This window comes from Lynx rufus, unplaced genomic scaffold (assembly GCF_022079265.1).
Source record: "Lynx rufus isolate CCGP_SWC_20201006 ecotype Redwood Valley unplaced genomic scaffold, mLynRuf1.p SCAF_16, whole genome shotgun sequence".
NCBI lineage: Eukaryota > Metazoa > Chordata > Mammalia > Carnivora > Felidae > Lynx > Lynx rufus.
In genome coordinates, this window is record NW_025814830.1 from 49,540,443 (window position 1) to 49,612,531 (window position 72,089).

Consider the following 72,089-nt stretch of genomic DNA (forward strand, 5'->3'; position numbering starts at 1 on the left):
GTCCGTAGGCAGAGCTCTGCTGTGCATGTTGAACAACACCGGCTTCCAATCAGGATCACGTTTCCCTCCATGCCTTGGGTCACGCCGTTCCCTCTGCTTCGGAAATATGTTTCCGAAGCCCATCTCCTTCACCCACCGATGGGCTTTCCTGCCTCGCTCTACCAAGATCCGCAGTATTTTCACGTAGATGTCACCTCTGTCAAGAAAATCAGGTTCGGGGGTGGTCATTCGAGCCTCCTGCACCGACGGCTATGAGTGTTTAGGTGACTTGTCTTCTGGAACGCTGATTCTCTACAGGCGCCGCTCTGCTCCCAGGGGCAATTCTGGAGCGCGGATTCTCTACGGGCATGGCTCTGCTCCCAGGGGCGATGGCTGGACACATTTTTGGTGGTCACAACTTGGGGAAGCTACTAGCATCCAGTGGGTTGAGGCCAGGGATGCTTTTGAACATCCTACAGTGCATCAGGCAGGTCCCCCAACAAAGAAGGACGTAGCTCCCCACATCAACAGTGCTGACGTCGAAAAACCTGTCCTAGGCTTTAAGTTCTGCGTCCCTGTTACTAACCAGTTTTAGCCCCAACAGAATGAATGACCCAAAGGGAAAGCCGCATGTCGAAGGAAGAGGTGACATCTCCCTTGCTGGGAAGGTGAGAAACACCAACCAAGGCAGGTTCATAACTCCCTGTTTTAGGACACAACTTGCCTGGGGGCAAGTATGGCTGAAGACATTCAGAACTCGTTTTTCATCAACAGATAAACCTGGTTTACAATGAGTGTACCCATTGCGGATTCATACTTGGGCTTCTAAGGTGCTCAAAAGCCACTGAAACATTTCTCGGTCTGTAGGTTGCCTGAGCACCTCCTTTTGCTATCCTATTGCCCTATTAATGCATAGAGTTATATGATATTCATTCACCGTGTGGACTGGGGCAGCTTAATCTCTCCAGGCCTTAGTTTTCTCAGAATGGGTATAGATACACCAACACTTCCCGGGGCCTGGAGATGGGGATACGAGGGTGAAGTCAGATGGAGTTTGAATGTCCTGAGCATGTATGCATATGGCTGGGTCTGGAGCAATCCCCTCCTCTTGGGAGTGACTATTTCACATTTAATCCCTCTGGCTATCCTGTGGGTCACTAGCAGGTACTGTACAGTCTTTTTTTTAAAAATTTTTTTTTTTCAACGTTTATTTATTTTTGGGACAGAGAGAGACAGAGCATGAACGGGGGAGGGGCAGAGAGAGAGGGAGACACAGAATTGGAAACAGGCTCCAGGCTCTGAGCCATCAGCCCAGAGCCTGACGCGGGGCTCGAACTCACAGACCGCGAGATCGTGACCTGGCTGAAGTCGGACGCTTAACCGACTGCGCCACCCAGGCGCCCCTGTACAGTCTTAATTTAAAAGACAATGACTCTGAACTTGAGTCGGCCCAACCGGCTGGATTTTGTCCAGCTTTCCATCAATGAAAACATCTTCCTGGTGTCTATAACTGATTGTGACTGATGTAAAGAAACTTTTCCTGTCATTGACAAAGCTTTTCTGAAAGCTTCTCGAATGTTAAGAAGGACGATTTTCAAACCATCCAGCATGAGGGTCCACACGTTTGCATCCAAGGTTGGCCGTGACTCCCAGACATCTCCAGTGGCGTGGGCTCACAGACGGGAGAGCAGACTGCCGTTTAAAGTGATGATATTTGGGGCACCTGGGTGGCTCAGTCGGGTGAGCGCCTGACTCTTGATTTCGGCTCAGGTCACGATCGCACGGTTCGTGGGTTCAAGCCCCGTGTTGGGCTCTGTGCTGACAGCTTGTGCTTGGGATTCTCTCTCTTCCTCTCTCTCTCTGTCCCTCTCCGACTTGTGCTCTCTCTCTCTCTCTCTCTCTCTCTCTCAAAGATAAATAAGAAAAAATTTTAAGTGATGACATTTGAACTCTCGAAGGAAGCCAGCAAGCAGGGGTGGGGAATTCCGTACTAGCAGTGAGGCCTGAGGCCTCACTGGAGCCTTCTCTGTGCCGCACTTCCAACCAAGCTCACTCTGTAGAGACCACATCCACTTGGAGCCTCATGGAAGCTGCTCTCCTCAGCTCTGCTGGGGGAAGAGCCCTGCCCGAGCGTCTCCCAGGGGGAGGCAAGGCCTGGGAGCCAGTGAGTCATTCTGTCTTGGCACAGAGTCCCCAGGGCTCTTGGGGGAAACAAACAGACTTTGTTGAAAGGAAGCCCTCCTGCGTATGAATGGCCACCAGTCAGCTCTTTGGGGGAGTCCTATAACCTGCTCCTGCCCCTTCTTCCCCCCTTGGCCTGGAGAAACCACAGTGGCTTGGGGGAGGGGGTGGATGCTTGAAGGTCAGACCTCTGTTGTCAGCCTGGAACAAAGACCCAGGCCCTGGCCGGAGAGACCTTTCCTGTGGCCCGATAAGGGGCCCCTGCTTCTGACCGAGTTTTAGTGGCCTCACCGTTGCTTGGGTAAAAGGAGAGTCAGGCTGGACACCTCCTTCCCGTCATCTCTCTTCCGTTAGCTGGGTGGCGGTCAGGCACCTCCCTCATGTTGAAAGTGCTCTCCCTCCGGGAGCTCACTTCTGTGATGTTTATTCACCTTTGTTGGAGGAATTTCTCTGCCCAACACACAGCTTTATTATGTAACGCCACGGGGGAATATTTTCCTCTCTTGGCAGCTGTATGGAGAATTTCTTATGAACAGACACCCACTCTTAGGAGAGAAGAACATTCAAATCGGTCTGTTTGGGGATCGGGGAGGGAACCGATCTTCTTGGGCCTGAATGGGAGCAGACCGAGGGAGCCGGGGACAGGCTTGTGTGTCACTCCAGAGAAGGGAGGAAGAAGGAAGGGTAGAAGCGTGGGGTTACTGCTGGCGTGGTGTCCTAAAGCCGTCCGTGTGCCCCTGTGACCCATCCAGTCCTGGGATCTTCAACCTTTCAGTAAAGGCCCCTCGCCCGGAATGTTTCGGATGAGTGGCTTTCTTTCAGAAATCCCTTTAAGATACACGCTTCCTGTTTAGCTGGATGAGGGTGACAAGCCACGTGAGCTCAGAAGCTGGCAGAAATAGGAGGCGATAGCTCTTGGGGGAATTCGCAGTAAACTGCGGGGACAACTCTGGGTTTTTGAAAATCCGTGGAATTCGGGTTTGGACTAATTTTAACTAAATGTGCTAGGAGTGAGGGCTGTGGATAACATCTGACTCACACTGTCAATGTCCCTGGGCTCGCCTTCACTGGTACCCACGGTTCTCTCCTCCTCTCACAAAGAGGAGGGGGCTGGGGCTCCATATGCTGAGGCTCGCTGCTGCGATCGAGGGCACGACATGGTCTCCGAGGAGGAGGAGGAGGAGGAGGAGAAGGAGGAGGCGTGACCCTGTTTATTAGCTCCTTGGAGCAGGGCGAGGGAGCCGGGACAACGTGGCAGGTGTGCGGGAAGCCCTTCCCCTCATTAACCCAGATGGAGGTCACGGCTCCATCCGGCTGCTGCCAGGAAACAGCGGCTTGTCAAAACTTCGGGCGAAACGCAAGGTTCCAGCTCATTGGAACCCAATTCCGCGATGAGCGCGGGCAGAAGAGGGAGCTGTGCTTGACTAGCCCCAGAGAGGCCAAGCAGATGTCGTGCGAGACCCCTCTCTGCCAAGCTCCAGCACTGGCTGGGCTCATCACCCAAACAGGGCCCCGGGGAGAGCAGCTGATGAGGGCCTCGCCGTGCAGGGAGCCACGGAGCGCTCGGCTCTGCCCCCTCCCCCAGGGCGGCCTGGCCCCCCGCCAGCTCAGTTAGGAAAGGAGGCCGGGCAGCCAGTAGTACATGGGGAACTCCTGCAAGAGACCCAGCAATGCTTTTGGACGGCGTCCAGCCGTCACGGGCTGCAGGGACTTCAGCCGGGGCGGGGCCGGCCGGGAGACAGAAGCTGGGAACAAGGACACGCTCCCCCCCCCCCCCACGGGGAGAGAGGTGGACATAAACTGTGAACTCCAAAAGCAGGTCTCTTAGCTGCTCTGTCCGCAGTGGCTGGGAGAGCGATCACGGCTTCCCTCGGGCCGAACAAGTGCTTGCCCTGGAACCCAGACACCTTCCGGAAAGCAATGAGGGATCCGCACGCTGACACGCGCGCCCATGTGTGTGTCTAAATGGTGTGAGCGCCTGTTCCGTACGGGCGTGCGTTTGAGCGAGGACATACCGGTCACCGTGTGAGAAGATGGGTGCGGTCAGTTGCGGCGTGTACACACGGACAGCGGGGGTGCGCTTTTCTTCACGCGCCTGTGTGTGTCGTGTTCTACGTGTGCATTGCCTGACCGTACGTGTGCCTGCATGTGCACGGCCAGTGTGTAGGTGCTTCCCCGGGGGGGGGTCTGTGCGCGCATCTGGCCACATGGTCAGCCGTGCCTTTGTTAGAGTACGTGTCCTCTGTGTGCGGAGAGGTTCCTGGACTATGACGTGTGGGCGTGCCGACCCCAGGCCCCAAATGCATGCGTCATTCTAGCTGGTAAACTGCATGTACGCCCAATGGGTGTGCACGTCCCGTGTGTGTGTAGTTGTTATAAAACCCCTGCATGTGTGTGTGATGTGTGTGTCAGTTGTGTGAATGCATGGGAGAGAAAAGGCACAGCGCTGGAGACGATGTGCGTGCACGCACCACTGGTGCCCATCCAGCCTGTATCCACAGCCGTCTCTGGACATCGAAGCCCCTTGGCATGGCACGTGGGGTTGGCCCCCCACAGCTCACCTATCCCTCCTCCAGGCCAGCCCCGTTGCCTGCCATGCCCGGTGCCCCTGTAACTCCCTTTACTCCATTTCTATAAACCTGCTTACAGTTCCATGCCCTTGGGCCTCTGTTCGTGCTGGTCCCTCTTCCGGAACGCCCCTCCCCTTCTGTCATCTTTCTGTCACTTACTGATTGTTTCAGATTCGGTTCAAGGGTGGACACATCTATGTAGCCTCCTTGATGTTGAAGCTGATCATTTCCTACTTTGTCTCCCAACTATGAACGCAAACACATCTCCCCAAAAGCACCTCTGAGGTTCTAGGCACTTGTTTGCCTGCACATGTGTTTTCCTGTCCAAGACGGTGACCCCCGGGGTGGGGAGGGAGACCGTGCTGGCTTCTGCTCCCTGAGCACTAGGGCATTCCAGACCTTCTGCTAGACCTACTCAGCCACATGGCAGTCCTGTTAGGCAGGTGACTTTGTTCTCACTCTAGAGATGGGGTCGCTGAGGCTCTCTGAAAGGGTCATAGATCTCGTAAGTAGCTGGGCAAGAACTGAACCCTATATCTGACTCTGGGGCTCAAGTATTATATGGTTACACCATTCCTACTGAAGAACTTATTCTTCTGATTGTTGACTGATTCATTGATTCCAGAAATATTTATTGAGCGCTTGCCATATACTGGTTGCTGTTCTAAGCTCCTAGAATACAACCCCAAATTGCCTCATGGAGCTTGAATTCTAGTTCTGGTTGACCCCAGGAGGCTGGGATGGATGGTGTGTGTGTGTGTGTGTGTGTGTGTGTGTGTGTTTGTGTGTGTGTGTGTGTGTGTGTGTGCACACATATGTACATGTAGGCGTGCATTCTATCTTTGAGCTGGAGTGTCCCAGGATCCAAGGTTATCTCAGAAGGAGATGCCCTGAAAGATTTGTCGTGCAACTGCGGAGTGGAGAAGATGAGAAACAGATCATCAAATGCCCACATCCTACTGCCCGGAACCTGTGAATGTATTAGGCTCCATGGAAAAGAGAAGTTCAGGTTGCAGATGGAATTAAGGTTGCCAAGCAGTGGGTTTTAGGAGAGGGAGATTATCCTGGATTATAAGGGTAGGGCCAGTGAAATCACAGGTGTTCTGAAAAGCGCCAGGGAAGACCAAAGCAGAAGGCGTCAGGATGACGCGGGAAGGACAGGACTCACCATTGCTGACTTTGACGGTGAAGGACGGGGCCGGGAGCCAGAGCATGTGGGCAGCCTCTAGAAGCTGGAGAAGACGAGGAAACAGGTTCTTCCCTGGAGCCTCCAGAAGGAATACAGCCCTGCTCCCAACTTGACTTCAGCCCAGTAAGAACCATGTTGGAATTCTGACCTCCAGAACTGTAAGAGAATGAACGCGGGTCACTTTAAGTTTCTTGGAGGTGAAATATTAATGGTGGCCGCAAGAAATGGATACAGGAGCCAGGGTCTCAGGTCGGGAGACACGGGTTGCATCAAAATAAAATCTGGATGCAAGCTTCGTGAGCTAACGGCATAATAAAGGGTGAAGGATGTTGAGTGAGAAGCGCCAATGAGCAAGTTCCAAGTGTGTGAGAGGTTGACGGCCACGGTGCATGCACACTGAGCGTCTGGGGGGCCTTGACTTTCACTCAGCGATAGATGCATTTCCCCAAGCTAGGGACAGCTGCTTAAAGGAACAGCATAGCCTGCTATTCCTGCTGCTGGTTTTAGGAGAAGAGTGAGACCCACTGGGGACTGAGGCAACGGTTCCCATGACAATGGGAATGCGACCCCAAACCAAAGCTCCCAGAAGCTCTGCGAGCAAGGCTCTGACGATGGGGAGACTCAGGCCTTGTCCCAGAAGAAGGTCATTCTGACTCCAGACCGAGCTGCTCCACTTGGACGGCATCCCCGCTATCCAAAAAGCCCCGCGGGCCAACGGGCAGCGGCATCGGCGGCATCAATGGCAATGAAATGAATAATTACATATTTCCTTCTATGCTCGTTGTTGGGGGCTGAGAGAAAGGGCCACAAATAGGGCTCCAGGAAGGAAGCTCATGAGGGAAAACTGGACCAAAGCTGAGCAATGACTGGGGGTGGGGTGGGGGGGGGGTTCCATTACTGCAATTAGCACACTGTATAAACAGCACTTACGGGCTCTATCTGGGAGTTTGTGGTAATCCATCTGAAATAGACAACTATTTTATGCAGGGAGGAATGAGGGGGACTATTTCCAAGTCAATTTAATAGTCTAGTCTGCAAACAATCCCTTTCCTCCTTGTTCACGCTCTCCCCTTCTCTCCCCTTCTTGGCTCAGAGCCGCGTCCCCTCCTCACAGCTGTGCTCACTTGAATGGTAAATCAAGCCCCCTAAAAACCTGGCATGTGGAAATCTTTCAGCATCCTCGGGCTGTCTTTATCCCACGGTGGGGTTTTGCTGGGCTTCTCCTTTCTCGCTCACAGACAATCAGAACTGGACTTGTCCTCTCCTCTGTGACCTTCTGTCTTGCAAACAGGAGGATGGGTTTGCAGTAGGGGATGGTGTCTCTGTAAGGAGTGAAGAGGTCCCAGGAGCTTCTGACCGACACCTTCCTGATTCTTCTCATGCTTCTGAGGGCCTGCCAGGGTGCGTGTTTGTGTGCAGCTCCCGAATCTCTTTCTCTCAAGAAACCCGGCTGAGGGTACGATTTTGTCATCCAGCTGGTCTCTGGGTAGAGCAATTTGGCTCAGAGCTGGGGAAATTCCAATTACCAGACTTTAGAATCTGAAATATTCTATACCTTTTTCTAGCAACCTATTCTGTCTCTCTGTCTCGCTCGTCTACCCTCCCTTCCACCATCCTCTCTCTCTCTCTCTTTTCTGTTTTGGCTCTTTGGGCAGAAATAGCCAAATATTGTCATGAAGACATGTTAAACAAGTTAAAAAATATATATAACCTTGGCAGTATAAGTAGAACAGGGGCATGGTTTCCCTGATCTGTCCCCCATCTTTGTGTCTAGGTAATTTGGGGTTATACACATTTTCTTTTTTTTTTTTTAATTTTTTTTTAATGTTTATTTATTTTTGAGACAGAGAGAGACAGAGCATGAATGGGGGAGGGGCAGAGAGAGAGGGAGACACAGAATCGGAAACAGGCTCCAGGCTCTGAGCCATCAGCCCAGAGCCCGACACGGGGCTCGAACTCACGGACCGTGAGATCGTGACCTGAGCTGAAGTCGGACGCTCAACCGACTGAGCCACCCAGGCGCCCCGTACACATTTTCTTTATAGAGATTTCAAAACGTTGAAAACGAATGCCCGAATTTTGACCCATTCATTGTTAGCAACTCAAAGGATTTTTCTGGAGCACCAAAATGCCACATAGAGGGTGGTGGTAAAGATGGAAATTGTTGTGACAGTCAAATCCATCCCCAAACATTGCCAAATGTCTCCTGGGGCGGGGGGGGGGGCATGGTGACCCCTGGTCGACAACCTCTGTCATCACGGAATGAATTTTTACAGCAATTCTACAAGTTCAAGGTTTCACTTCAGAGTAGTGAATTGTCTTGCCTGAGACCACCCAGGCTTTAAGAGTCTAGGTTTAAGTTCCTATCTCAGGCTCTTTCCAGAGCTGTGCAGCTGCCTGCCCCACGGACTGTTTCCGAAAATTCCACATGGCCTGATGTGGGGGCGGCCCATCCCGGGTGCTGTCTAATGGACACAGCCCAGTAGAGCTCCATTTCTCAGTGCACAGAGGGCTTCTAGATCTGGCTGCAAAAAAAGAACAACACCGTCTCTGTTATGAAGAAACCCACAGCTTGGAAAAAAAAAAAAAAAAGGCAGGGACACGTCTGATTCATCAGGATGACTCATACCTGGGATCACTTCGCCTCGACTCGGCTTCCCGTGGCCTGTCGCGACTTGTGAAGGGCCACGGTGAGTTGAGGAAAGAAAAGTCCCTTTTGCATGTTGGGGACGGATCCACCCGTCTGGGTGCAGAGAGAGCTCGGTGCAGCCATCAAGATAGCTTTATGGGGGACGCAGAATCAAACTGCCGGGAATCCAGCGTGCAGCGCTTGGGAGGTCCTTAGAAGTTTCCAAACCCGTCCTGGCCAGCCCAGTGTGCCCCTCCGTGGATAGCTCACGACCCTGGAGCAGTGGCCAGCTACAGCGTACAGGGGAAGGTATTCAATAATTTCTTAGCAAGACCGGAGCTCGGGGGGGGAACGGATCTTCAGGTGCGGACACGGTGGTCATCATCCTGGCGAATGCACCAAGCTGCGGAGTTCATCCCTTTACATATAAACCCTTGTCACCACCGTGATTACATCAGGCCTCTGGGAAGCCATGTGCGCGGCCCTCTATTATCTGTTGACAGATTACTTGGTAATCACACTCATGTCGTTTTCTTGAGGACAAGAGGGTGTAATCTTCCTGCTTCGTGGGTCTCCCGTTTCTTGGTGCGCAGCTAATCCCCATCCGGCTCGCTGAGTGACTGGGTTGACAGAGGAGCCGGTGAATTTCCACCAACCCCATTAGGGGTCTTTGTGCCCCTCCAGCAGACGCTTGCCCAAATTCCACCCATTAAAAAAAAGAATGGGCTAATTAAGCCTGCCAGCCTAATTTTGTGCTTTCTAATTTTGCCCTTTAAATGCATCATAATTATCAGATGCAAAATACATTTTCAAATGCAGAGCCACTGACGGGTGTATTTTTAAATGTGCAGGGCTAAGACGGGAGTTAGCAAAGAAGCAGGCAGTATTTTTAACTTGCATCGGGGCAGGAAAAGGCCATTGCCTCACCGATTCCTGCCAGTGTATTTGGAATGAAAACGGCACTTATCCCTGTGTTACTGAAATGGATGTTACTGTAGTGCTGTGCCCCGCAATGCTGCTGGGTGCCATGTCCTTTGAGGTGCACTTGGACAAGTGGGGGGGGTGTGGTCACAGCTCTGGGACTCTGGGCTTCACGTTAGGGCATGGGGTACATGCCTCCCCAGATACTGCAGAAGTGAGGGTTGATACAGGCACGGATTTGGAAGAGCAAGCCCTTTCACCTTGTTATTATCTTAACAGCTTTTCGTTGTTTTTCTTTGTTATTGACCAAAGCGTGCACCTAAAACCTTTGGTTCCTGCAGCTTTTGGCCCGAAATAATTTTCCTTCTCCCCAGTCTACCCTAAGAGGCATGGCATAATTCTATTCAAAATGAATGCTGAAAACAAAAAGCGTCATAAATAATTACATATCATATTACATTTAAAAGATACAGCAATTCTATTCAGTGTATCCAACCCGTATTAAGTTGCACTATATAAAGCAGTGTAATATAATGCATTTCAATGGGTCTAGCATAAAAAAAAAAAAAAAACAAACAGCCATACTAGCACATTAGCTTGGGACTCGGTACCATGGAGCTTTCCCCTCTGAGTTTATCGCCCCCATTTCATAAAGCCCTTCTTTTTACAGGTGGGGAAACTGAGGCGCAGAGAGTTTGCACGGGAGAAGCAGGGTGGGAACAATTCTTCTCCTGTTCCCCTTCGGGACAGAGAACATTACAACCCCTCTGGGTGGACCCACTATTCCTTGGATCCCGACGAATGTTCCCAGGGCGTGTTGGCATCTGGCTGCAGGGTCGTGACTGTGAGAACAGCATCTTCCCCCAAGACTCTGCCAACAGGGCTCTGGAGGCTACTGGGCTCCTTCCGGAAATCCCTTCTAAATAGGCATGATAAAATGGATGAGACGAATGTCCACAGCAGCACTATTCATAACTACCAAAAGGTGGAAACAGCCCAAATGTTGATCAACTGGCGAAGAGGTAAACACGTTGGTGGTGTTTCCATGCAGCGGAACGTTCTTCGGCCGTAAAGAAAAGAATGAAGCCCTGATACGTGTTACGACACGGAGGGGCCTTGACAACACGCTGAGCGGAGGAAGCCAGACACAAAACGTCACATTTCGGAGGTCCAGAAGAGGCACATCCATACAGAAAGGAAGTAGATTAGTGGTTCTAGGGGCTCGGGGTAGGGAAATGAGGAGTTACGGTTTGTAGGCACGGAATTCCTCTTTGGAGATGACGAAAATTTTCTGAAATTAGGGAGTGGTGATAGCTTCTCAGCCTCGTGAATATACTAAGAACCACGCACTGTATCTTTTAAAGGGTGAATTTTATGGTATGTGAATTATGTTTCTATAAAAAATAACGGGTTACATTATAAAATTAAGAGCCAAGATGGATTACCATTTTGCTTCTGTGGTTCCCGCAGAAATGGAAACCACGCAGTAGCTTCCACGCTGCTTTAGTGGTTTCTGAGGTCCTTTCTGAGCACCGTCCATGGGTCTGCCAGCATCGGATGAGGGCCCACCGGAGGGAAGAACCACAGCGATCATCCAGGCTCGAGAAAGGCAGAGGTCGTGTTGAGGTCACAAAGGCCAATGTGAGAAATTCAATCAGAGCAGAAACGCATTGCCCTTGAAGCTAGAAGACCTGAATTCAAATCCTGACCATGCCACTCGGAGCTGTGTGACCCTGGGTAGATCACTTAAACCCTCTGTGCTTAGAGGACCTCATCTATAAGCTGAAGATACTGATAACACCTCCCTTGAGGAATTCTTACGGGGATTAAATAATGAATTGTTATTTGTAAAGGGCTAAAACAGGGTCCTGCGCTATGTGAGCACTACGTATATCTTTATTAAGATAATTTTGCAGGTGCATTAACTTCCTTTTGCCACTCTAATGACTTACGACAAACTGAGCAGCTTAAAACCACACACATTTATTATCTGCCAGATTTGGAGGTCAGCCGTTCCAGGAGTTCTGGAAGTTGAAATGGGTCTATGGGGCTAAAGCAAATGAGTCGGCAGGGCTATAGTCTGGAGGGTCTCAGGGAGAATCTGTTCCTTCCCTCTTTCAGCTTCTAGAGGCTGTCTGAATTCCTTGGCTTGTTGCTGTGGGTCACTCTGACCTCTGCTCCTTTGTCACATCTTTGACTCGGCCCTTCTCGCCTCCCTCTTGTGAACACCCTTGTGGTCACACTGGATCAACATGGATAATCCAGGACAAGGAAATCTGCAAAGCTCCTTCTGCCACGTAAGAGGACATATTCACAGGTTCCGGGTTTAGAATGTGGACATGTTTGGAGGGGGGCATCCATCTGCCACAAGAATAGATTAATTTCTCGTACAGGTGGTTGAGCTACATACGCTTAATCAGGGGGTTAGGAAATACTTGAGACGCTCTGAGATTTCTATTTAATTCAAATACACCAAAGGGTCCGGGATCTGAGGGAGGCTGGGCTGGCTCCCTAAGGCTTAATCCCCATCATTCTAGTTGCTCTGACGTCAGTGCAGGGGAGGGAGGCATTGTTCCTCCTGCAGGTACCCTCTGACCAAGAGTCCTGGTGCTCTCTGTTCCCCGTGCCTGAACACAGTTCCTCGAAACTTTCTTCATGAGTTGGCTCAGATGTCACCTTCTCAGGCTCACTCTGACCATCCTATTTAAAAGTGCGACCCACTCGAACCTAGCCTTCTAAAGATTCCTCCCCTCCGCCCCCCCCCCCCCCCCGCCCATGATCCCTGCCTCCTAGGATTCGCACCTTTGTGCAATTCTCTCCCCTCGAGGGCTGGGCCTAGATTTTAATGAACAGAATATAACAAAAATGAATGGCTATCCCTTTTGGATTACCAAAGCCCATGACTTCCATCTGCCACTCTCTTTTGCTTGATCTAATGAAGCCGGCTGCCATGTAGTGAGCTATCCTATGGAGAGCTCCACATGGCAAGGAACTGAGCGTGGCTTCTGGCCAGCAACCCACAAGGAACTGAGTCCTGCCAATAGCCAGGTAAGTAAGCTTGGACGTGGCTCCCACTCTCGCCGTGCGTTGGGCTCACTACAGCCCCAGCGGACGTCTCGACTATAGGCTTCTGAGAGGTTGCGAGACTGAGGACCCAGTGAAGCCATGTTGGATTCCTGAGAAACTATGAGATCATGAATGTTGCTTGGAATTGGAATGTTTTGGGGTAATTTTTGTAGTAACAGATAACTAATATAATAGTCGACCCCAATCGGAGGCCGGCAGGCAGCGCGCCAGATATATTTTGCACATAACCGTATTTGATCCTTTGCAATTGGTACTATTATTCGCCCATTTTAAAGATGGGAAAGCTGAGGCTCTGTAAAATTGGGGCTTGACCAGCATCGCCGAGCTGGTAAGCGGAAGAGTCAGGTGAAAATGACCCATGTTGTTTTTTATCAGCTGCATGGACGGAGTTCAGCCTGTGCTTGGGGAATAGTGCAATTTCCTGTGGATTAATGTGGGAATCAGATAAATATTTGGCGGAAGCCTCCATACGGAGAACTCTCTCCTTGGAGTTGCCCACAGCCCCCTCTCATGAGCAACTCTCCCCGGCCTAGTAACGTACCCATGTAAGAACTAACCAAGGAAGACTGCATTTTCTGGGCATTTTCCTTGGAATCTTACATCAGGCCTTCGATGTAGCTGGCAAGGGCCGGGAACGGGCGCTTCAGAAGCCCATCTTCTCTCCCGAAGCCATCTAGAGGGTGAGAGCGAAAGTCTACCCTGACTTGGGGGTCTATAGGAGGTGTGTTTTCCCCAGGAGAGACCTTTCAGAGCCCTTGGAAGCAAGCTAAGGAGGAAGAGAACCAAGAGAGTTCTTTTCTGCCTAAATTTATGCAAATCAGCGGTTTGTCCTCTAAACGTGATTTTTATCTCCCGTTTCCTTTTGCAGCTGATTGAGCGATCGGAAGCAAGCACTACAGTTGTGACCCCCATCTGAACTCTGCCCCTCTGAAAACCCATTTGCTTCTGCAAAACCTTGCTACCTTGAGCCCACCACTGTTTTCCAGGGGAGGATCCCAAGGGTCCCAGTCTGAATCCCCTCCCACCCTGTTGTGAGAACCCTACTTGTCTTTGCAATGACACTGACTTCCATTCACTAACTGAGACATTCTTGGAGGTAGAAGGCAGAGGCCACTCTCCTTAGCCCTCTGGAAAATGAAGCACACGGCCGATCAGGTTGGTTTTCATCTGCACAGAGTCAGGATGTTGACATCTGCAAGGTTTGGGTGAACACCAAGTTCAACAGTCTCATGTTACAGACAAGAAACTGAGGCCAGAGAGAGGAAGGGATTTGCCTACGGTGACCTAGTCGGCTGGGCAAAGGGCATATCTTGAGGGCTGCAGACACGTAAGGATTGGGACGTCCTGGTACAAAGCTCAGAAGGCTCCTTCCACCAAGCCAGTGATTGTACAGCAGTTAAAAGGGGTTCTTCGGTTCTCCGGCACTTTATCAATGTTATCTCCATCTTCACAAAAAAGTCCAAGTCCACAGTGGTTTCTTTATTTTTTTTGTAAAGAAGTTACTGACCTAGTTAAAGGATCTGATGAAATACGAAACTCTTTCTTTCATAAAAAAAAATACAATATGCCAAAAATTATATTACGTTTTAAGGACTCTTTGAAGGCCCATGGACTCCAGGCTGAAAGCACCTGCTTTTAAGTTTGGTTATTTTCCCCACAGAGCACATGGGAAAACTGAAGTTCAGAGAAGGTATGTGCTATGCTCATGCCTAGTGTGGTGATGTATGCCCTTACACAGAGATTGGCTGAACTCCAAAACTCAAGTTGGTTCATTCCCCCAGATTACACTGAGATGAAATACCACGGATTCTGGAAAACAAGTATTCACTCATTCTTTACCAATCAATATGTTGTTGTTAAAGCCTCTACCAAGGGCCTGGCATTGGAAAAAGAAATGGCACCTTGGAACTTACGCAAAGTTTGGCATAGCTGGCTTTCCTCTCTGCAAGAGAGAGCCTGCAACTGGGAACTCATGGCCAGCCTTCCCAAGATGTGTGTGTGTGTGTGTGTGTGTGTGTGTGTGTGTATGTGTGTGTGTATTTTATAAGAGTAGATGTGCAACAGTCCCCAGCGAAGGAGATGGGATGGACACCCTACAGAGGGCTTCACGGGTTGAACAGAGCAGAGACTAAGGAACAAACTCAACCAGGAACCAAATGCGTTCCATCGAAGTTGACATGCAGTATGTCCAGATCCGACGGGAGCATTCCATCCTGTTATTTTTAGGATTAAGACTTTAGGCTTTATATCAGAATGACGCTATATGGTTTGATAGGCTCCTTGTCCTGCCTTCTTTAGAGGTGCTGGGGCTGGAAGCCACATGTCCCCTGGATGGCCCTTTCCACCATGGTCACGGGGATCCAAGTGATGTCTGGTTAAAGTAAAGGGAAAAGAATCAGCGGTGGCAGTGGGGGTCACCAGGAGGAGACTCAGTCTGGTAAATGAAAGAGACAGTTTAGATCAGAGCCAGTTGGCTGGCCCGGTTTGTATAGTTGATGCTGGGTAATTGTCTTCACTTTGATTTCTGCCTAACTGAGTGACTTCTCCCCAGTCTCCGTAATAGCCCGAGTTTCTCCTGAATCTGGTCCCAGGATACTTTCCCTGATTTCTGGCTATTAGGTTTTCCTCTACCTGTCCTCTAAGCTGCTGAATCGCATTTAGAGACTTTCTAGTAGTCTAAAGATGTCCTAAAAGACTTCCTTCTAGCTAGTCCAGCTCTGTGCTGGCCTCCATGGAGCTGGAGCTCTGGAAATCATCCCCCTTGGAGAAGTACCATCAGAAGAGGCTGGGGGGGGGCGGGGCATGGAGCAGGTATAGTTGTGGAAAACGGCACAGGAGGCTGACTGAGGTCCAGTGGTCAATTCGTCGATGATCTTAAAGCAAGAAGAGAGCAAGGTGGAAGTAATCCTCAGCAGTCCCCTTGGATTTGGTCACTCGGGGAAACTCCCCACCCTCCTGTAGAGTGAGTCCCTTGAGTTCTAATCCTGTCTCGGCCACCAAGTCTGTGTGATATTAAACAGGTCCCTTCTCCTTTTGGGGACTCAGTTTCCCCATCTATACCGTGGGTGGGACCACATGCTTTCCCCAGGTCTTTCTGCCCACTCCCCCCAAATCTAGACTTTTCTGTTTGAGATTTGAGAAAACATCCAAAATGAGTTTCTTTAGTGGAGGTGTAATTTACATACAGCGAAACGCTCTTGACTGTGCTGTTGAGTCACTTTTGACAAACACATACACTTGTGTAACTTCACTGACCCCAACCGGGACACAGAATGTTTCCATCCCCACAAAAAGTTCCCTTGTCCCGTTTTCCAGTCAATTCTTTACCTCAGAGGCAACCGCGGATCTGATTTCTATCACTGTAGGTTAGTTTTGCATATTCTAGAATTTCATATAAATGGAATTATACAGTATGTACTTTTGGGTCTGACTTCACTCAGCACATTATTTTTGAAATTCATCTACATTGTTGTACGTAGTTTATTCCGCCCTTTTGTTTCTTTTTCTTCCTTCCTTCCTTCCTTCCTTCCTTCCTTTCCTTTCCTTTCCTTTCCTTTCCTTTCCTTTTCGCTGAGTAATATTCTATTATATGAATATATTACAGTTAGTTAATCCATTTTCCAGTTGATGGACATTTGCTCTTTTCCCAGCATTTGGCTGTTATGAGTAAAGGTACCAAGAACGTTTGTTCATGCACAAGTCTTTTTTTGTGGATCTCTGTTTTTATTTTTCTCGGACAAACATCTAGGAATAGAATTGCTGTGTCATTAGGCAGGTGTGCATGTAACTTTTTAAGAAACTGTTCAACAGTTTTCCCGAGTGGTTTTTACCCTTTTATATTCCCACCAGTAATTCATGAGCGTTCTGGTGGCCCCACCATCTCTCCAGCATTTGATGGTATCCTTCTTCCCCTCCTTAGACATTTTAGGGAGTATATCATGGCTCACAATGATTTTTACACTCATTTTTATTTATTTCTTTGTTTCATTTTACCACTGAGCCAAAAGCAAATTGTTATCAGGACCCTGCTAAAGAATCAAAGATACTTCGAATGATTATTAAATATCCGCATTTTTTTTCTGTTAAATTCAGTCTTTAATTTCTTTTTTTATTTTCCTTTTCTAAAATTTTTAAAATTGTATTTTTTAAATTTACCTCCAAGTTAGCATATAGTGCAACAAGGATTTCAGGAGTAGATTCCTTAATGCCCCTTCCCCATTTAGCCCATCCCCCCTCCCACAACCCCTCCAGGAACCCTCTGTTCTCCATATTTAAGAGTCTCTTATGTTTTTTCCCCCTCCCTGTTTTTATATTATTTTTGCTTCCCTTCCCTTATGTTCATCCGTTCTATGTCTTAAAATCCTCATATGAGTGAGGTCATAAGATTTTTGTCTTTCTCCGACTGACTAATTTCACTTAGCATAATACCCTCTAGTTCCATCCACATAGTTGCAAATGGCAAGATATCATTCTTTTTGATTGCTGAGTAATACTCCATTTTGTGTGTGTGTGTGTGTGTGTGTGTGTGTGTGTGTACATACCACATCTTCTTTATCCATTCATCTATCGTTGGACACTTGAGCTCTTTCCATACTTTGGCTATTGTTGATAGTGCTGCTATAAACATGGGGGGTGCATGTGTCCCTTTGAAACAGCACACCTGTATCCCCTGGATGAATGCCTAGTAGTGCAACTGCTGGGTCGTAGGGTAGTTCTAATTCTAATTTTTTTGAGGAGCCTCCATACTGTTTCCCAGAGTAGCTGCACCAGTTTGCATTCCCACCAGCAGGGCAAAAGAGATCCTCTTTCTCCGCACCCTCCCCAACATCTGTTGTTGCCTGAGTTGTTAATGTCAGCCATCCTGACAGGACTGAGGTGATATCTCATTGTGGTTTTGATTTGTATTTCCCTGGTGATGAGTGATGTTGAGCATTTTTTCATGTGTCGGTTGGCCATCTGGGTGTCTTCTTTGGAGAAGTGTCTATTCATGTCTTTTGCTCATTTCTTCACTGGATTATTTGTGTTTTGGGTGTTGAATTTGATAAGCTCTTTATAGATTTTGGATAATAACCCTTTATCTGATAATGCCATTTGCAAATATCTTCTCCCATTCTGTTGGTTGCCTTTTAGTTTTGCTGATTGTTTCCTTTGTTGTGAAGAAGGTTTTATTTTCATGAGGTCCCAATAGCTCATTTTTGCTTTTGTTTCCCTTGCCTCCAGAGACATTATTTTGGGGAGAGTGCAAGCAGGGGAGTGGCAGAGAAAGGGGGCCAGAGAATCTGAAGTGGGCTCCGCACTGACAGGCTGACAGCAGCGAGCCTAACGTGGGGCTCGAACTCATGAACTGTGAGATCATGACCTGAGCTGAAGTCGAATGCTCAACCGACTGAGCCACCCAGGGGCCCCTAAATATCCACATTCTTCTGCAGATGGCTGGTTTGCCAAATCATGCCTCCTTTACTGACTCTTTTCATTGCAGATAATTGCATTCCATTTCTTTTCATAAATACGTTATCAATTGCCAAATATGCGTAGGTCTCTGGTACTAGATTCCTATCAAGATAGTAAAGAAAAGTAAGACTGGATTTAGGCTCTCAAGGGCATTATGGGAGAGGCAGGACCTAATGCCAAAAATGGTATCTTGCCACTCCAATGTAACCTGGAAGAGACCAATGTGTTGAGGAGCCTATACAGGGAAAAATAACTCCCACCATATCTGTCAAGGAAGGAGAGAGATACAGTTTTGAAAATCTGTATGTAAAGCAATACCAGAAGCATCAGGAAAGAAGTGGGCAGGGAGGTTAAAACCTGGTTGTACCCCCCCGCTAACTTCCCAACCTGGCATGTATTAGGCATCCTTGAGACATGGGCACACTTAGAGTGATTAGTGGAGATCGGGAAGCCAGCCCAGGGAGTTGAAGCATTGCACCCACAAGTTGGTACCAGTGAGAACGTGCTGGAGAACGTGCCGACAATGGGCAGTGGCATCGCTGGGGCCGAGTGCAGAGCATTAAGAAGAGGAGGGCATGGCTGGGCTTTCTCCCTAAGGTCTTGACCTGGGAAAGCACGTCCAGCGTCTGAGAGACGGGTGCGTAGGCCTTCCTTGAAGGATATGTCACCGATATCCACACGTGGCTTCATCTCCTCGGGGAGCCTGGTGCTCTCCGAGGCCCTTAGGGGAGTAAAGGGTCTGGCCACACAGCGATGAGCCCACCGTGGCTGGGGAAGTGCTGGATCAAGTTGGTTAAGTTTTCTTTCTCTGCTCTGGCTGGAGTAGCCCCCCTAGAAAAATCCCATAGCATGGGGCCTGGTGGAAAGGAGGCCATAGTCCCTTCCTGGTTTCACACTGATTGAGGAGAGGGGTGGGCAGAGCCGTCTCCCCATTCCTTCATTACAAGATCCAACATTTAGGGAGTAGGCACCGTAGGGAGTATACTGTGAAAACTACGGATGAAAGTTGAGGCATACAGAGGGTAAAACGATCATTATAAAACAGGGCAAAGAGGGCTAACACAGAGCCATACATTGGGAACTCAGGCGGGGACACGTAATCCAGTTTGGAGGTCTCTGGGGGGGCAGAATGCTGCCCAATCTTAGACAGGAGGGTGGGGAGGGCTAGCTGGCAGGTAGGGCGGTGTGTGCATAGGTCTGGGGGAAAAGAAGAGCCTGAAAGGTTAGGGAGCGAGGTGGACATCGTTCAGTGGGGGCTGGACACAGATTGCTAGAGGTCTGCAGAAGTTTGCAAGCCCTCATACCTCTGGCCCACTGAGCTGTGCAGACACACTATCCATTTTCCCAAGTTTCTTTCTGAACAGTAGAACATGGGCTCTGTAAATGTGTGTGTGTGTGTGTGCGTGTGCGTGTGTGTATGTGTGTGTGTGTGTGTGTGTGTGTGTGTGCGTGTGTGTGTACGGATTCTCCAGATTCTGTACCTGGAGGCTCTCACAGTTCTGGGTGACCGCGATCCGTTCGGCCTTGCTCCCACAGCTCGTGACAGTGGTCTCTTTTCTGCTGCTGGACATCACCCAGTGGCTCTTCTGTAAAGCGTGGACTTGCTCCTGAGGAGGAGGAGGAGAAAAGCAGAAAATGAGAGATTACCTACAGAGCCCGGCAAATTGTGCTCAAAATTATTTGAGCTGCCACTGGGTTTAGAGGATGGGGGTGAGGATACTCTGATTAGATTTCCAGGCCACCTGTGTCAGAAATGATCCCCAGGCGGTTCTTCCCGAGAACAACTGGAAAGGACCCTATCGTCCTCAAGCCCACCAAGAGAAAGGACTTGAACCAGAAAATCTCCCACATCCCTCCAAAATCCCATGCTAAAGAAGGCTTCTCTCGAGGCTACACAGGAGCCAGCCTGTTATGGGTAAGGAAGGATAAACACACCCAAAGTGAAAGCTTTACCTATTGTTATGAACGGCAAGGCAGAATCTCAACACATGCGGATCAAAATTGCTAATGAAAAAGGAAGCATTGGGGCGCCTGGGTGGCTCAGTCAGTGAAGCGTCCAACATCGTTCAGGTCATGATCTCGCAGTTCCTGAGTGTAAGCCCCGCATCAGGCTCTATGCTGACAGCTTGGAGCCTGGAGCCCTGCTTCAGATTCTGTGTCTCCTTTCTCTGTCCCTCCTCTGGTGTGCTCTGTCCCTCTCTCTCTCTCTCTCTCTCTCTCTCTCTCTCTCTCTCAAAAATAAATCAACGTTAAAAACAATTTTAAGAGGAAGTGTTCATGGCAACTCCTATACTAGGAAGATATGACTCAACTATCCATAGATCGCGACACCAGGGAGCTGGGAAAAGCCACGTGACTCTGCAGGAGACAGATTCTGTGGCTATGACAACCCTGATTCCCCTGAGGATGAAGGTTTGGTTTGGCTGTGGACCACGAGCTAGACGTTGACTAGTCTGACTCTCTTGTGGACCAACCACAAGCGTTGAGAGAGAAGTCTCTATTTCAACCCATAAAGTTCTGGACACGTATGGGGGTCAGGAGGAAGTAGGACGTTGGGAGTAGTTAGGAAACCAAAGTGCTTGCTGGGAGGAGCCATACATTTCTTTTCAATCACTGATTCTCAATGGAACGGTCTCAGGACTAGCCCAGGTCCCAACAGTCGTGTAGGCAGTCACCCGAGATCCCTCCTCGCCTTCTCCCTCCACGTTGAACCCACCTCTAGTTGGCCCCCAGGTTCTGCTGGCCGACCTCAAATACCTTATGAATTCACTCAATCTCAGTTACAATGGTTGCAGCTCAAGCCATTCCAGTCCTTCCCTAAACAGGCTTCCTGTCTCCACTCTTGCCCTCTTCTTCAGACTAACTTATGCTTTTGGGTCAGAGAGAGAGAGTTTTAGAGCTTGAATCTTACTCTGCAATGATACGACTCAACCTCCAGGTGTGTGCGGGGGACGCAGGCTAACTTCCGGAACTGAGGTCACAAGATCTTCCCTGACCTAACCTGGCCCACCGCTCCGGTCTTCCCACCCACCTTGTGCCACCTCCCCGCCTCCTTCACCACACAGCCTTTGGCTCCCGTTCACAGGTACCTCACTTACTCCTTCTCACTTCTGTGGTTTTGTTCATCCAATTCTTCTCCGTGCAATGTGTTTCCACTCAAGCCAGGAAAGGATCCAGGGCATCCCCGACCCAAACCTTTTGTTCCACTTGCCACATTGGGGCAGAGAGATTTGTTCATGCTCGGATCTTCCTCCCTGACCTCTTGAGGGAGCACCACTGAACGCATGTCGACCTCCTCACCCTTTTCTTTTTTTTTTTTTTCAACGTTTATTTATTTTTGGGACAGAGAGAGACAGAGCATGAACGGGGGAGGGGCAGAGAGAGAGGGAGACACAGAATCGGAAACAGGCTCCAGGCTCCGAGCCATCAGCCTGACGCGGGGCTCGAACTCATTGACCGTGAGATCGTGACCTGGCTGAAGTCGGACGCTTAACCGACTGCGCCACCCAGGCGCCCCTCCTCACCCTTTTCTGGTGCCGGCCACGTGTCAACAGGCAGAAAATGATCCCGAACGAGCAAATGGCCAAGTATCCAGCTAGCTTACACCACTTATCCTTAACCTAAGCTCACGGGGCGGGCTACAGATTCTCCAGAGACGAGTTCAAATCCCTCCACCGTCATTCTCCAGCGGTGGGCCTGGCAGCAAGTTTGACTTCATCCCTTGAAGTCTCCTTGTTTTCGTGTGGAAAGTGGTGAAGACAAGTGGATTATTATGCGAATGACCAAAAAAGAACATAGGCTAAGCTCTCACCACAGCGCTTCATGTGTGCTCTGTAAATAATTCAACTGTTGTCATTACCATCATCACCATGAATCAGCAGGACTCTGTCTTCAGAGTTCCTGTACGCACTTCTCACTTCTGTGTTTGGCCTTGATTTTCCTGATGGCCTTTCTTGATCTTGACATCGTGGGGTGGTGGGAGACAGACGGACTCGCATAGAATACCTTCCTTCTCATCATCAACTAACAGAAACAGCAGCCTCCCTGAGATTCCATCTGTGTCCATCACTGCTAACAAGTGTGGTGGGCTGGAGGCATTTTGAGGGTGTGCACAGAAAGAAGAGGGAGAAACTAAGCACAGAATTCTCACTCGTCCTTCTAAATGCGTAGCATACATTATGCGCCATATGTTTTGTTCTTCTGAAATATGTTAGATCGAAGCTGCAAGTCTGACTTTGGTCTCTGGCCCAAAGCGGCTACCGAAAAGGGGCTATGACCTCATTCTCTGATCTTGCACTCTCAATAAGAAACCTCATTTTTCAATTTAGTGAAATCCAAGAAGCGATGATGTGTACGAATCCAGGGAAGGGCTCGTCCTATTCACACTTGTTACCACATCCAAAACAAACACAGTGAGGCCTATTAACATCCAGGGTGTCAACTTGGGTGGGGGTCCTTGGAAACCCAGAAGTCTCCACTGGCAGCTTCTGTCAAGGCTGACTACACTTAACTTGTCAGGAAAGGTTGAGAGATTTACCAATTTAAATCCCTCCCGTGGCCTTCTGGTCTACTGTTGTTCTCTGACCTACCACAGACCAAAACAATCATTCTGGTTGTCAAATTCAGGGTTGGCCATTGTGCAAGAGCCCTGTGTTACTCAGGAAAGATCTTCAGAAATGATTATGACAAATCCTGTTATTGGCGGTTGTCTCTTCCTTTTATTAGAACTTTTCTCAGCCTTCTGTCCTGTCTTTCCCTTTAAGATTTCACAGTGTTTTATTTGAAATAAGGGGAGCTGTTCTAGATTTTTAAAGTGCTATCTGGGCTTGGTATCACATTTCTTTTTAAAAGAGACAATAATTGTGGGATTCAATTTGTTGCCAGGGACTGTATAAGATACTTACTATATTGGAGGGATCTGTTTTTATCATCACGATAACCTGAAAAAAAAATGTGATATCCACGAAGAAACTGAGGTTTAGAGAAGTAATTGAACTTGTCTAAGGTCACACAAATAGTAACCAGTGGAGACAGAATTAAAAACCTTTTAGAGCTTAATCCAAATTCCACACATTGCATTACCCTGTCTTTTTTTTTTTCTTTCTTTCTTTTTTTTTTTTTAATACCTCGGGGATTTTGTTTCCTAGTTACAACTCTGAGCGAGTTTTTCCATGGAAGAGACTATAGTCGGGGAAATGCCATAGTGGGAATCCAGCAGGAAGAAGAAAGCCTCCTGTCTCTTCATAGGCGGTGAAGACATTTGTTGGGCCAAAAATTAAATAATATCTACTCCTCATCAAGGAGGAGAGGTGTGGGGAAAACAGCCTGCAGAAATTTCCCTTTGAGTTGGGAAAGCTAACATTCTGTATCTTCAAAATACAAGATCACTTCAACTATAGCACAGAATGTAAGATTTCTTTCCAGGTGCACCCAGAGACTATTGACAGCGTCTCGAAGAGCGAGGGATTCTGCTAAAATAATCATGCGTTGGCATTCCAGTAGACCTTGAACTTCCAGAATCCTCCTGCTCACCATAGAGATGGTCCCCAAGTCTTCTGCTGGTAACATGAAGAGTCTCCCTTGGGTCTTAAACCTAGCTGCTGCCAAATCTGGGTCACTTCTGCCCAGAAGAGACTGTTCCCAGTTGCGATGGATCGGTGTGGTTGCTTCTCTGCCAACAACCGTTGTTGAGAGATTTGTTAGTTCCAGAATCTGGAAGAGCTGCCTATTAATTGCATTCCGTTACGCAAGACTAGATCGTCAAACATCTTCTAGGTACTTTGTGCTTTGTTTTAGGCACCAGTGTATAATTTGGAAGTATAAATAATGCAAATTTCCCTTTTGGAAATCTCAACTAGTCCACTGTTGTACCTAATCGAGGCTGTTCCTTTGCTGCGTGGGAAATCAGTTTTCCTGTCTGCACTGGAGTTGTAGGTAACCAACGAATCGTTCTTGCCCCAGCAGACAGCGTTTGGCCCTAAGCAATCTGTGAATAATTAAGCAACAAACACAGCTGCAAGTTCTAAAATGTTCAACATTTAATACATGTTAAGTAACATTTCTTCCCCCCATTGGAGAGGGAGGGGGCTAGACAAAATAATTATCGAGACTTAGTCCCGCTCTCCTCAAACTCATTTCGATGATCACTTTGTTCACAGACCAGCATTGAAGAACTGCCCCCTCCGCCAAGCAGGGCCACGGGCTCAGTGAAACTTCACCCATTGCCAAGTCCCAGATCTGTAAAGAGAGCGGACAAGCTGTCTGTACAAGCAGTGTGGATTACTGCGAGACCGGGGGTTCTGTATCTCACTTGCCCAACGTTTGCTGGGAGGCCGTGGGTGGACCCCAGTGTATCTGTCTCATGTTCTTTCCCTGAGAAGCAAGAGGGTTGACTTATCTGATTTCGGAGACCCCTTTAGAGCTAATGTTCGGTGTATTCATGCCAAAGCACAGAAAAACCTGGCGTTGTTCCCGAATGCACTAAGAATGGGCAGGAGGCGAAGGAAGGTGGCGAAGGGCCAGCATTGCATCAGAGAGACCCGGGTGCAAATTTTGCCTCTAACGCGCTGAGTAATCTCGAGGGAGCTGCTCTACCTCTCTAAACCTCCAGGTTTCTTTTTGTAAGAAAATACTTAATAATACTGCATCCCTCGAAGAGAGAAGCGAGCATGAACTGTGATAAATACAAGGCACTGGGGACGGTTTTGAGGCAGAATGAACTCTCAGTTGCTGACTCTGAGAGTCACAATTTGAAACTAAACGTCTGGCGCTTACCCGTATTTCGGATGTTTGCCTCCTGAGGCTATCTTCTTTGATCTGTCCATCCTCGCGTCCCTCTTGTTGGCTGGCTCCTTAACTCCTTCTCCTGCACCCCTCATGTGTGTCCTTTGTCTGAAAAAGAAGTTCCAGTTTATTTGCTAATGGTTCAAAGTAGGGCTAAGTTATCTCTATAGTCTGCAGAACTCAGAGCCTGCCTTTCACAGGAAATTAATAGGGGCACTTGTTTATTACGTACGCGGGCTAGACTCAAGCTGGTCTCCCCATTTGCCAGTCCGTTCGACACACAGTAGCCAGATGATCAGATCCATCCAGAAGTACAAATCTCTGGAGTAGGTTCCCACTGATCTTATTACTCGATAAAACGGAAATCCTTAACAGACACTGCCAGTTTTCCCAGATCCACGTTGTGGCTCTAGCTTCTGCAGGGATAAGCTTCCTCCCACACCTTAAACACAGCATGCTCCTTTATGTGTCAGAACCGTTGACACAATGCCTCTGCCATCGGCAACGTAGCACCCTCCAAGTATATTCTTCCTCCCCATTCAAAGCCCAGCTCGAAAGCCTCTTTCTCAAGGAAGCACTCCTTGATATGCACTCTCACTCACTCCATTTAAGACAAGATCATGACTTCTTGGTAAATGTGTGCATAAGAAGCCTACACTTCGCAGCACCTTTTTTTTTTTAAAGCAATAGTTACAATCGAAGTTTAACCATTATTGCTACAACTCATAAATTGACGTCTGTCCCGTCTTCCTCCCTATGTAAATTCTAGGCTCGGAGTATGACTGTCCTTTCCACTACTACATTTTGACTGCACAGTACAATGTCTAGCACCTAGTAGGTATTCAGTGACATTTAGTGAATGAACTTTGGCTATTTGAATGAAGACGTGCACGTACAAAATGAAAACAGTCCATCCTGTATCACGAGACGTGGAGTTGGATGATCATAAATTATTTAAAAAGTTAGACATTTGACAGGAACAAAACGATCCTGAGATCCTGGAAGGCTCCAGGATGTACAGTTGTTGAAATGTCACCTTTAAGACGTGGGTATTGATTTACAGTTTGCATTCTTGAGTACAGAGGATTCTGTACTAGCAAGGAAAAAAAAATCCAATTTCTGAATCTCAGTAAAGGAGAAGACTAAGTCAGGTTTGGTATCATCTGTCGGAAGGAAGGGAAGGTTGTGTGTGTGCGTGTGTGTGTGTGTGCGTGTGCTCATTGAAGGGTTTAACATTGCCTGGCATTCTTGGTGGCGAGAAGAAAAAGCTGTAAGACATTTTATTTTCATCAGAGATTAGTTTCGCCTATTTTAATACATCACCTGAGTTTTATCACACAGTAGTACTCTGGTATCTGACTGCCTGTGCTCAGAATAGTTTTGGAGTTTCACCCATGCTGTGGAGTGCACTAGCAGTTTGCTACTTTTTATTGCTGTGTAGTATTCCACCGGATGGCTATACCACAAATCTTTAATCCATTTCATGTGATGGACATCTGGGCTCTCTATAGTTCCTTATACTATTAATGAAGTTTTTTTTTTTTAAACATTTCTTGTACAAGTCTTATTGTGTATACAAGCTTTCCTGTCCTTTGGGTAAACACCTAAGAGTGGTATTCTTAGGTCACGGGGTAGGGATATGTTGACTTCTGCGATATCGCTGGACTGATTCTCAGAGTGGTTTTTGCCATTTTGCATTCCAGTTTCACGGCAGCCTCTGGTGTTGTTGATCTCTTATTGTAGCCATCCTGGTGGGTGTATAATATTATCTCGTAGTTTTAAATTGTATTTTCCTGAAAACTAACGTGGAACTTTTCTTCGTGGGTTATTGACAGTTTGATATTTTTCTTTCTTACGTTCCTATTTGAGTCTTTGTCCATTTTATTTTGAACAGTGTCATTCACTTTTTAAATATTGGGTTTTAAAATTTTTTTTTTAACGTTTATTTATTTTTGAGACAGAGAGAGGCAGAGCATGAACAGGGGAGGGTCAGAGAGAGAGGGAGACACAGAATCGGAAGCAGGCTCCAGGCTCTGGGCCATCATCAGCCCAGAGCCCGACGCGGGGCTCGAACTCACAGACCGTGAGATCGTGACCTGAGCTGAAGTTGGACGCTTAACCGACTGAGCCACCCAGGCACCCCTAAATATTGGGTTTTAGAGGTTGTGTATAGATTTACGTATTTTGAATATGAGTCTTAATCAAATAAATGTATTACAACAATTTTCTCTAAGACTGTGACTCACCTGTTCACTTCTTAAAGGTGTCTTTTGAACGGAATGTGCTTTAGATTCATGAAGTCCATTTTCATTCATTTTTTCCTTCATGGTTATTACATTTCGTGTTTTAAGAAAACTTTGCTTTCTTAAATGTTGTGAAGATGTCCTATTCGTTTCATGATAGAAGCTTTGTTGTTTTTGCTTTTATGTTTGGGTCTATGAATCATCTTCTCAAATTGATCTTTGAATATGGTATCAGGTATGAATCAAAGCTCATTTTTTTTGTTCCATATGGATCTATCCCTTTCCTCCACTGAATGGCTTTGGTCTCTGAGTTGAAACTTAATTGACCATTTCTAATTATTTGACATTTAACTATGTTCTTTAGTTTATTTGCACCTGTATGGCAAAGATATTATATAAGGATTCACGACTGTACCTCTCTTCCCAAACTCTACGTTCAGGGACATCAGGTTGGTGGCTTGAAATCGGCCGTGACGGGAACATTTACACCATGGAAACAGGGTACAGACCAAGGCTTAAGTGTTGTTATTTTGATTCTCCAGAGTTCAGAATGTATTGGGAACAATGTTAATAATGTAGATGCTCCTTAAAGTGGTACCACGTTTGCAACTATGAGGCTGTGAAAAGCACCAAAACTGGAAGAAAACTTGTGGCCGTATTTGAAAGCTGTTATCACTCCAGCAAAGAAGTCATGCGCATCGTTAATGAATAGATGCTTCATTTCGCCTCCATCCGCCCATTAATGTAAACACAAATACCAACAAACATTCATGCGGGCATTATCCGCACTGTTTATCGCAACCGTAGGTGGGGCTGAGATACGAGTGTGTAACAAAAATGCCAACAAAAGCATTTTTGTGAGAATTAATGGACTATATGGAATCTATTTAAAAAAGAGTATTAACTATTTCATTATTATTTGTAAATGCTATGCTTTATATTCCTTATATCAGCAACATTTATAATAAATTTGTGCGTGTATAGATACCCACACTTTCTCCCTCCTCCTACCGAGAGCCAGCCGTTAAACATTTACCAGCCACACAACACTGCCTAACTTACAGTGCTGTGAAGAGTAAGTAGACGGAGCTCCATGAGACTGCTTGAATGTTGCTGGATTTCCATCAGGTCATGCTCAAGGTCTTGGCCAACTTGGAGAAAGTGAAGGGAAAGCTTTATGGGGGGAAGGACTCTGATGGCTTTGCAGGAGGAAGTAAGGTGACACGGCCCGTGAGAAAAGCCCTCGCTCAAGGCTCAGCCTCAGGAGAAGCACACAGGTGGGAAAGCAATCTTGGGAACGGTCCTCCCTCCAGGTAGGGCAGCATGAGGGCAGGTCAAGGCCAGTGGTGGGGAAAGGCGGGGAAAGTTGGCTTGGCATAAGTTTGTGAATACCCTTGAATTCCAAACCGTGGAGTTTGTACTTGAAACAGCAGGCAGTAGGGAGCCATTGAAGATCTCTGAGTCAGGGAATCGCACGGCTAGAGTTGTGTTTTCTGACAGTTAATCTGGAGGCATGGTAAAACTGGAGACGAAAGGCTGAAGTTAGAAGTCAGGTTGCTGCTTTAAAATACGGATGAAAGTAGGTGCCATGAGCCCAAACTAAGCCAGTGGCCATCGGAACAGAAAGGATGTGAGTAATGGAAGAAACAGATCCAGGGTAGAAGTGACAGCACTTGGAAAAATAATTCGACTTTCAAAAAAAAAGAAAAACTTTTTATTTTTAAATTTTCTTTTAATGTGTAAGTTTTATCTTTCATGGAGGTTTGGGAATGTGGGGAGGTGTCAATGAATCAGAAAAGCGTAAAACAAAGAGACTGAGGTGCTAAAAGCACTCAGGAATTTTTACACCAAACCCTCATTGATGTTCATTTGCAGGATTTGGGGTGATTGAGGGTTTTTGCTCCCGTGAATACATATATTTTTTAATTAATGTACATTTTAACTCTTATTTACTATTTCCTTCCTAAGGGCTTGCTATTTAATAAAAGGAATAAAATAAAGTCTTGGTTTTTTTTTTGTTTTTTGCGTTTTTTTTTTAACCAGAAATATTTAAAGAATGTTCTCTGTTTGCCTTTGAGTGCATTCTGGCGAGGTGACTTTAGGCCATAAAGACTTGAGAGCTTGGATCATGTCCTGTCACAGAGCTTTGTCTTGTTTATTTGGAATATAGAGGAGACGTGGTAGAGACCACTTAATTCTCAGGAGCCATCTGAAAGCAGCCAAGCATAATTCTTAAGAAAGAAATTCTTTTAAAAACGATTTTTTTGGGGGGAGGGACTATAAGGTATTAGAATATTCTAGAAGTTCTTGAAGTTTGTTTAGGGTAAAATAATTCTAAAGAGAATATTCTCACAGACCATACACATCCTTTGGACTCAAGACAACGGGCGAGTTGATATTGTAGCTAACCTGGCCTAAGACGAGGCATGTCTGTTCTTTTGCAAATCAGATTGTATTATTTTATTATTTTATTTACTTATTTATCTGAGAGAGAGAGAGAGAGTAGGAGAGCGGAGAGGGCGAGGAGGGGCAGAGGGAGAGAGAAAGAATCTCAGGCAGGCTCCACGTTCAATGACGAGCACAACACGGGGCTCGATCCCACGACCCTGGCTGGGATCGTGACCTGAGCCGAAATCAAGAGTCAAACGCTCAGCCGACTGAGCCAGCGAGGCGCCCCAGATGGCATTATTTTAAACCATCGTTCTGCTTTTGCAATTACAAAAGAGGGGACTTGACGTTGTCAAATAATTCAAATAACAAAAGGTATAATGCAGGGGGTCAGGGGGTGCACTGCAGTGTCAGAATGCCTGAGTTTGCGTTTCCACACCTTTCTTGTTCTGTGGCCTTATGCACACAGCTTCTTTTAGCCTCTGTCTCCTTACCATCACATATGAGTAACGGCCGAAATTAGCTCATAGGGTCGTTGTGATAACTAAGTGAGAGGGAGGAGATATATGGATATGTAAAGCATTTAAGTACTCTAGGAGAGCTACATGAATATATGAGACTGCATGAGAGCCAGTAATGGTTTAGCGATCCTGACCCTTACCATCATCACTATTTTATTACAATTGCACCTTCACTGTAGGAAGCAGACTAGCACCTGTCACACAATAAATGCTCAATAAACTACCTAGTATCTTAAGTATATAAGACGAAAATCCTCCAATCACAATCCCCAGCAATAACCACAATAAACAATAATAAATAATCATAGTAAATAATGACATCACTACGAATATGAACATACGGATATGTGGAAATAGATGTTTATATTTTTCTATTGTATTTTATTTTTATCTCATTTTTTAAATGTCTGTTCATTTTTGAGAAAGAGAGAGAGAGAGAGAGAGAGCATGAGCAGGGGAGGGGCAGAGAGAGAGCAGGGCAGAGGATTCAAAGCAGGCTCTGTGCTCACAGCAGAGAGCCTGATGCGGGGCTCAAATTCACGAACTGTGAGATCACGACCCGAGCTGAAGCTGGACGCTTAATCGACTGAGTTACCCAGGTACCCCTACATATTTATGGTTTTTAATAAAAATGGGATCAGACTAGATATATTGTTCTGAAACTTGCTATTGTACTTCAACTTTAAGACACAAATACACCCAACTGACTTTTGACAAAAGTGCGAAAGGAATTCAGTCTGACGCCCTACATCATACTGTTATTTGAATAATTTGACAACATAAAGCCCCATCTTTTGTAATTGCAAAAGCAAAAAGATGGTTTAAAATAATGCCATCTGGGGTGCCTGGGTGGCTTAGTCAGTTGAATGTCTGGCTCTCGATTTTCAGCTCAGGTCATGATCCCGGGGTCGTGGGATCAAACCCCACATCGAGCTCTTTATTGAGTGTGCAGAGTCTTCAACAAATGAGGCTGGGGCAACTGGACGTCCCTGGTCAAAGATCAGAATCTCAACCTAAACTTCATACCCTATATAAAAATAAACTTAAAGTGGATCATGATTAGAAATGCAAAATGTAAAACTATAAAGCTTCTAGAAAAATAACAGAAGAAAATCCTTAGGATCCAGGTCTAGTCAAAGGGGTCTTTAGACTTGATACCAAAAGTTCTGCAAAAGGAAAAATTGAGAAATTGGACCCCATCAAAATTAAAACCTGTTGCTCAGGGAAAGATTCCCTTAAGATAAGACAAGCTATAGATTGAGAGAAAAGAATTTTGCCATATATCTGACAAAGGATTAGTATCTAAGATATACAAAGAACTCAACACCCAACACTAAAAAACAACCCCCCCCCCCACCAACAAGCAATCCAATTAAAAAATAGACTGAAGGCATGAATAGGCCTGAATACTGATGAGGATGTAGACAGGGCAAAGAGGACATAGACGGGGCGCATGAAAAGATGTTCCGCATCGTTAATCATCCGCATCGTTAAGCACACCTTAAAACCACAATGAGACATCTCCACACACCTATCAGAATGGCTGAAATAAAAAAAAAAATGGTGACACCACCAAATGCTAGTGAGGAGGCAGAGAAATGGGTCACTCACACACTGCTGGTGGGAATCTAAAATAACGGTACGGACACTCTGGAAAAGTTTGGCAACTTCTGATACCACTAAATACACAACTGTCCTGTGGCTTAGCCATTCTATTCACTTTAGGACATTTGTCCCAGAAAAGTAAAAATGTATGTTCATACAAAAACCTGTCCATGAATATTCCGAGCAGCTTTGCTCATAATGGCCCCAGACTGGAAGCAACCCAGAGGTCCTTCAGCAGGTGAGCCGTCCAACTGTGGACCCATACTATGCAATACTGCTTGGCAATAAAAAGGAATGAGCTATTGATTCATGCGACGGCTTGGATGAATCCAGATAATTTTATGCTGAGTGAAAGAAGTCAACCTCAAAAGGTCACATGCTGTAGGATTCCATTTATACGGCTCTCTTGAAGTGAAGAAATTATGAAAATGGAGGACAGGTTTTAAAAGGGCGGCAAGAACGATCTTTGTGTTGACGGAACCGGTCTGTGTGTTGCGTCTGGTGCCCGACACAGGCACCCACGCGTGGGATAACACTGCATAAAGCTGATGTGTAGAACTGGGGAAGCCTGAGAAGGAGCAGACAGTATCTGCATCAATATGCAGGCTGTGATATTCGACTATGATTGTGCAAGACGTTATCACCGGAGAGAAATGGGGTAGAGTCTCCGTGAGATCTCTCTGCATTATTTCTTGCAACTGCCTGCGAACCCATAGTTTTCTCAAAATAAAAAGTTTCAGTTGGGGGTGCCTGGGTGGCTCCGTCGATTAAGCATCCAACTCTTGATTTTGGCTCAGGTCATGATCTCATGGTTTGTGAGTTCAAACCCTACATCAGGCTCTGCACTGACAGCACAGAGCCTGCTTGGGATTCTCTCTCTCTCTCTCTCTCTCTCTCTCTCCCCTGACTCTCCTCCTCCTCTCTCTCTCAAAACAAATACATAAACTTTTTAAAAACGTTTAAACAGTGGAATAAGTCGTTAGCAAAACAATTAAAAGTTTTGACTCATTTCAACTGTTGGCACTTAATTTTTTTTTTTTCTTTTAGGTGCTCACTTGCCAAGCATTGATTGGCCAAGTTCTATCGCGTTTATTATAAACAATTCCAACAAGTTGTGCAGGGGCGATGCAGTCTAATGGCAGCAGACGGAAATGGTGTGTGAGGAAACTGGGTTAAGGAACTGGAACCACAGCTGTGCGCTTAACAAGTTCATTTATTAGGGACCTCATTGCACATCCATTGGGAAGGGTAATTAAGCATGAAGATTAAGTCGGGTAGTACCTTCCTCAGGAAGGCCGCTCTGGGTTACAGATGGCCTTTACCAGGAGAGTCAAGACTTGGGCAACTCCCATCTAGTTGGGAAATTCAAGCCCATTATCTCTTACTGGGGAGGCGGTAATGACCGTCATGGAGGAAGAAGACCTCAATTTAAGCAAACAGCTGTTTTTCCTTGACAACAGAAGGGGAAACAGGGCTCAAGTCGGCCCTTAGTGAACTGATCCATGGAAAGGTAGTTGAAACAGATTCTCTCCTCGAGCACAGCGAGGAAAAGACCCGCATTCCCCAGCCCTGCGTGGGTAATGCGCAGAATCCGAGAAACAACGTTTTGCGGGGAGCCTGCAAAGCAAAGGGACCCTATCCTCTCGTTGGCCTGGTTTCTGATGTTGTCCCCAGGCAGGTCCGGGACCCGCGTTCTCCCTTTGGGAAGATTATTCAGAGCCCCCGTCCAGGAGGGTTTGTGGCTTGTCCCGAGAGGGTCCCCGTGTCCTATCCCGGGTGTCCCAACTGGCGGGCCCTCCGGTCAGCTTCCCTCGGCACCGTGAGGTGGCTCGGCATTAAAATTCTTCAGATTTGCTCCCGGCCTCTGCAGTGGGGAGGATTTGATTGCAGCACTGGAGGGCTGGACAAACCCCACTAACGGTTGCCAGTCAGCTGTGATTTTCCATTAGCCGCATCTCATTATCCCGTCAGGGCTCCTTCGTGCCTATCGATGAGAAACAATGTGTAATCACTTGCGACTGATTGCAAATCATTCTCCACGGCCTGTGCGAGCCTTGGCCCACGACCACGTGGCCTAGACTGCCAAATGGTCCTCAGGCCCGGTGGCCTCACAATGCCTTCTTAGCGGGGCTCCAGGAGTTTGGGGCACGTCCTTTCGTCTTGGGGCGAGGCGGGAGACAGAGAAACGGGTTAAAGGGGAGTACTGGCTAATCGCAAGCCCCACAGAACTCCAGAGTCAGGTTCAGAATGGCTATATTGTGGGACTCATTTCAGAGACAGAAAAACATCGCAGCCCCTTCCCTTCATGGAGAACTAGACGGATTCTAGGATTCTAGAACCTCCGACTTGGTGGGAGCAGGGACCACGTCTTTTCTAATAGAGAGAGTAGAGCATACTTGTACAGCTCAGGCAATGAAGGCCCTCAGATCAGACTCAGATTCCGATTGCTACTACCTATACGACATCGGGCAAGTCACTGAATCTGTTCGAGCCTCAGTTTTCTTATCTGCGAAATGGGAGTAATAGCACTGCCAAGCATTTGGAGATGTTTTAATGATTAAACAAGATCATAAAAGCAAAACTTTTTAGAATTCACGGAATGCCACTGGTTGGTATTAATATAATTTGAAGTTAAAGAAGATACTCACTTCTTGGGGTACCTGGGTGGCTCAGTTGGTTAAGCATCCAACTCTTGATTTCGGCTCAGATTGTGATCTCACAGTTCCTGAGGCCCCAAGTCAGGATCTCGCTGACAGCATGGAACCTGCTTGGGATTCTCTCTTTCCCTCTGTCTCTAGTATGCTTCCTCTCTCTCTCTCTCTCTCTCTCTCTCTCTCTCTCTCAAAATAAATTTATAAACATTAAAAAAAAGGCACTCGTTTCTTAGTCCTGGATATCAGCACCCATACTGTGCTCTCTTTCTACCTAAAGGAAAAAAAAATACATGACAGAAAAATCTCAAGTTCCAAACATGTTTTCTACCGAAAACTATGCCTATAATAGAGGCAGATAAATGTAGTCAAATATGCATAGAAAAGGAGCTTATGGACTTCAAAGCACATTAGCACAAAAAAGGAATGAGGTTTGTCATAGCTGCATGTTGGAATCACCTGAAGAACTTAAAATAAATATCTACAACCAGCCAGCCCCTACCTTAAACCATCAAAATCAGAATGTCTCCGGGTGAGGCTTTGACGTCTTTATTTTTAATTCCCTGCTTCCCACCTCCTCCCCCCGCACCCTTCCAGCCAGGTAATCTTAACAGACGGCCAGGGTCAGAGCTAAAGTTTCCAAGAGATCTGAGAGATACTACAATTATAAAACGTGTCCAACTTTATTTAAAAGTAGCACTACCGACGCTTCTCTGACAGAGCAATACATCTCTTTCCATCTCTCTTCCTCCTCTCCTTCCTCCTTTCCTCCTCCTCCTCCTTTGAAATCCATGCTGAGCAATCGTGCTCGAAACCTTCTCCAGCTTCCCACCTGGGTGGAAGGCTTTCTGACTCGATCTTTCTCTGGCGCTAAAGAGCTCCCGAGAGGCAGGGAAATGAGGGAACAGTCTATAATTACCCTGATTATTGCCAACAAGAAGGCCCAGAAAAGGCAGAGTCACAGACATGCCCAGACCGTTCTGCAGGCATCCAGAGAGCTCGCACGAACCCAACTGGGCAAGAGCTAGCACCTGGAGTCCTGGTAGGGAGGGAGGAGTAATGAACCTTGGAGGTCTGAATGCCAAGGTGTTGGGCTCCTTGGTGTCAGCAGGTGACCGAGCTTCTTACTTCTGAGCACAAATGGCAGGGCTGTTTTCTCCCGTCACCGGAAAGTCTCTTCAAGGGTCGCAGAAAAGGAAAGAGGGTGTTGGGTCTCTTGTAGAGGTTCTGTTTTGTTGTTCTTCGTTTAAATGCTCGTCTCTTGCCAACTCCCTGATAATCACCACACAACTTGCTGGGAAGGCAAAGCACGCTAAGGGAGATCCCACCCTTGACCCAGCTTTGGCAACACCTCAGAGAATAGGAGACAGGGTCAGAATTTACCGAGAATTGAAAGTTTGGTTTAAGGTAGTTCCTCTAATCTGGGGACGTGATGGGTAAGGATCCTACACAGAGTTCAGGATTGGGGGTACACGGTAAGGATTCAGAGACTCTTTGGTCACCACTTGACTGTCGATACTTTCCATGGTGGATCTTCAGGGAAACTCGCGCAATGAATAGACGCTGCATGGGCGAGTGTCACTTTGGGTAGCGAAGACGTTAATGAAGACAGAGGAATAATAACGCCGTGATAACGTAACACAGACAGCAAGTCGTGTGTGTGGTGGGGTGGTTTCAATTTTCCGTGTCCAAACTGTGTGTGTGTTCGGCGGGGGGACCAGTGACTTCAGTTCTCACTTTGTGCTTGTCTTTATTACAATGAGGGAGAACTTTCTCTCAGACCCGAATCTCCTGAAATGGTTACGCTTCCCCTGGAAACCTTTGTGATTTGGCCTTTGGGATATTGCAAAGCTTGGGATTGATCTTGTGTCCTTCCTTGTTTTTGCCTCATGGGCGTTCAGAGCCAAACCACCTTCAGCAAATGTAAATCACCCCACTTTCGGACATACCCACGGCCCTCTGGTTTGTGATGATCCCAGTCTCTGTGTTTCTGTGTGTTTGTCCGTAGCAATGACGGGTGAAGTGTGCGGCAGGATTCTGTGATGCCTTTTCACGGACCTCACTCCCTGGGAGGAGGGAAACGGATGCCTGGGGGGAGAGGCCCTATGTGTGAGTCTGGGCGCCCCTTGGCCGTGGTTCTTGGTACAAATGGCTTGAATTTTAATAGGAGAGAATCCCAGAGGGTATCAATCAGTCAAGAAGAAAAACTACTTTTTAATTTAGCGGTTCCTGCCTTGGGAAGTGTTTTTGTCTCCCCGACCTTTATTTTTCTAACAGTATTCCTTTAATTTGACGTTCCTGTGAACAATTGGGCTTTGTTCCTTTAATTATAATAGTCATAGCCATTTGTCATATGCTGAAAAATATACATAGTTGCCATATTATTTCAAGGATAGAAAACATTTCAAGTATACGCAAAAACATGGAGACCAACGCAACGTAGCCAGTACGGTCATGTCTCAACTTTGTGAAATCTAAATTTTTCTTCTGACCATATTCACTTATAGCTTTTTCCCTAAATAATGCACTCTTACAAAGGCAGTTAAAATCCAATGTATCTACCCCATTTCACCCTCTGCCTCTCTTTTTTATTTATTAAATATATATATATATTTAAAAAATTTTTTTAACGTTTATTTATTTTTGAGACAGAGAGAGACAGAGCATGAACAGGGGAGGGGCAGAGAGAGAGGGAGACGCAGAATCCGAAGCAGGCTCCAGGCTCTGAGCTGTCAGCACAGAGCCCGATGCGGGGATCGAACTCACAGACCGCGAGATCATGATCTGAGCCAAAGTTGGACGCTTAATCGACTGAGCCACCCAGGCCCAAAAATATATATATTTTTAACTTTTGTTTATTTTTGAGAGACAGGGAGAGACAGAGCGTGAGTAGGGGAGGGGCAGAGAGAGAAGGGGAGACACAGAAGAATCCAAAGCAGGCTCCAGGCTCTGAGCGCTCAGCACAGAGCCCTACATGGGGCTCAAACCCACGAACCATGAGATCATGACCTGAGCTGAAGTCAGCTGCTTAACTGATTGAACCATGCAGGTGCCCCAATCCCTCTCCTCTTGCCAGAAATAAGCAATTATCCCGATTTTGGTGATTAGCCTTCTGCCTCATGGTTTTACCCCTTTACTAAATATACGAAAGCCCATACACAACATAATCGTGATGTATTTATATTCTCAGTTTTATCTAACCAATAACCTTCTGCAACTTTCCCTCTTCGTTTCATATTATGTTTGGGAGATTAATTCACTCATTTTGATACGTGCACTTCTCATCGATCCATGCTATCTGCTGAGGAGCATTTTATTGAGTACACCAACTCACTTCTCCATCGTCCTGCAGACAAGCATTTGGGTGGCTTTGCATTTGCGGCTATCGTCAACATTCCAGTTTCCAGCAGTAAACATTTTGGTATCTGCACATCCTCTACATGTGGGCAAAGGTTTCTCCCGGGCCTCGTCCTAGACTTGCAACTGCTAGGTCTCGGTTCATCTCATTTTCAATTTGACACGGTTTTGCAAAACTGCTCTTCGAGGTGACTGTGAACAACGCTACTCCCGTCAGAAGATGGATGAGCACTTCTTGTGTTCTGCTTCTTTGCCAGCACTTGGTATTGTTAGACTTCTCAATTCTAGACTCTGTTATGCATGAGCGCCGTCTGTTAGAGCCGATTTTGTTTGAATTTCCTTTATTCCTAGTGAGATTGGGCATCTTCTCATTGGCTTATTGACCTTTTGGGTTTTCTCTTCTGCGGCCTGCCTATTCATAATTTTGCTCATTTTATTAGAGCCTCCTTTGTCCTTTTCTTACTGACTGTACGATATCCTGGGTACTAACCCGTTGATGGTCGTAAATGTGGTGCTATTATTTTCTGGTTGTCCTTTTAGCTTTGCTTACAGCGTCTTTTGCTGCATATAATTTTCAAATTTTAATAACACCAAACTTATCAGTCGTTTCCTTTAGGTATTATGCTTTTTTGAGTCATGGTTAGGAAATCTTTCCTAATGGAAGGCATCAGGGTACTGTCCTCTATAATCTGCTAAGTTTTAAAAATTTTGTTTTCCACGTGTATGTCTTGGCCCACCTGGAATTGTGTGTGTGTGTGTGTGTGTGTGTGTGTGTGTGTGTGTGTGTCTGTGTGTGTGTACTGGGGAAGGGATCTCATTGGTCTTCTTTTGGAAAAACAGTTGTATCAGGATTCTTGATTATGTAGCCCATCCCTCCCGCCCCCTGCCCCCAACCCACTGATCTCTGTGCCTGTTACATTCTAGGTCAAGTTTCCACAAATGCTTGGCTCTGCTTTGGAACTTTCTGTTGGTTTATTTTTCTCTCCCTCTAACACTGCCACAGTTGCTACAGATTTACAATAAACCTTTATACCTGCTAAATCTTACCTTAATCTTACTTTATTCTATTTATTCAAAACGACCTTGACTGTTCTCTCCTTTCATGTCCCATATGAAATGTTGGTATTGTCTTCTCAAGTTCCTTGCTATGGTTTTGACTGGAGCCACTTTGAATTTAAATGTAGATCAACTGGAAAGAATTGCCCATTTATGGTCTGCTCACTGTGACCACGATCTATATTTTCATATACTGAGATTTTCTTTTATGGCTTTTTTTATGACGTTTTCTATTTTTTATCATAGAGGTAGATTTTTGTTAGACTTTTTCTGTATTTTTTTTATTAAATTTTTTTTTCAGCTTCTTTTATATATTTATTTTGAGAGAGAGACAGAGACAGCATGACAGCATAAGCGGGGGGGGGGGGGGGAGAGAGAGAGAGAGAGAGAAGCCCAGCAGGATCTGCACCACCAGCCCAGAGCCTGACGCTCAAACCCACGAAACTGTGAGGTCATGACCTGAGCCCAAAGTGAGAGTCAGACGCTTAACTGACTGAGCCACCCAGGCTCCCCGTTCTGGGTTTATTATTTAGTTGCCAGTGTAAATACCACCAATTTGATAGTATGTTTTGTAATGGTGTACTGTTGATGAATAAGAACACAACTGACTTGTGTGTTTTGGGCTTGAACCTAGCAGCTTCGGTGACCTCTGTTATCAGTTTCAATATTTTGTATCTAAAATGCTTTTAACCATGAGTGGGGTAAGGGTATTACCAAAACGTCAAATCAGTTGTTTCTAGGTAAGGTGATTATGGGTATGATTTATTTCTGTTTCTTTATACTTTTCAATACTTTAAGTTTTGGACATTAGGCATCATCTCCTTAGTAATTGGGGGAAGAACTGAAAGTTAATTAACAATAGTGTCAGTAAAATCCATAGTTTGATTAACACCTACGCTTGTCAAGCATGTGGTAACTGCTCCGTATACAGAATTTAATTTTAATCCTGACAGTAACCTTGCACAGAAGATATTTCTTGTCCCATTTTTAAACAGGGAAACTGAGGCACAGATCAACTTGCTTCAGGGGTCACCCGCCCACTAAATAGGTGAGCTGGGTTTCACGGTGCTACGCTGTTTTCTAGGCAAACTCAGAAGGACGCTCTCTTGTCGTGGATTTTCCTTTACTGAATTCATCTATAGAGGGCTAGTTCATCATTGACAGGGCTGTTTGTCCTTATCTCAGGGCAGAGCCTCCGGGACTCCAGGGAGGACAACTTTAGAAAGACTGCCTGCTGGGCCTGCAGCCTCCTGGGTCCCCCACGGTTGTGGGGAGACCAGGATGGCAACCAGCTAGATGGCAGCAGGATCCTGAAAAGGAAAGCCACCGTTTGAAAGAATGGATGATACCCATGGAGGTCAAGCTTTTCTAGGCTCCTCGGCGGGCAAGAATGCCATCGAGCAGTTGCACTCTTGGGAAAAGGAAGCCCATCCCTTAAGGGTGAAGATTGGGCCTTTGTCTTTAGTCTTCCTAAAGTTTAACAACGAGAAATCAGACTTGACAGGATTTCAGGAATCTAAACCCACACATGGACTACGGCAGAGACGGGGAGGAAACATGGGACTATACAAAGTAACTTATTGCCTTGATAAGTCTGTTTCTAGCGCATTAAGGATGCGGGGAATGTTAAAATACAACTTTTAGTAATTACGTCTAAGTCACAAGCCGGCTGTCTAGCCAGATAACACAGGTAGAAGTTATCTCTGGAAGAATCGTTATCAACCGCTATCACCACACACAAGGCCTCACAATTGTGTCCTATAAACCTCTGTTTCTTGGTCCCCTCCTCCTCCGCCCCCTCCCGGTGGCCCCTCTGCTCTGCCCTAGGGCGGTGTTCCGACTTCTGTGGGCCCTCCACGTGTTTGCCCTCATGGGCACCTTCCTCCATAAAATGATAATCTAAATAGTGTACCTTATGCCAGCATTGATGTAAAGATGAATATAATCCACGCAGGATTCGATAGTACATGTTCATTATAATTAATTACATTCACTTTTTTCTTCTGACTTTAAAAGAAATTAAAATTAAAACCTTTCCGTGGGTCCTGAAAGTATTGTGGGTCCTGGACATTGGATGACCTGTACCTGAGAGAGAAATCAGCCTCTTCCCTCCCTCTCTCCCTCCCTCCTTTCCCTTTCTTCCTTTCCTCCTTCCTTCTTTTCTTTTTCTTTCTTTCTTTCTTTCTTTCTTTCTTTCTTTCTTTCTTTCTTTCTCTTTCTCTCTCTCTCTCTCTCTTTCTTTCTTTTGTCCATTCTTTCTCTCTCTCTCTTTTTCTTTCTTGCCCCCTCTCTCTTTCTTGCTTTAATTTTTTCCCCCTTTCCTGTCTAGACTTGGCATACTAACTTAAAGAAAACAAGTTTTCAGATGCTTCTATATCTTGCTTGCAATCATTTCTGTCCTAAGATGAAACAAATAAGATATTTCCTTCATTTTCCTTAAAACCAGACCAAACAACAACAGCAACAGCGGAAATCTGTGAATCTACATTTTTCCTGGAATCCTAACCAGCGTGTTTTTTCCATCCCATCATACGTAGCTTACATTTGCTAGATTTTTCTTTTTTTCAGCTCCACTTACATACTATGACCATTCATGAGGAGCCGGAAGGAGCTGTTAGCAATCATCCCCAATGCCGGCTCAACTTCTGCGTGCGTTCCGTCTTCCTTTCGAGTTTAGATACTCGGGATTTCTGCCGGCACGAAGGATGACAGGGGAAAACACGAAGTGAGAGAGGCATGGCCCATCCTGTCGTGGGAGAACGGAAGGCCACTGTGAGGCACCCGGCTGCCGGGGGTATCCACGGAGGCACCATGGTTTTCCTCTTGCTTCTTGGGTGGCAGCTAGAGTTTCCAAACTGGTTTTCGTCGCTCTTAGAGCAGCACACAGGCATTCAGTTATAGCCCTTGGGAGTTAAGGGGCCTTTCTCTTTGCTTTGCTAAAAGATAACTTTCCCCATGTAGCGCTGGAGCCAGAAAGAGCAACTCAGTCACATACTCAGCCCATGTAATGGTAGGAAGCCCTGACTCCCTTGAACTGCAGGACTGTGAATCTGTGGGGGCGGGCAGGGGGCCGAGGAGGATCAAGGTTGGCTGTCCTTGTCCATGGGCTGGTGATTTACAACCTCAGAATGTGCTCCAGGTTTGACCGAATGCACCATTTAATATTGGATCTGTAGAAGGCCTCCCCCTGGGCCACATCCTTCCAGCCTCGGGATGGAGGGACAGCGGGCTCCCCATGGCGGAGCGGCTTCTGGAGGACACTAGACCCCGGCTACCTGTGTTACAGGAGGTGGACGTGAGCTGTGGGCAGAGAGGTCAGAGCTTCTGTCATTCACGCAGCGTGGAGGGTCTCTGTGTTTCACATTGTGTCACATCTGGTCGGGGGGAGGCCGGGGAAGGAGAATGCAGAGTCATGGTTCAGGGCCTGTTGGATGTAACTGCTCGGTGGATCACTTGGGGGGAATCTGCACCAATTTCCTCCATCGGTCTTCCTTTCGCCGTCCTTATGATAATAGAGACTCTTTATAGAGTGATTACGAAGACCCTCCGTGTGCCGGGTCACAGCTATGCAGACGTTGTGCCGTAGACAGCGTAACCACATACAGAAGGAAGCGTCGCTCTCTTTAGTTCACTGTGAAGAAACTGAGTCTCAGAGAAGAGGACTTCTGGGAGGGGGGATGGGAGGAGATCTAGCCAATTCTTAATCTGAATCTGTGAGATTGCTTGATTTATTTTTAATTTTTTTTAACATTTATTTACCTTTATAAATAAAGAGAAAGAGAGAGAGCAAGGGAGGGGCAGAAAGACAGGGAGACACAGAATCAAAGCAGGCCCCAGGCTCTGAGCTGTCAGCACGAAACTCCAAGCAGGGCTCGAACCCACGAGCTGTGAGATCATGATCTGAGCCACTAGGAAGCTGAGAGAGACAGGATGAAAGAAGAAAGAAAGAGAAAGCAAGAAAGCAAGAAAGGGAGGGAGGAAGGAAGGAAGGAAGGAAGGAAGGAAGAAAGAAAAGAAAGAAAGAAAGAAAGAGAGAAAGAAAGAAAGAAAGAAAAGGAAAGAAAAAAGAAGAAGAAATAAAAGTGTGATGGCCATAATGAACAGCATTTTGATCAATTCTGGCCAACTCTTGTGCTGTGTGACTCTAATTAAAATCTAACCGGGTTGGTCCAAAGGAAGTACTACTTTCTATAGAACACGGATTTGATCTCCTTAAATGAACACTGAAATGATGTCTACATTATGAAAACAGCAATGAGCTGTTCCTTGCCTCCTTTAACTGAACAACTTTTGATTCGACCTAACATAGGTACATCTGGGCAAACAAAATAAATAAAAATGTTTGCCCAGTCCTAAGCAAACTTTGGAATTCTATTGGTTTAGAATGGTTCTTGGAAAACAGCTACCTCCTTGAGTTCTCAGGTAACGTATCGCCAGGAATGAGAACCACAATTCCACCCAAATGAACACCATCAGCTTTGTAAAACTGCCATCCTTCCTCAGCGTCTTCACACAGGCTGTTCCCTCTTCTTAGAATTCTTTCCCTCTAGGCTTCACCTAGCAGAATCGTACTCATCTACCAGGTCTCAGTGAAACATCTCTTTCCATGAGAAACCTCCTCCCCTTCCTATGAGCAGACCCTAGGGTGGCCCCCACGATTCTTGCCCCTGTGTTAACACACTATATAATCCATTCTTGAGGTAGGCAAAGTCTTGACTTGTCGACGGCCAATTGGATTTTACAGATGTAATTAAGGTCCCAAATCCGTTGACTCTAGGTTCATCAAAAGGAGATTGATTATCTTGCCTTACTGGGCCCCCACCTCATCAGGTGAGGCCCGTAAGAGAGACTAGGCTTTTCCTGAGACAGACTTTTCTTGTGGGTTTGATGAAATGGGAGGCCATAGACAGGTAGAGAAGTCTTCATGGCGAGGAACTGTGAGCTGGCTCTAGGCTCTCAGAGTGACCTCCAGCCAATAGCACAAAAAGTCTGGGACCCTGGGTCATACGACACAGGGGAATCAATTTGGCCAATGATTTGAATAAGCTTGGAAGTGCATGTGTCCCATTTTGGCCTTCAGATGAGAACATGGCCCAGCCAACTCCTTGACTGCAACCTTATAAGACCCCAAGCCAGCTGGACCATACTATGTTCCTATTGCAGGCTTCCCATGGAGCCCAGCCCACATTCTCCTTCTAGCCTTCTTTCTGGCATTTTCCCCTTGCACTACAGCAGGGGTTGAAAACGACAGCCCGTGGGCCAAATCCAGGCTGACACCTAGCACCTAAACACTTTATGTAGTCCATGAGTTGTTTCTGTACATGGCTGGAGCAACATTTTTAAAGAAAACTATTTTATGGCACTTAAAGATTCTATGAGATTCAGAGTTCAGAGATTATGAATACAGTTTAATTGAAGCACAGCCACACCTATTGGTTTATAAGATGCCTATGCCGGTTTTCTCACCACAGCAGCAGAGTCGAGCAGTATGCACCACAGACACAAAATTATTTACTCTGTGGCCCTTTAAAGTAAGAGGTTGTCAACCGCAGACCTAGAGCTTGAGAGCTATAGATGGAGATGATAAGGCAGAACGAGCTTTTTCCACCTGCTGGCCTAGGTGGTCAAGCAGGGGGTTGAGTGCAAGAAGTGTGGCATCTCAGGCTTACCTGCAGGGGGAGCACCTGAGGAAGGGGGAACAGACACCAAGGTGCACAGAGGCAGCAATGCTATGGGAGAAACACCACCTTCCAGTAGCATTTGGACAGCTGCATAGGGTCTTAAGGAAGATGTTTTATTTTTTTATTTTTTAAGTTTATTTATTTTGAGAGGGGGATAAGGGGCAGAGAGAGAGGGAGAGACAGTGAATCCCAGACAGGCTCTGCTCTGTCAGCACAGAGCCCAATGCAGGGCTCTCTCTCACAAACCATGAGATCATGATCTGAGCCAAAACCAAGAGTCAGATGCATGACCCACTGAGCCACCCAGGCACACCAAGGACGCCATTTTAAGATCCCATATGACATTCCCTGAAGCCTCTCAGAAACGATTGGGGGTAATTCCAGAATGATCTAAGGGCTTGTATGATATGCCAGTGAAGATGAGTCAGCAAAAGTTTGTATCAATATTAACGTCACTCCGTTTGAACCAACTATTCGTTGAGGGGTGGGGAAAATCCCCTTTGAGCTGAACTGCTAAGACATCCTGGCTGCCGGCCACAGACTCGACTCAGCAGCTCAGAAACATGGCCCATGTCTACGTGCCCAAGATGAATCCAAAAGCAGAGGCAGTTTTCAAAAGTGTGAAGTCCAAAAAATCGTGTTTTGTCCAAGGCAGCCATCTAAATAAATCAGAAACAATGTTTATTACTGTGCATTTTTGGGGTCTTTTAAGTTGTTTTCTCTACATGCATCCCCTGATTATTGAAGTAATGTGTAGTCACTGCAGAAAATGCAGGGCTTGAGAGCAAAGTCCAAATGATTATAATCTCACCATTCAGAAGCAACTGATTTAAACTTTGGGGCCGCTTCCTTTTTATTTCTCTATTTTCTTCCTTCTTCCCATCCTTCTTTCTTCTTCTTTCTCTTTTCCTTCTTTTGCTTTTGCTATTTGTTTGCACAGATAAGATCATACTTTCTGCCGGATTTTTTACTTTTCTCTTTTTCGTGCCTTTTATATATTGCATATGTAATTTCTAAGATTATTGAAAATTTGGGAAGCGTTGTGGACTAACACTTCTCAATGTGGGGCGGGGGTAGTTTGGTCTCCCAGGGGGCATTCAGCAACGCTTAGAGACATTTTTAGTTGTCTTTATTGGGGGGAAGGGGGCTGGTCTTAAATATCTTACAAAAAGCAGGGCAGTTCCCCACAACAAAGAAGTATCCTATTCCCAGTGTCAACAAAGCATTGGTGTTGAGAAATCCTGCTGTACATACATAATTTTTATTTTTTAATTAAAAAAATTTTTTTTAATGTTTATTTGCTTTTGAGAGAGACAGCACGAGCAGAGAAGGGGCAGAGAAAGATGGAGACACAGAATGCAAAGCAGGCTCCAGGCTCTGAACTGTCAGCACAGAGCCCGACGCAGGGCTCGAACTTAGACCATGAATTCGCGACCTGAGCCAAAGTTGGACACCTAACCGATTGAGTCACCGAGGCGCCCCTGTAGGTACATAGTTTTTTTACTGAAGTGTCATCGACATGTTATATTAATTTCAGATGTACAACATAGTGATTCAACATTTATATACATTATGAAGTGATCACCATGGTAAATCTAGCTACCGGCCATCACCATACAAAGTTGTTGCAATATTATTAACTGTTTTTCTTATGCTGTACATCACATCCCTATGTCTTATTTATATTATAACTGGAGGTCTATAGCTTTTACGGTCTGACATTTTCACTTACGGTCTGACATTTCTAGGTCCATCCATGTTGTTGCAAATGGCAAGATTTTATTGTTTTTTCAGGCTGAGTAGTATTTCATTACATATAGATACAGATATCGATATAGGTGATATAGATAGATATATAGATATAGATATAGATATAGATCTCACATCTTCTTTATCCATTCATCTACGCATGGACACTTGGGCTGCTCCCCTATCTTGGCTATGGTAAATAATGCTGCAATGAACGTAGGGGTGCACGTATTTTCCCGAGTTAGTGTTTTGTTTCCTTTGGATAAGTACCCAGAAGTGGAATTCCTAGATAGTAGAGTAGCTCTATTTCTAATTTTTAAAGGAACCGCCACACCGTTTTCCACAGGGGCTGCACCATTTTGCATTCCCACCAACAGGGCACAGGACTCTCTTTTCTGCATATCCCTGCCAACCCTTGTCGTTTCTTGTCTTTTTGATACTAGCCAATCTGACAGGTGTGAGGGGACATCGCCTTGTGGTTTTAATTTCGCGGATATAACTTTTGATGTTGCATGTTGTTTTTATTGTTTGCAAGCCTTTTATTTATTTCAACACTGTTCTCTGTGGTTGGGGATTTATTTTGATTTTTTAGCCGAATGCAAATAGTATCGAAACATGCTCACGTGTTTTGAATTAACATGAAGCATTCATATTCCTCTCGTTTTCCTCTAAACCCTGAACCGAGTTAAAGCAGGGAAGATTGCAAGTGCCAGGTGACCATGGCTCAGCGGTAGGTGCGGGCTCCCCAGAAGCGAGGCCTGTATATTTCTTTGTAGTCTCAGGGCCTAGCAGACAGCCTGGAATGTAATAGTCTCCGTAAAAACAGCTGCCATACAGTGGTTAAGAAATGTTTGTAAATGCTTGCTGGTGGGGAAGGATGGCGAGGTTTGCCGACACAGCGTTCAGTCCACCATTTCCTTTCATCTTCTCGTGAACTTTGTTGGCTCTGAGGACTGGTACTCAGGAAGCAGGTTGTTAAGTCACTTCATTGCTTTTGTGCTGTTCTGCCAACATCCTGGGGATTTCAGGGATGGCGGTGGTAGAGCGTAATTGTTACGCAACATCAGCAACCATAGAGCTGAAAGGCATCGGTGCAGACACAGAGCCCGAGCGGCTCATTTTACAGAGGAGAACACTGAGGCCCAGAAAGGAAATGGCCCCACTGATGTTTATATACCCTGACCTATTAGGCACGCGGCCAATGAGAGAGGGCCATTGCCTCTGGGGCCACTGGGCTCTCCCTTCGATATGCCGGGAAGAAACCCTGCAGAGGCCTCTTGGGCCTTGCTCTGTAACAGCTCGTGGAGCTCCAGGCCACAGCGAGCCAGCACCTGCACACCATGCTCCACGCTTGTGCGCAGATGCCGGCCGTACCTGCCCAGCAGTGGCCGGGGCACGGGCCTGCTTTCCCGGCCCCTGGTCACAGCAGCCCGTGGAGTCAGCCCCGTCTCCCCTGAGCTGCAGGTATATCAAAGTCTCTCAAAGCGTGGTCGTGGGCCACCTGCATCAGGACCCCTGGGACTCCTGGGCCCCCCGCCCGCCCCCAATGCACTATTTTATAAAAGCTCCCTAGCGGGTTCTCAGGCAGCGGTGGGCTGGGCCGGGGTCAACAGATTATTTTTTTCTGTAAAGGACCATATCGTCTCTGTCCTGATGAGTCCGCTGGGCATTGCAGCACGAAAGCAGCCATGGACAGTACATAACTGTCCCACGAGCCCGCTTGCTGGCCTCAGAAGAGGTCATCCGAAGGAACGTGAAGTCTCATCCTTGGGGAAGTTGGTTTCTATTCTCATGTGACAGAAGGAGACTCTCCATGAGACACCGGCTGGTCTCATTTCACTGAGAGGTCTGGGTCTCATTTCAAGCGCTGCTCCCGTCTCCCTGTGTGGCCTGGGCAGGTCATCTCTTCACTAGGAGGGTCCCCACCTTGCACGGTTGACCTCTTCATTTTCGGTCAGCTCTCCCGGCACGCCTCCTTACCTTCTCCTCCATCAGATGGCATCTGAGGGTCCCAGCAGGGTGGGCCAGCTGCCCGTGTGGGGCTCAGTGTAGGGAAGGGAGGGTGGGGGGCCCTGGCTGGGCCAGGGTTCACTTCCCAGCAGCTTCTGGGAGCAGCTCTGGGCTTCTGGGCACAGCCTGGAGCTCCCAGGGCCAGGGAGGGGTGAGTCACTGAGCAGGGCGGGACTTGCCCTGCTCACCCCTCCCTGCAGGCGCTGCCCTCCAAGGCTCCTGCTGGAGACCCTGGCAGGGTGGGAGGGAGGGGCCGCCACCACCGCCTGCTGGCCCTGCCCCCAGTGCCGCCTGCTGGCTCTGATAGGATCGCAGGGTCCTGTGTCACACAGGCCGGGAAAGCTTCAAGAGCAGGGACTGTACTTACTGCTCTGTCTACCCTCAGACCTCAGGCTTGTCTTTGTACGCCCGGGAGCTTCATCAATGCACGTCCAACAAAGTTCATAAAAGCAGGTTCCGTTTTGGGCTTTCCGCACCAGGGAGTGACCGTTTGGACGCTATTGCCCCCAACGAGGAGAAAGAGCAGGGCTATGAACTTATTGTAGGGAAACTGAGGCTCCTGGATGCTGAGAGGTCCCGGGTGGGTTCTGCTCATCTACCCCCACCTTTGCCCTCATTTTCTTTTTCTTCCTCAGTTGCATACGCCTTGTCTCCCAGCGGTGGGCCTCGTCCCTGCTTTGATCTTGGGCACTCCTTTTCCTTGATTTCTGTCTTTGGATTGTGGTCCTCAAACTGGAGAATGCCTCTGAGGGTCTCGGGCAGCCTGGCGCGTGCTCAGATTTCAGGGTCGCCTGAGAGAGAGAGTGGGGATCCGTAGGGCTCGGGAGGGGGTTCAGGAGACCACTTCCAGCGAGCTCCTGCAGGCGGTCTGTGGCCACACCGGGGCACATTGCTCCCCGCGGTGCACCCTGCTCCGCTGGCCTTTTCTGGAACCTTGAGCTGGCACCTCCATACCCATCACTCCCAGCTATTTTCTTATTTAACAAGAGGTCTCTGAGACTGACTCCAAGCCGAATGTTGATGTCCGCACTGAGATAGGAATGGAGAGTTCAGGGATGCTCGTTCCCTTACGAGGGACACGTTTCACGGTGGGCCCTAAGGTAGTTTTCCAGGACGTCATTTGAAGACCTCTATGATCAGGCCATTCTGGGAATTCAAACTCGATCACCTAACCTGCCGTTCCTTGGGGCGCCTGGGTGGCTCAGTCGGTTAAGTGTCTGACTCTTGATTTTGGCTCAGGTCGTGACCTCACGGTTTGTGTCTTCGAGCCCTGTGTTGGGATTCTCTTTCTCTCTCTCAAAATAAATAAGTTAAACTTGAAAAAAAAAATGCCATTTCTTGCTCTCTCTCTCTCTCCTCCCGCCAGCTGCCTCGCCCCGACTGCTTCTGTCAGAGGACCAGAATTCTCAGTCCCGACACCCGGTTTCCGTGTGGCCCCCGCATCACCTGCTCCAGCCACGCAGGCATCCGACCTTCTTTATATTCCACCCGCCACACTGGTCTCCTTCCTTGTGTCTTGTCATTCCTCGCAAGGTGCTTAGAGCTTCCTGCCAGACACCGGCAGGAGATGCTCACTTCGCCACGCTGTGGTCACTTATTTGATGATTTGACGCTGGCCGTCAATATCTCCTTATTTTAATTCATTTGGATCCGTCCTCTAGTGCCCTGTTTCTCAAGCCATGCCACGCACGGTGATCACCCAGAAATCCCGCGGAAATGAGGCCCTGGTTTTGGAAGATGGCCTGACGTATCACAGTTGATGTTCAGGTTCTGCTGCACGGGTGTCACTTGGAGAAGCAGGGTCCCAGAGCACGTGGCTTCCTCTGTGGAACTCCCCTTCTCTTGGCTCCATTGATCGTCACCCATTAGCCTAAACCCCTCCATTTAGACTGGCATTCAGGGCCTAAACCTGGCTCGTGGGTCTCCTTCCTGCCCCGTTCCCCATCTTGGTTCGTGTATCTTTCATGCCAAGAATGCCACTATCTTTCTCTCTACTTATATATTCCTTACTTATCCTTCAACGTAAGCCAAGGTTCTATCTCCTCCACTTTTCTGGTGCATAGACCCCTGGCCAGGATTAGAATTCCCGAGATACACACCCTGAAACACACTTCTCGGATATGTCTCAGTAGCTGCCAATTTAATGATAGTGCCTCGTCTGCCCAGCTAACTAGGTTTTGAGAACCTTGTGGCCAGCACTGCACGTTATCTACATGACAGTGCTTGGTCCCTTCTCGAAATTAAAAAAATTGTGCCAACAATGGCTTTTATTATCCATCTTTCGTTGATGGAAGTTACGATTTTTGTTGTTGTTGTTGTTGTTGTTGTTGTTGTTGTTGAGCCCACTAAGCTTTGGGGTACTTAGTCTTTGGGGTACTTCTATTCTTCTTACAAACGTGTTGGTTCCTCTTCCTGAAACATCCCTTTTCGTGTCCGTTCGCCCTTTGCCTGGTTAACAATCGTTTACTGTATGGGTCTCCTCACAGATGGTCTCCAATCAGTTTAGTTCTTTCCAGATTGGTTTCTTCTCATCTGATGCCATTTGCAGAGCACTGTATACACCTCTTTTGTACTACAAATCACACTTGGAATTATTTTCATTTGACTATTGTTCCCAACTGTTTGTTCCTTTCCCTGTGAGATCATGTGTCCTTGCCCGTTATCACATGACCTGCAATTCCTCTGCAGGAGGTGAACATTCTTCACCCCCTCCATATGAAGCCTGGTCATGGACTTGATGTGGCCAAAGGATGTGAGAGGAAGTGATGTATGTCATAACCCAGCGAGCCGTAGAAACCACTATTGTGTAATTGAACCACTATGTTCTTTCCCTCTATAACAAATAAGCATGCCCTGGATAGAAACTGCTCCTTCGGTTTGGATCTAAATTTGAAGAAGAAACAGATTAAAGTCATGGAGCAGAAACTATCCAACCCACAGAGGATCTGCAACATGAGGGATAAATATACCTTTGTTATTTGAGCCATTGGGACATGGGGATTGTTTGTTCCTGCAGTATAACCTAGCAAAAGCTGACTGATACAAGGTCTAGCTACCCTGACAGATTACTAGCTATGGAAGGTCAGTGACAAGCTTACCTCATGTACCAGTGATTGGTCTTGACCTACAAGTGTGCTTGCAACTACAGGCCCTTTAGTAGATACTTGTCTGATTGAAACACTCCTCTGATGAGCTTGTCTGTACTGTCATCTACATATTAAATGAAACCTTTATGGAATCTCTCCAATAGACACTGTGCTAGATGCTATCTTGTAAAAGGCGACACAGAGATGAATCAGATGCTGAATCTGCCCTATTAAAAAGATTCATTCCTGGGGCACCTGGGCGGCTAGGTAGGTTACGTGTCTGATTCCGGCTCAGGTCATGGTCTCATGGCTCATCGGTTCGAGCCCCACACTGGGCTCTGTACTAACAGCTCAGAGCCTGGAGCCTGCTTCGGATTCTGTGTCTCCCTCTCTCTTTCTCTGCTCCTCCCCCACTCATGCTCTGTCTCTGTCTCTCAAAAATGAATAAACGTTACAAAATTAAAAAAAAAAAGATTCATTCCCTAAATAAAGTAAAAAAAAAAAATCACGTTTTTAAGTAAAGAAAAGACAACCATGCCTGATATCCACATACTTGTGAAACAGCCCATAGACGTTTCTGCAGATTATATTAATGATTCTGATCCCTTACCTTTGTCTGTATCATGTACTTTGTCAGGTGACTTCTCAGTCCTTCCCAACGAAGGAGTGGAGTGCATTTCACTCCCCTTGACTTTCTCTTCAGCCAGGCGTCTTACTTTGGCCAATAAAACGATGGTATGCCACTTTCAGGCTTGAAGATGTGTTGTTTTCTCTTCGCTCTCTGGTGTCTCTGCCATTGCCGTGAGAAGACCAAGGGCAGACTAGCCTGCTGACCCCAGGAGGAGGATGAGAGGCAGGCGCAGCAGAATCAAGCTGGCGCCACAGCTGGTCACCAGGAGTGTAAGTGACCCCGTCAAGACCGCCAAAGCCACTTCCACACCTAAAAGCCCTCCAGGACTTTACTTCAATACCTTCAGTGGCTTCTTTGATTTGTTTAAACTCAAGGTATTTAACGCCGAGTGTAGCTGTGGCTTTAGGAGTAGAGTCCAGCGATTCATCTCTTACACATGACACCCAGTGCTCATCCGGAAGAGTGTCCTCCTAACCCATCCCCTCCCCCCAGCAACCCTCAGTTCCTTCTTTGCATTTAAGGGTCTTTATGGTTTGTCTCCCTCTCTGTTTTTTATCTTATTCTTCTTTCCCTTCCCCTATATTCATCTGTTGAGTTTCTCAAATTCTACAAATGAGTGAAATCCGGACTCATTTTGTTCCATCCATGTTGTTGCAAATGGCAATATTGCATTCTTTTTCATCACCGAGTACTATTCCATTGCATATATATATAATATATATATATATATATATTACATATATACATATATATAATTCCATTCCATTGCATATATACATGTGTATATATATATATATATATATATATATATATATATATATATATATTACATCTTCTTTATCCATGCTTGAGTCGATGGACATTTGGGCATTTCCATAAATTTGCCTGCTGTTGATAGCACTGCTATAAACATTGGGGTGCTTGTGCCCTTTGAATCAGCATTTTTATATCCTTTGGATAAATTCCTAAGAGTGCAATTGTTGGGTTGCAGGGTAGTTCTATTTTTAATTTTTTGAAGAACCTCCATACTGTTTTTCAGAGTGGCTGCATCAGTTTGCCTTCCCACCAACAGTGGGAAAAGGGTCCCCTTTCTCCACATCCTCACCAATATCTCTTGTTTCCTGAGTTGTTAATTTTAGCCATTCTGACAGGTGTGAGGTGGTATCTCACTGTGGTTTTGATTAGTATTTCCCTTCAGTGGTTTCTTCAGTGGTAATCTACCAAGTCAAAATACAAATGCATCACATGGCTCAGAGCGACCCTCTTCTCTCCCTTATTCTCTCCACCTTTAAAGTCACCATTCTGGGGCTCCTGGGTGGCTCAGTAGGTTAAGCGTCTGATTCTTGATTTTGGCTCAGATCATGATCTCACAGTTTGTAGGTTTGAGCCCCATGTTGAGCTCTGTGCTGACAATGTGGAGACTGCTTGGGATTCTCTCTCTCTCTGCCCCTCCCCTGCTCTCTCTCTCTTTCAAAATAAATAAATAAACTTAAAAAAAAGTCACCATTCTCTCCTTGGATATCTGAATATATGAGCCTTCTCAAGTCTCTGAGTCTTTGCATATGCTGTTCCCTTGGCATAAAGAAGATTTTTCTCTTCTCTTTTGTGTGTATAACCTCTGCTTATCTTCCAGGTCTTCCCTAGAGTCTCTTCCTTAGAGAAGCCTCTCCCAACCTCTCTAAACAAGCTCAGGTATTTTTACCCTATGTTTCCGTGGTGTCCATTCTCAGAGTCAATGGTAGACAGTAAAACCGTGCAAACCACTGTATCCATACTGGTTCAAATATTGAAATAGTTTCATCACTGTTGATGGCTAGCTACTGCCCTTGCTCCCAAGGCCAAACTCTGGCCGCCCTGGCTCTCCCTGGGATACTGCCCCTCCGCCCCCCCCACCTACTCCCCATATCTGCATCATCGAACTGAAGATGTGTCGCCTTGCCCTGCAAAGAACTTCCAGAACCGTGATTTGGGTTTACAGCCAGCTCTGACAGGAATCAGTTAATTGTGATTGATCCATCTAGCCCATGCTCATACTTCACTTTATGATTTTTTGGCTAATAGTCATATTGTTCCATTTGGGTCTCCAGAAAGCAGGGACAAGTTTTGGAGTATAGAGACCTGGCACTAAAAGATCCACAATAGGTATATTAACTGCTAATGGCATATAATTCTCACAACCCCATGAGGTAAGAGTTGTTTATTATTCCCATTTCACAACCAAAGCTTCAAAAGGAAAAAAAAATCCATGCTGAAAAGAGGCAGAAAGAGAAAATCCTCAGACTTTACATCTTGAGGCTATGTCTGTCTCCTTGGAACATTACAGGGGCCGCCAGGTATCATGATGGCTCCTCTTTGGAGATGCTTCCATGAAATGGTTTGAGGAGAGGGTCATTGTGGCTAAGTCCCACCCGATTCACCCTGAAGTAGAAGTAGAAGTTTCTTTTTTAAAGTTTTTTTTTTTTTTCAACGTTTATTTATTTTTGGGACAGAGAGAGACAGAGCATGAACGGGGGAGGGGCAGAGAGAGAGGGAGACACAGAATCGGAAACAAGCTCCAGGCTCTGAGCCATCAGCCCAGAGCCCGACGCGGGGCTCGAACTCACGGACCGCGAGATCGTGACCTGGCTGAAGTCGGACGCTTAACCGACTGCGCCACCCAGGCGCCCCAGTAGAAGTAGAAGTTTCTAATGCAGACACGGACGGGACTGCCAAGCTGTGACGCTAGGGAACCAGCTCCATTATGCTGAGACATAGTTGGGGCTCCTGGTCAAACTCAGTTTGATCTCCATTTGTATGGGAGGCAGCCCCTGAGATGGTCGCCAATGATCCCTCCTTCTTGCTGTCCATGTTGTTGTGTTACCCACCCTCCGTGAGTTGGGCTTGGACCTACTGTTCACATCTAACAGAGAGACTACGGCAAAAGCGAATGGATGTCCCTTCCGAGGTTCAGTTTCAAAGATAACACCACTCTTGTTGTGCTCACTCTCTCTTGTTTTCTGACTCCCTCTGAACCAAGTCAGCTGCCACCTCACGTGCCACCTCATGGAGAGGCCTACGTGCCAATAAATGGAGGCCCTCGGCACTTCAGCCCGCCAAGGAGCGAATGGCGACAGTAGCTGTGTGAATGAACTTGGGAGATCTCCCTCTGTCGAACCTGCAGATGAGACCGTAGTGCTGGCCATCACGTTGACCGCAACCTCAGGAGAAACCTCGAGACACAGGCACCCGGCTGAGCCACACTGGGTTCCGAACCCACAGAAACCGTGAAGTGACAGACGGTTTGGTTGTGAATCACTAGATGTGGGGGAACAATTTGTTACACGGCAATAGGCATCTGATAGAGTTTGTTAAGGGAGTATTCCAGCCTTTTTTTAGCGGCAGAATAAACTCACCTCCCCCACACGAACAGTCGGATCTCAATTCTACAGATTAGGTTTGGCTTCTATTTTGTAACGTATGAATCTACACGCTAATATTCAAATTCCCCTGACACTCAATGGCGACATCCTGTGGGCCAGACCGTGAACCGTGGATTCCTGGCAACGTTGTATTCATCTCCGCACCCCAGGATCTCATCCCACTAGAGCGATTCCGTAACTATGTGTTGAATTAAATTCTCTCACCACTGGTTAGCTATTAAGACCCGCATTTTACCGAGAGAGGTGCCTAGGGCTTAACGGATTCAGAGAGGGTCGTGTAAACGGCATTAGGTCTTCCACACAAATTCTGACGTTGCCATCTGTATTCCAGAATTTCTACAGTGGGTAAAATAGCCCACTGCGATCTAAAATGGCAGCGTTTCCCTTTCTCCCTAAAATACTAGCTCAACATAAGCAGGTGGCTTTTAAAAATATTTTTATTCAAGGGTTTCCTCCAAAAAGTCTTTGTCATCCATCCCTCCCTCCCAAGTACAGTGAAATGGCCTTTACCATACTCTAAACGGACTCCTGCTGTACAGTTCTTCAATGACGATATGTTCGAACTAAGTCACAATGAGGTTATTTTAGTCCTCACTAATAACGCTCACGGAGCAATTGGTGGGGTTTTTTTTCTGAGTTAATAAGAAACATTTGCAGCAAAGGCATGAGAGTCTGCAGATAAAGCGATTGGCGAGAGATGGTATGTTTAAATACCACAAAGCAGCCCATATCCAAACAGGTGTGCGATAGAACAGTATAAATAAACGGCTTGGTATGCAGTTTAGCTCAAGCAAAATTGTGTAAGAAACCTCCCCCCCCATTCTGAAACAAATACATATAGACGTATGTATATATGTATTGTATGTATAATATGTGTGTGTGTGTGTGTGTGTGTGTGTGTGTGTGTATATATATATATATATATATATATATATATATATATTTAGAGAGAGAGAGAGAAAACCAAACCAGCTTCTCATATCCTCCTCAAACGACACAGCTGGAAAAACAGTTCTTATTCCGAGAGCTGAAAGTAAAAGTTGTTTTACTTTTTTTCTTTAAGGCCCAGATAAACAAAACCTTGCTAGGGGAGTGATTCTGCTTTTGCACATGTGGCCTTGAGCTAGAATCTTGTGGAACACTCACCTCTTTTCAACCCTTGAGAAATATGTTTGCCTCTTCGAACTGGCGATGGTCACTTCGTGTTGCGCTAGGATATTTTTAAAAAATGTTTTTGTTGGTACGGTTTTCTTAACCACGTGGGCACTTGACTTGGGGCGTTAAGAATATAGATGCCGGAGAGAACTGTTTGGTTTCCATTAAGACCTGCTAAGTGCACAGGAAACACGGTTTGGGGCAGAGAGAGGTTATAAAAACTGTCCCTTGCTTCATGCCATTTCTTTCCGGCCAGGAACAAAGGTGGGGCAAGGAGTTGGTTCATGCCAGAAAGTCTGGAGGTATGTGGGTTAAATATTTCCCACTGGGCTGTTCTTGGTGTTTGCGATCCTTTGTCCTTTGCCAACCTGTGTCTAGGTGGGGGGGGAGTGGCACAAGCAATGTAGACATAGCCCAAAGCCGCAGGAGGTCACTGAAACTCTCTCAGTGGTGGCCGGAGGGGGGGGGGGTGTCAAGGCATAGGGGAAACTGAGTCCCCCTCGGCTCCTGAAGAGCACGGCGCTTGCCCCCTCCCAGCCTTGTATGCATGGCAGCTATGGAGATTACCTGCAGTAAACACATGCAGCGTGTGTCACAGAGCAGATATTCAAGCGATGGCCACTTTTTTTTAAGTTTATTTATTTACTTTGAGGCGGGGTAGGGGGGTGGGGAGATCAAGTGAAGGACGGGCAAAGAGAGAGGGAGAGAGAGAATCTCAAGCAGGGTCTGCACTGTCAGGGCAGAACCTGACACTGGGATCGATCCCACGCACTGTGAGATCATGACCCGAGCCGAAATCAAGGGTCAGACGCTTAACTGACTGAGCCTCCCAGGCCCCCGAGTCGATGGCCACTTTTACCTTAACTTTTGTCCCTGCTTCACTCAAGAGGTTTCCCCTTCGGATGCATCTCTCCTCTCAACACACACGTGCCTGGTTCCCTCTCTCTTCCCCTTGGAATAGCTCTCCCTACACATGGTGCACCCAGTGGGACCATGCTAAGCAGAGTAGAAATGAAAACGGTTGTGCAGAAGTTCTTTGGTGTGTGAGTTCTGGGGGCACCTGGACGGCTGTCGGTGAAGCATCTGACTCTCGACTTCAGCTCAAGTCATGATCTCACGGTTCATGAGTTCAGGCCCCGCCTCAGACTCTGTGCTGACAAGGCGGAGCCTGCTTGGGATTCTCTCTCCCTCCCTCTCTGCCCATCCATTGCCTCAATAAATACATAAATAAGCAAACAAGCAAACAAACTTAAAAAAAAAGTGTGAGGTCTGAACTGAGACCTGCTCCAGATTCCATCCCATTTCATTTCTACCCAAGTAAATCCTTTGAGCCTCAATTTCCTCACCTGTAAGATGGGAATAAGAGCATCATACTCTGTAGAGTTGGTCTCCTCAAAAGGCAGAGCACGGGTACCAAGGGGGCACCCAAGCGCTTCCTTTGGGGGAACCCCACAGAGTTCAAATGGTCTCTTTCAGGGGTTCATCAGGGATTCATCAGGGATCCTGCCCCATTTCCCATCCTTAACTCTAGCAACTGTTTCAGGTAGTTTCAGCCCGTGACTACTCACCTCCGAGCTACGAGTCACTGGTTAACATTTCAAACCCTACGAACAAACATTCTGACTTCTGCAGAACTCAATAGTTCAGAGGTAACAGTCACTTAATTCCGTGTCTAGAATGAGATGGAAAGCCAGCATTCCTCTCTGAAACAGAATTTTCTCCAAGAAACCAAGGGTGAACACTCAAAATAAAAATTCCCCTCTCGGTTATTAATGAGGGTCAGCGAGCAAGAGTCAGCAGCACGGCTAACGGTGCTTGAAGCACATTTGGTATCGTTTGTGCGGCACTCTCTCTCCGCCTTGTTTTTGCGTTTTCTCTCCCCCCCCCCCCCCGTGGCAAGTATTATAAATAGGCCTCCTTCCTATCTGATCCGCCCCTAAATGTTTTTCATTTGAAAACCACAGTTAATTTTAGATAATTGTCAAAGATAATCTCAAATTTGTGTGCAATCTAGACCCTAGTTCTAAGAAAAACATGTTTCTGGAAGACCTGGTCTGGGTCCCTCTTCCTCTGGAGGAACATCTCTGAAAGCCAACATCTCTGACCGGCTTCCGGCGCTTGATAGAGACAGGCCGTACCGTGAGCCTGCTGGATCCCTGTTCTAGAAGCAGAGACTGCCTTCCTGGTACTTCCCCTGTGTGACTTTGAAGCTGAAGCAGGGGTTCTGGGGGAAGCAGGGAGTGGGCCCAACGACACTGCCCCCGGGATCAGCTTTGCAGCGATGGTGACCCTCCCCTCCACCGGGCCGGGCCCCTCGCCATCAGCACACAGATAACCCTGCAGCTGACATGCGTAAAGGCTGCTTGCTGCACGACTCTGAAAAACAAGCAGATGGGCCTGGGCCACATTTGTCCTGGCCCGAGTTAAGAGGTAAAGAACATTCCAGTTGTGAGCCTGGATGGAAAAAATATATTTGAAGTTTTTTTTTTTTTTCTGCTAACAAGGTATGCACAGGACTCAAATGCCAGTAAACGAAGGTTAAAGACGGGCTGGTGTGCAGAATACAGTTGCCTGCCCCCCTCTTTAATTTTTCCATAAAGTGCCAGAAAAAGCCACTACACTAACAAACGTTTTGGGAAGGGAACAGGCCCCAGGCCAAGAAGCCACAAGCTTAAATGGGGGAAATATGAACCCTCAGGCACAGTCTCCTGAGCAGAGTCGTTAGTCAGGAAAGGATCAGGCATGAACAGCTGTACCTGAACCAAATCTACGGCCGCCCTGGGTCCCCAGGGCCGCGCGGGTCAAGACAGAGCGACACCCTCATGTTCATCCTATAACTTAAGGGGTGCAAAGGGCACACTTCCCCACAACTCAGGTTCGGCACCCGACAAGCACACGCGTCTTGCTTCGTTTAGAGAACGGAAAGCGAACCCAACACAACGACAACCAAGAGTCCAGCTGCACATATTTATTGTTTTAATTTACCGTTGTGAAACACGGAGATACCACGCGAAAATGGATGCAGGAGAATAAAGTTCCCCAGAGAGAGAGGTCAAGCGTGAAAAAGAAGAATATGGAGGAGGGGCTAGCCCTCCAAAATATTGACATACTACAAAACCATAATAATAAAATCAGTATGGTACTGGCTCAAGAACAGAGACCGATGAATAGAGCAAGCCTATTTATAAACGAGCACTTGAAATATGATTAACATAGCTTATAAATCATGGGCAACGGTTAGATTATTTAGTAGATGCCATTGAAAAACTCACCATATGGAAAACAATAAGATGTGTATCCCTCTATTATACAAAGTTGGATTCCAAATGAATGAGAGATAATACGGGTAGCAAAATTATAAGGTTCAGAGAAGAAAATTTAGAAGACTATTTTTGTGGTTTAGAGGTGGAGAACTTTCTGGACAAGAACGAAACTCATAAACCGTAAGGGGGGGGGGGAGATGGTTTTGATTGTTCCAAAATTGAACATTAGTTTTTAATAAAGAGTAGCAAAGATGAAGTTTAGAAAAAAATAGAAATAGGAACACAATATTTGCAATATCCAAAACTGAGTACCAACCAATCCAGGGTATGTGAGGGACCCGTATAAGTTGACCAGAAAAGGATTATAAACTCCAGTAGAAAAGGATTTGACAGATAACTCAGAGAGGTAGAACTCCAAATGGCTCACACGATAGGAAGAATTATTCAAACCCACTGGTCGTCAAATCTCGTGAGGTATAAGCTTTACACCCATCAGACTGGCAAGTGTGGGTCTGAGACGTGATGATGGTTCCTCATCATCATTGCCCTGGGGAATATAGTGAAGTCATCCTAAAGAATAATCTCATACAATGGAGCATCCGTGTACATTAGAATCAAGGGTTCCCCTTCCAGAATATTCCACAGAATCCTCACTTGGGTCCATGAGAGAGAATATGAACGTTTATCATAGAGTTGAGACCTGAGGATGTCGGGACAGAGAGGCAACCAAGAGGTCCACAGGTGAGGAAATGGGGAAGTGAAATGCCATGGGATCTATTATGGAATACTTTGTATGTAGCAATCAGAAGAAACTAGCTAGAATGAAATTACTAATCAGCAGTATGTGAAGTTCTCAAAAATGCAGTGCTGGGGCGAAATATAAGGGAAGCAACCCATCAGGACTGTTGAAAGGATCGAATGGCAATACAACACACAACATGGGGACTGACCCAAAGGAGGGATTTGATTCTATCAACAGGTAGGTGGAACACCAGAAGGGTCTATCCAGCCCAACAAAAGATCCAGGACTGTAGGACAGGGGGTGGTATAGGAAACTATTCACAACTGAATTGCTGGACTGTCTACCATTTAATGTTCCTTTTTGTGTCCTTTCTCGCTTACTTGGTGGCCGGATCAGAGCTTCTACGAGAACAAAAGCTCTGAACACGGAGAACAGCATCACCGGCAGAAGGTTACCCATCTTGATGTTAGTGGGCAGATTCTAGTGTTGCCCCAGCCAGGTGCCAGTTGGCCAAAGTCAACTCTTATGTATTTATTTCTGTGGGTTCCTAATTCACCACGGCCTCTCTTGACCTTCCATAGGCAGCCTGCGTTTCACGGTCATGGACGGAATTTCACTGCCATATGCTTCACAGAGTACACTGAGTAAATTTCACGTAAGATATGGAACGTCCTCTCTTCCTCTATACCATGCAAATACCGTAAGGCATTTGCACTTTAGGGAGTGGACTTACTGTCCACTCCCTAAACATCAGTAACCAACAGCCGTGGAAGTGAAGAAGGAAATGGATGAGCTCGTTTGATACTCTTGCTCTGGGAAGCGTGAGAGAAGAGGTTCCCTTCTGCGAGCAGGAGGCCACGGAATTCTGAGCGAGGATACAGCAGGTTATTTACACTGTATTTGTGATCAGGGGTCATAGAGAGGGGCCAGAAGCTGAATTCCAAGAATGGAACAGAATCCAGCTCTCTAAGGAAGTTCAGGGTTTGGAAAACTCCCAGGGAGCAATAACTCAACTGAACTGAACTAACCTGATGAACTGTTTTTAAATCAGTTTGAGAAATATAGTCAAACATTGAACAGCTTCCTAGAACTGAAGCAACCGGGCAAAGGTAAGCTTTTATTAGACCTTAGCGGTACACCCAGAGCGCTGGGCAGAGTGGAAGGCTCAGCTCTATCTGGAAGGGGGAGAGGAAGACTCGCTTTTATTCTCCCCATGAGGAGATTCTCTAGAGCGAGGCATGTTTTCCACCTCCTGGTAATCAGTGATTTGCAGCTAAAATGCTGAACAAATGAAGTTAACTCAATATACTGAAGACCTACTGTGTGCCTGTTGTTATGTGGGGGCTTTTCCCTATCTCATCTCATGAATCCCTTCCCACAATCCTTCAGGGAAGAGATCGTCATTCCCCATTTTTCACAAGACGAAAGGCAGTCTCTGGGAGGTTAGAGAAGTTCTCAAGTTCGCATGGCTTTTAAAAAGATGTGGATTCAAACCTAGACAGCTGATTCCAGATGGGAACTTTCTTCAGCCCAGACTTATACTTCTAAAAGACATCAGGTATCCCGAGATGATCCCATAAAGGACCCCATGATATCAGGGTTGAGGGATAAATTGTCCTCTCGCCATCCATTTTCAAGCAAGTATGCTAGAGGGAAAGTTGTGTCCGGGGGAAGAAAGAATGGTAACGATAGTGACAGTAAGCTCTTGTTGAGTTCATACTATGTGCCAAGTACTGTGACAAATGGTCTGCATGACCTACGAGCCCCTGAACTGGTTACGGCACTGTCTCTATTTTTCTATTTGGGAAACTCAATTTCAAAGTTTAATTTTTTAAAAAGTTTATTTATTTTGTGTGTGTGTGTGTGAGAGAGAGAGAGAGAGAGGGAGAGAGAGAGCTCCCAGGGAAGGGGCACAGAGAGAGGGAGAGAGAGAATCCCAAGCAGGCTCCACACAGTCGGCACTGAGCCCAGGGCAGAGCCTGAATCCATAAACTGGGAGCTCGTGACCTGAACCGAAATCAAGAGCTGGACACTGAAGTGACCGAGCCACCCGGGCGCCCCTCAGAGTTTACTTCCTTGTTCAAATTCAGCTAGCTAGCGCTTCACGGAGTAGATCCTGAAAGCGACGCTCAAACCAGTGTTTTTAAAACACCGCGCGTGGCTGTTTTCCTGGGATGTGACGGGGTGCAGCCGTGGTAGCAATGGCAGCGAGCGTGGTGGCGTCAGGGTGGCCTAAGCGGGGATGTGGTTGCTGTTTCTGGTGGTCGTGGGAGGGGTGTGATGATGTGAACGGTGGCGGCAGGGTGGCTGAGGGTGGGACGGTGGTGACAATGGAGGTGGCGGTGGAGCGGGTGTTGGGGGGGATGGAGGTGATGATGGTGGAGGTGACGGTGACGGGAATGGCAGTCCTGACTGTGGCGGGTGGGGTTCAGAGCGTTCGCGACGGTGGTGGCTGTGACAGGGGCGGCAGCCGTGAGGATATTGGTGGGGGTTGTTAATTTCCGCGGCCTCCTCTGGAGAGTTTCTGAGCAAAAGCGTCTTCTCTTTTCTCTGTGCCCGGAAGAGTTGAGTCACTTTTTCTTCGTAGGTTGGCTTTTCATCCCCCTGCCTCTATTCACTTCCACGCTATTGACAAGAGCTGTAGTTGTCCAGGAGCCGCTGGGGAGAGACAGACCCCGTGACCGTTTCCCCGAAGGCGGCCTTTGGCCGCTCCGTGCGGGAGCACATGACCCCCTGCCTCGCCCCTGGCACATTAACCAGGTGACTGCCTGCCAGGGCCCGGCCCAGTCCAAAGGGATTTGGGATTCAGTGTCCCAAACAAGGCACTGATTAGCTGGTAATCAGGCAGCGATTAGCAGATCGGGTCACCCGCAGTTCAGTGCCCATTGTTCCCTGCAAAGTCCCGGGATGTTTGCCACGCGGCCAGAGAGTCTGAATGTCTGAGGATCCCAACGCCTGCAGGTCTGCTGTGCGAGAGCTGTGATTAGGGAAAAATCCTCTGTTCCCCTAAGCCCATCCCCGCCGAGGAGGCAGGCGCTGTGAATCCCCTCTGCCGATTCACACAAAAGGCTCTGGGGGAAAGAATGGCCTGCTTAAGAGCCCAGCGGTGACAGGGAGGTGAGGCCCCAAGGGCACCCTGAAGAACTAGAAGCAAATGAGCACATTCCTCTTCATGCACAGTGTCGAGGGAGCGCGCACAGTGGAGTCGGGTACGACTCGGTCCAGACTGGGATTCTGCTCCGGTCTTGACGCGTGACCGTGGACAAGATATTTAACCTTGAGATTTGGTTACCTCGGATTTTAACATGATTAATAAGAAGACTTGTCTCTTAGGGTTGTTGGAGGGGTAGGTTTGAAAAATGAACGTAAACCAGCTAATACAGTCTCCAGAACAGAGCAAGTGCCCAGTAAATGTTGTCACGGGTACCGTCGGTCAGAGGAGAAACATCATCATTATGTAAAGTACTTTATTTAAAAAAAAAAAAAATGCCCAGTAACATCACTTCTAAGATGAGGCCAGCGCCTCCTGTGCGGGCCTTCATAAGGATGAGGTGGGGACATTCTCAGAAAGCATTCAACCCAGGGCCTAGTATATTATTAGCACTCAAAAAGTGACAGAACAGTGAGGCTAATCATCATTATCATTTTCTTAAAGGCAAACGTAAAAGGGTTTTTGCAGCGTACCTCACGACGTTGCAGTACATTCTCATGAAAAGTCAGAGCGTGATTTTGAACGAAGAGGGGATCAACGAGATGATTCGTGGAGTATCAGTGTCATTGGGTCCCACACAGGTCTGTGATCACTGGGTCCTCGAATCATCTGGAGATCTTAGTAGAACGCGGCCTCTGACTTCGTTAAGTCTGGGGGGAGGCCCACGGCTTTGCGTTTCTAATGGATTCCCAGGTGATTCCAGGGTTGCGGTCCACGGGCCCCACTTTGAATCAACAGGATACGCATTTTTGTGATGAAGAAGTATGCGAACGTGTACTTCTATGCAGAAAACCTTCCTAGGCTGTCCTCAAGTGCTGGCACCTGTAAGTGAGGGACTGGAAGTCCTTTCTCCCCCCTCCCCCCCTTCACTCAAATGTTCTCCCTTTCTCAAAGATTTAATCATGAACATGTAAAGAAAACATCAAAAAATGTGATACATTTTATCAATATAAAAAGATCTCCCCTTTCCTTAAATCTTGTCCCACGGCCACGTTTTCCAGCACGTTCCTTGCCAGGTCTCTGTGCCTGATGCTCCGATTTCCTCCTACAGCCACACTAGGCCTTCTCAGCGGGCGAACCACAAGGAAATCACATTATTAACACACGCGCATTCCGTAGGCTTCGACTCTCTGAAGATAAGGTGGGTTCCAGCTCCGATACAGCGGCTGGCCAGGGTTCGAGGCCCGGAGGCATGCAAGCCAGCCAGGTGCAAGATGGACAGCTATTCACTCAGAGGAACCCAGAGAGTTCTGAAGGCTGACTCCGGCTGCATGTGGAGAAGGCATCCCAACCAACATGGTGGGGTGTCTTCAGGAACTGGAAAGAGCTCAAGAAAGTCCATCCTACCAAAATGACAGATTCACTGGCCCCCCTCTAAGGACTGGGATGAGGGAAAGACCTCCAGGAGCTAAGGGTGGGTGGGCCTAAGATCTTTTCTTCCTTTTGAGAACTCTCCCGTTACCCCCACGTCCCCCACCCCGCCAGCAAAGAAGAGAAAAATTGGGTATGGGAGCCCAATAGCTCCTCCTTAGCAGACTGTTACGGTCTCGGAGAGGTTGCCAGGGTCTGAATGAGCACAGGGAACCCGGGTTGAATTCTAACCTTACGGTTTAATACCTAAACGGCCTTAACTGGATCCATGGGTCCGTTTTGGCCCATGGGCAATGGGAACAGCAGTGCAATAATATCTTTAAGGTTAGTAATTTCTGTAGCTAAGAGATCCTAGCGGCTGGTCAGGCACAAAGCAGGTTCGCTTATGCCCATGCTAATAAATGTTATGCTTTGTATTCAGGATTCGCTGCCCTTGTCACCATAGCATACACCTTGTGCCTATCTGGAAGAACCCCCAGCCACCAGGAAGTCCCTTTGACTGGCCACCCCCCTCTCCCATCACCGTATCCGTTCATAGGTCAGTCAGACGTCGGGGAGAAACAGATGGCATTCTCAGACTGGGTAATAGGAGGAGAGTTTAATAAAGGACTTTTCACAGGGGTGAGGACAGGGTTTAGGAAGCCCGTAAAGGAAAACATAAGGCCCCAGGGCTAGCAACACCCAGCTCTCCTCACGGCTTGAAAGGCCAAGGGGAAGAAGCAATACAAGAGCCCAGAGAGGGGAGCTGTGTGGAGAACATCGCCCGACAGGGGCAGGAGCTCTGGTCTTTATTGGGGGGAGGGGGCAGCCAACTCACCAAGGACGGGGACACTAGGCAATAAACCCAGACCCCTCTCTTCCTACCTTCCTAAGCCTGCTTGTGCTCTTACCTTGGTGCACTTTTTCCTCTGATCGCTTTCGCCTGAATCCTTTCTGACCCTACTGGGTGGCTATTTTATGGGCTCAGTTACACGCTCGAGAGATGAAAATGACTTTTCCAAAGGGGCCACCATGGCGACAGCAATGCAAGATGTACAACCCAGAGACAGAACATGTGGAAAGTGAGATATATCTTAAAACGGATCTGCAAACCCACCATTCTGGGACCCTCCATCCTTGATATCCAGTCTCACTGGTGAGCTAACCACGAAACTCACTGAAAGACTTCCAGGAGCAGATAACTCCTAGAAGAAGAAAGATTCTTCCCAAGTTTTGATGGAACAAGATGATGGCTCCATTCTGTGGAACCCAAAGGGAAATCAGATGGCAGGAGAAGCCATTGCTGTCGCTTTCCAGCAGGTTGAGGGAGGGGTTGTCCCCAGAAGTGTTTGGAAGGAGGACAGTGATCTGGAGGGGCCCCTGGAACACTGTAGCAACTCTGTTGATACAAATCTGACCCTCACTTCATAAAAGCTTCTAGACAACCCACCCTATCACATCCCTCCTTGGAGCTCACACATTCTTTTCGTGTCTGACATTCATTAGTTTGTATCAATTCTCTATATGAATAAATCACTTCCTGAGTAGATGGTTAAATCCTTGAGGGCGGGAAGGTAATATACTATAATGATAACACCCTGTGCTTTAGGACTTGTGGAGGTTTAGGGGGTGCCTGGCCGGCTCAGTTGGTGGAGCATGTGACTCTCCACCTTGGGGTTGTGAATTCGAGCCCCATGGTGGGTGTAGAGAGTACTTAAATTTTTTTAAATCTTTTTTTAATGTCTATTTATTTTTGAGACATAGAGGCAGAGCACAAGTGGGGGAGGGGCAGAGAGAGAGGGAAGCACAGTATCTGAAGCAGGCTCCAGGTTCCTGAGCTGTCAGCACAGAGCCCAATGTGGGGCTTGAACCCATGACCCATGAGATCATGACACGAGCTGAAGTCAGATGCTTAACTGACTGAGCCACACAGGTGCCCCAGAAAAAATTTAAAAACCTTCAAAAAACTTTCTGAAGGTTTAGAAAGATAATATATACAACATCTTTAGCATGTAACTAACTGGCCACACACAGAAAGTGATGGATAAATAGATTTATGATTATTAACTATTCTTCTATTCTTCATATGCCTCATCATGCTGAAAATACACCCCCATCTCTCTCTCTCTCTCACTCTCTTTCTCTCTCTCTCTCTCTCTCTTTCACACACACACACACACACACACACACACACACACAAGCACAAAAGAAACTCTGCTTTCTTCAGCACCTTCTGTGGGCCATTTATTATGTAGAACTTCCCATACATTATCACAGTATTTCTCCAACTTTCTTACACATGGAAAGTGCATTAAGGTATGGGAAAAAAAAACATGACGCATTCTTTTATGTATGACACTATGGAAGACTAAATTTCGTTTATTTAGAAAATACAATTCTGTTTCACCTCCTAATGTGCATTGCTCCTATGAAACGATAACACAAATCAAATTAATAATTTAAATGCAAACAAAGCTACAACATATTTAAAATTCAGGCCAACAGTTTGAATTAAATGTGACAGATTACACGGTTCTGGCAAGACTGGCTCAAAACTTGCGGTGTAAAAATGTTACGGGAGGCTGGAGTATAGGTACATGTTCAGTTTGCCCTGCCTGCAGAGGGTGATGTGTGAAATACGTTATCACTGCTCCCCATTTCTACTGGGAGGTGGGAAGGAGCTTGCATTAATTTTGTAGCAAAGCACGATTTTGAATCTATTTCCCTTTTTTTTCTCTTCTCATTTGTGGAGTCCATGAAATTAGTATTATACATGCCAACTGGTTTGCAATCATTGGCTTAAAACATAGTAGCATTGCTTAACTATAAAAGACTATCCAGATAACCCAGAAGATGCTTTATCAATTTTACTTTAGAATGAGAACACAAGAGTCAAAAATCTGGGCAGAGAAGAGGCGCCTGGGCGGCTCAGTTGGTTAAGCGTCTGACTCTTGATTTCGACTCCGGTCGTGATCTCATGGTTCATGCTCTGAGTCGGGCTCTGCACCGATGGTATGGAGCCTGCTTGGGATTCTCTCTCTCTCTCTCTCTCTCTCTCTCTCTCTCTCTCGCTCTCTCTCTCTGTTCTTCTCCCACCCCTCTCTTCCCTCTCCTTCTCAAAATAAATAAATAAACATTAAAAAAATTGGGCAGAGAAGATGGATTTAATGCCCTACCACTGTTACATGGCACATGGCATAGGGACCTTTAATCTCAACAGCTTGGGTTTCTATTTTCTGTATGAGGATATTGAGGCTCAGGGGGGTTCAGTCACCTGCCTAGGTTCATACACCTAGTACGTGGTGTAGTGAGACTCAGATCCAAGCCTCTGTGTCTCCACATCCAGTCGGTTTTGTTTTGTTTTGTTTTTTAATAAACTCTACCCCCAATGTGGGGCTCGAACTCTTGACCCTGAGATCAAGAGTCACATGCTCTACTGACTGAGCCAGACAGGTGTCCCTCCACATCCCGTCTTTTGATTACACTGAACTATCCTTTCGGTGTTTTTGAGTGGCTAATGCTATACTGATACATATTGGTGGTGAGGGATTGGGGCGGGAAGTGTTGAGGAAGAGATAGAAAATGAGAAGGGATGCCTGGTCAGAGATGGTGACGTAAACCCAGTCCACTGTGGTCTTGCAGTGGTGGTTAGATCCAGAGCAATGGGGAGTTCGAACCATCTGGAAGCCAGGTAGCCATACAGATGAGGCTGTCCTCTGCACACTTCAGGTAGGGCTACTCCTGCCATCTCCACATCTGGCTTAGCAACAATCAGTCCATGAAGAATTGAGATGCATGAAAGGAAAGTTCCAGGTTGTCCCTAATCATATGATTGATGATCCTCCTTCCAGGTATCTGCTGTTTCCTGCCTTGAGTCTGCTGCTGGATGTCCTTTCCCAGAAATGTTCGTGTCGATCATTTTGGGTCTTCACAGAGTTATAGGAACGGCAACCCTCAAGACCATCCACGTTCTGTTGGGAGAGCACAAATCTGGGGCCCGCTGCCTCCAGGAATGAAGAGGGGGCCTGGAAGAAGTGCTGTCGATGGGTGTTCTCATTGGGAAAGCCATAGGAAGGTACTGCTCATCCTTCAAACTCCAAGTGTCCAGAATTTAGAGAATGGATACATTCAGGTAACTAACAGGCAGATGTGATAAACTCTCCAACAGGTTAATGATGCTCAATACAATTTTTCTGTGGCTCACAATCCTGACAATATGGATGGTCTGCTACTATAATTCTACTTTCCCTATAGAAAAGTTAATGTTCTGTTATTTTGGAATGTCAAATTGAGTCATGTGAAGTTTCAGAAAAAACACACACACACACACACACACACACACACACACACACACACCAGGTAAAGCCATAACAAAAGTCCCTTTTGCCTTTCATATATTTTGAGGACAATGAAACCATTCAATCAGTGCCCAAAATGATAATTATCTTTTTGGACACATGACCTCATATTCCCAATCTATTAAGCACACAAAATCTGAAAATGAGTGGTATTAGTGATTCCACTGAAATGGATACAAGGGAATTGAAACAAAATAAAGCCTGCCTTAGTTCTGTAATCCCCAAAGGAATAGGTACTGAGAGGACGGGTGGCTTAGGACCCTTAGAAGAAAAGAAGAACACAGAAAACTAAAATAGTGGATGCATGTGGTTTTTTACTTGCTAGATGCCTGAACTTCATTGCTTCAGGTCACCTCAATTTGGGGTGGAGGTGGGGGTGAAATGTTGACTCAGGTGTGGGTAGCAATTATGATGGCCTATGACCAAATTCCACGTTAAAGTGATTGGTTCCCCAACCTCCCCACAGTGTTTATTGCTGTTGTTGTCAAGATCCTGGATAGCCATTAACATTCTGCTAGCGGAGCCAATCCACAGACTGGTTACCTACATCAGAAACAACTCCTGCAGTCCAGACTCCATTCTAGGGGCAACCTCATCTTGAATTTCAGAACCCTCTTTGTCTAGAAACGCGGGTGCCAGTTGCACCCAGCTGGGGCGTGTTAGAAGATGTGTTGCTCTCACAAACGATTCACTGATACGGACCCATCAGTGATCCAGGAGAGAGGACAGGCATCTGGCATCTCTCCAGTGTAGGGTCAGCACTCCCCCCAGTCTTTCTGGGACACTTCCCGCACAGAAAAGGAGCTGTCACCTGTTTGAATCTTAATTTCGTATTGCACCATCCACAGTTCCCAAAGTCATTGCTGTTAGTTCTCCTAGAAGTCCTAGAAGTGGGTTCTCAGGCAAATGGAAACCTTGGGCGGGCCCCAGAAGTTCTAAGGTGGGAATGCTGATCAAGTGTCTCGATTGCCATCCCTGGACCTCTCTGAGGCCCCCGTTCTAGCCCCCTGGAGACCCACATTAAAAATGCTTCAGAGCAGGAAAGCTGGTTGATGGATTAATCAATCAACCAACAAGTATTTACTGAGAGCACCTAATTTTTACTCAGCAAATGCTGACTGGAGCGGATGGTGCAGTGACAGGTAATGGAGGACTCTTCAAAGTCAGACAGAGGACGTGAAAATGATACTCAGCTCGCCACGTACTCATTCGACAGTTAGCCGTTGAATACCCATGCATGAACCGTGCAGTATTCTGGGAGATGGAGGCAAGGAATGCAGATTAAACTTTCATCCCATGGACCTTACAGTCTATCAGAGTCACGATTTTTTTGGAGTACTGAAAATAAAGATAATGTGTGTTATAATTGGAAAACAGGCTGCTTACAGGCTTATGATGGTCAAGGAAGTGAGGAAATTTAAACTTTAGACTTTTGAGACCTGGAAGGGTATAACCAGGCAGTGGTTTGGGAATCCGTTTTGGGTGGTGGTTGATGAGAGGGATGGAAGCATGCACTGGGTTGGGCAGTGTCTCCTCTCCCCAATCCATGTCTACCCAGAACCTCACGACGTGACCCTATTTGGAAATAGGGTCCTTGTAGATGTAATTAGTTAAGATGAGGTCATACCGGGTTAGGGGGTCCCTAAACAAATACTCACAAATGACTGGTGCCCTTTGAAGTAGACCTTGTGAAGATATAGACACACACGGGGAAGACGGGCATGTGAAGACAGAAGCAGAGACCAGAGTGGCACAGCTAAAAGCCAGGGGACATCAAGGGTTGCCGGCTGTCATCAGAAGCTGGGGCAGAGGTAGGGAACAGCTCTTCTCTGAAGCCCTCAAAGGTAGCAGGGCTCTTCTGAATCATTGATTTCAGACTTCCAGCACCCAGAGCCACGAGACAATAAATTGCTTTTGTCTTGAATCACCCGTTTGTGGTAGTTTGTTACGGGAGATGTAGGAAACCAGTGCGGATAATGAACTGGAGTCACGGAGATCACCAGGCTATATGATGGGCAAGTCCTGACTCAGGGGGTTGGAGGGGCCTGGTGAGAAAGGATAAGTGTAATTTTGTGTGGTTGCATGCAAGATGACGATTGAAGACCCTAGTCGAAGAAACAGTATCTTCGCAAGCTCGTTTCACGATCAGTAGGCAACCCATAGGAGCATGAACTGGAAACTACTGAGCTTCTGAAGGCTCAGCTCCATTCCTGGGACAGAATAAGAGAGGAAGCAAGTAGAGAGTGAAGGAATCGCTGAACACCTTCCATTCGACTCCACAGGTATTTATCGAGCCTGGCCTGCCTCATGCCCCCAAGAAAGTCAACAGTGCAAATCAGGTGCAGAATGAAAACAGTTCAAACCAAGGGGATCCTGGTGATCACGAAAATAAAGGGAAGGAATTAAAAAAAGTGCTGAGAAAATTAATAACTTTCTGTTGAAGGGTGGTCAGGCTGTCTTCTGGAGAAGAAGTCATCTAAGCAGGGGTTAGAAGGATTGCTCAGGGCCAGCTGGTAGATAAAGGTGGAGGAGAGAGGAAAAGACTCAGAATCTGCTGTTACGTCTGAACAATCGAGGAGCAGCTACGCCTGACTCCAGAGCCTCATCCAGCACACTGAGGCACACAGAGGTCGTTGAGGGAGTAAATGAATGCATGAACTAATGAAGTGACCCAGAAGCCAAGGGAGGAGAGTACTTTGGCAAGGAAGAGAGGATGATGCACATCGTCGAAGGCCAGAGGGAGGCCAAGGAGGACAAAGATGACCACAAAGCAAAGAGCAGGTTGCTGGAAGCTTGGGAAGATCCGAGCTTCAGAAAAGTCCA